Raw genomic sequence first — 71,382 nt, forward strand, 5'->3', positions numbered from 1 at the left:
GTTTTAGAGACGGCAGAGTTCCGAAGGCACCGTCAGATCCTGATTTCAAACACAACAAACAATCCAGATTTGGTTGAGTTGTTTAGGGGCGCAGTGTCACTCTTGATGTCATGCAAAAGCCTTATCTGGGTCGCAGGAGGTCAGAGAGCTCTTTAAAGGTCCACCGGTCAAAAACGAAATCTAAGTTGTATTTACAGTGTTGTCAGCACTGGACCACCTGACGTGTGTTTAGCACTCATGAATGACGATGCCATTAAAAATGATCTTTTGCGTGATTTTCAATGCAGTGCAAACCTTAGTATCGTATTATGCTCATGCACTGATTTATGGGTGGCCATTCTCTTCAAATCTATGATCATCCCACAACATTTTGTCCAACTCAATAGACAGCTAGCTTCTTTTCAGCCTATGCGTATAGACTTACCTTTCATTGCGCACTGCAAATAGGAGTAGTGTTACACAGTCTGTGTGGGAGAACATAAAGCACATTGTGAACATGTCATATTGGTGGCAAGAGGGACAAATAGGTTTGCAAAAAAAAAGGATCATATTTCTATAGGTGGTGACATTCAAGGACTTACTGAATTTAACAAGATTAATTGGTGGAGTTGTTCATATTTCAAATAGATAAATATATATTACAATGTTTACAAAGTTTTTATTGGATCATTATATAGGCCCAATGAAGGCAAACGTTAATATAAAGGTAAGGGTAGCATGTAGGCAACGGAGGAAGATTAACTCACTTAGTAGTTTTCAAGCACTTAAATTACGCAAACAGTTCTTAAACGCCCCGTTGCTGCAGCAGGAGGTAAAACTCACAGGAGCGTTTGTCCGGTGTGCTCCAGACTGGTCCGTTTCTCAGAGAGTGGTGGGGGCTGCTTGTTTAAGCCAATAAGCAGGGAGCAACTCTAATGTCATTTCACTGTAACCACCGAGAGGAGCACCATAGCGTACCGTGCGCCGCTGTAATGACTGAGATGTGGTGACAGCGGGTGAAGTCAGACCAGGCTCTCTCTCTCTCACTCTCTCTCTCTCAGCGCTCGTCTCCACTGCAGCCAGGAGTTTAAGCTTATCGCTTTGCACAGCTCTGGGTTCAGCTTTGCGGCACAGTGGTGCACCCTCTCTGGACTTTTCATCTTATGCCAATGAGACGCAGCGTGAATCGCTTTTCTCACTTCGGGAATATTGGTTCTGGATACTCTGTTTACTGCAACTGAACGCTTTGGGGGTGAGTGGACCAAGTAATTTTGTGTCTTTTAACAGTAGTTTTTGGACTTTAAGTTCAGGAGTCTGGACCGCTTTTAAATCATTTCACTATCTACAATTGCGCCAGTCTATTTGTTTGTTTTTTTACGCAAAGAAAATGCTCTAAGTGATGCAGAGGTGACGAAAAAGGTCAGATGTCGATCTTAATTAGTGTGTTTTTTGTCTACAATATAGTCTGAACAATGCAACTTCCATCAGTCAAACTCACACTCTGAAGAGGTCATATTGTGTCAGCCCCAAAAAGTTATCCAATTGGTTTTAATGTTCTGATCTTCCAATGCTGCTTTGCGCTTTTACGCATCATTTCAACATTTCACTTTCCCTGCATGTAACCTCATTTCTCTAAAGCTGAAAAAAAAACTTGAGTCGGAGACGTGGGACGGGTGGAAGAAGTGGAGTCCCCCGGGCCTCCAGATGTATGGACTCAGCTGTCGCCTGTCACTTTGGTGACAACTGGTCGGCACTTCGTGACCGCTGCTTGTCCGCCACTGCAGGGCTCCATAGCTGTCAAGAGTGCTGTTGAGTGAGGGAGAATGTGGTCATACACACCCCGGTCACATACAGTATGAAAAGTCACTCTCACTTTCTTCAATTCCAACCATGATGGATAAGGTTGGAAAGGCTTGACCAAAAAATTGCACCAGCTGCAAAAAAGAAAAGAAAAGAAAAATCCACTCTGACGAGTCATTTAGATTCAGTCCTGAAATGTTTATTAAAGTAAGTGAATACATCTGGCAACTTGTTTATACTAGACATCAACTTAGAGAGAACATTCTTGAGTCGGGTTTCGTCAGCACTATTCTGCATTGTTTCTATCTAAAACAAGGAAAACTGGTTTTAAGACTTGAGTCTTTAAGACTAGGGTGGACATTTTTGCAGTCTAGTCTGCTCTAATAAAACTAACCCTGCACGCTGCTTAAGTAAATTCATCACTCCTTGTGGACCTCTCACAGAGCTAAACATGCCAGAAAGTGTTTCCTTTGGAGAACAATGACACGCCACACCAGTTTCAAACATTTCCATTCTCAGCTGTGATAGAAAGTGCTTAACCTACAAGACACAGGAGAGCAGTTACTGCTATATTTAACCATGGCTGTCTAAGATAATATTTTGCTCTCGTTGGAGCACAGCAAACATCACCATAAGCCATTAAGTCCCGTGCATGCCCTCTTGGGGGCTGACAGAGTGACAGACGGCTCAGACCGAGCGCAAAATAACGCAGAGTCAGGCTGGCCTGAAATCTGTCACTATGGCCACAGCTGACAAAAAGAGAACGCTGCTGATCCCGGGACAGTTCAGCTTGAAGCCTGACAGAGAGGTGAGAGGACAAACTCAGGAGAAGCCTTGGTCTATATTTGGACACATTGGGTAGATTGTGAAAGTGGTTTGAAGAAGTGCAGGATAAGGGAAAATTGATTTGAAAATAAATTAAGTATTTTAGCTCTTTGACAGTACAAAGGAGGAGCTACAGGTTCTGCACAATGTCAGCAGTTCCACTTCAAAGTGTGACGCACCAGGTCACAATCTTGCTCTATTGCACCAGAAGGTGTTTTGAAACGTGGTCACTACCATCCTCGATTACAGCATTGTTAGCCATCCTATCCTTGACATATTTATTTTTCCTGTGGACATTGGCCAGTAGAGGAAGAGGGTGTAAAGAAATAAATACTGAGTGTGAGCGTTGTGGACGGTGATACAGGGAGGACAGAGCACAGAACCAAGGTGGTGGTGTCACCTAGTGGCTAGAATAGAGGTTGACACCTTGGAGGTAGAAGCTCGCCAGCACCATTGACATGACAACCTGAATTTATTCATAAACATTTTTAAGGTTGTGTTGGAGGACAGCTGTTTCAACACAATCTTTTTTTCTTTTTTTTCTAAACTATTTTTCATTGTAACTACTGACAAATACAAAATGATGGCCTACATCTCAGACCCAGCATATAATCCAGAAACTCAAATTCTGTGTTGTCAGACCAATATTCTAATTCTAATTCTCACCAACCAACCAATGATTGTACTGTAAATGTGAACTGTTTATCTGTTGTCTCGTGCTTCACCAGCTGCAGTTATTTAATGTCTAAATGATGTAAAGGCGAGGCTTGTGCTCGGGGAGACGTGAGCTGAGCTCTTACTTTCAATGATCAGCTGCAGGTGAGAAATTCTCCGTGACTATTAAGTTATTTATAGACTTGTCCATGTCTCATTTCCAAAGCCCTGCAGTGATTCAAAGGTGCCACTAATAGAATCAAAAGACTTAGAGTATTTTGTGTGTGTAAATGCAAGAGGGGAATAAAATAGCTGGCCTTGTCATACATTTTGTTGGACACAGCAGAAAGAAACTGTTTTGATCCTCCTCTGCCAACTTGATGTTTACGAGTGCTCGTTGTGGGATATGTTTATGGTTTATTTGAGCACCAAAATGCATGTAGACTTGGGGAATTAACACTCGGCGGCAGAAAGCCCTGTTTTTCGTATGAGCTCCTCATAATTCACCTTTAAGCTAGATAATCTAGCTATGACATTAGCACCCTTGTGAGCCACAGCATTAGTGCACAGCAAGGGTGGTGGAGGTGGAGACAAATCGCAGACATAAAGCCAGTCGCAGACATAAACAGTGAGGCATGTCGTGGTGTGTCTGTCCGGGAGAAGCAGATGGACGGAGACAAAGTAGTCACCTATATGTGTTTATGACTGCCACACACGCATACACTCTCCAACACTTACAGACGGACACCCAGCTGAGTGTGAATGAGCAGAATGTAGGTCCCAGTGCCCGTGTGTATACGTTCCCCACTGTTGATTTAAAAGCCCAGTACCAGCGAAATGTACACAGAGGCCTGTTTGTGCAAAGCCAGAATGAATCACCCTCGCGTCCATGTAAATCGACTGCAAGCCAAACACTCTGGCAGCCTTTTATCCCCAGACGTGGTCCAGCTCACCGCAGCAGGGCTAAAAGCAGAGCAGCACAGGGCCGCGTGTTGTGAGGAGCTGTCAGAGGAGGCCAGTCTTTCATGGCTCTGGACGGGGAGATGTGGCATGGCGTCGGGCTGCCACAGGCGAACGCCAGAAAGCAGAGCGCTTTTGACTGTAAACTGTTTGTGGTAGGTTGGCAGGAGACTGGAAGAAATATGGCCTGTTTAAACGCTGGTGGTCCCTGAATCTGCGGCCTGGATGGTCAAAGTTAGGGCACTGTCACACTGCAGTTGTATCGCGGGGTAACCGCTGTGGATGCTGTGCACAGACCCCCCCCCCCCCCCTTCCTGTAACTTTTGAACAGCATCATGTATGAGAGTCAGTGCCTGCAGCAGTGGCACACATTGGATCCACATGCTAAGCATAAAGTGATTAAAGGTAGTGATTTAGCGCTTCCAGGCACAACTCTGTTTATTAGGAGCTGCAGGATGATGTTAGAGGAAAACGGGTTTGGAGTTGAATCTCCCAGCAGATCTCTGGTAACCACACGGCATAATTGCGGGACTAACCATCAGACCACCACGATGATGAAAGTCATGCTTGACACACATGTTTCATTATCACCATCATGTATAGGCATGACGCTCAGCTCTGGATGAGTACTGCACAATAACCACTTTGCAGCGCAACAAAACTGGTTATTACCAACATGTCTGCATTTAATAAAAGGGGATCACGGTTGTAGAGATGCCAAATGTCAGATGGAGTTTTTGGAAAGTTCATTCTACACCAAACTGACACAAACATGGCCGCCTACAGGAGGGCATGTTTTCTCCTCTGTCCTCCTCATCCACGGGGATCCATCCAAGCAATCACAGCATCAAGGGCTGGAAGCAAAAGAAAACATATTACTCTGAGATAGTCATTATAAATCCCAGCTCATTTCCCCGGCACACAACAGGGGATTTAGTCAAAGCTTTCCGGACCCACGGCTGGAAATATGCAAAACACACACCCCGCTCTCCCCTTCCTGTGGCTCTTGTTCCTCCTTCCCTGTTGGCATTGTCACAGGGGTGGAGTCAGTGAGCGTGGATGATATGGAAAAGGTCAACGGGGTTTAAAAATCCACTCCGCAGGGCAAGGGATTTTTGGATTTCAACAAAGGTATTTCCTGAGATTTCATGAAAGGTTACAGTTACAGACAGTGCAGACAGTTTCTGGATGTCTGCCAGAATTCTCTCAGAACATTAACTCGTTAAAAATGTTCATCCCGTAGATTTAACTACACAATTAATTGGGTTTGGAAACAATGTAAGAGTTTGTGCTTATTCACAAATGACACAGTACTTGATTTCATCTCATTACAACTCATTAGAACATCTCCTAAAAGACATTATAAGAATATTAAAGGGGATGCAAAGCAATAAATCAATACCATATCCCCTTCCGGCTCTCTCAGGAATATATTTCAACTAAAACTTCTTCTTTTCTTTGTTTTTCAATAGAGGTATTTTTTATGTGAGCCAATTCAAAGATAATTCCTTAATGGGATCTTACATCCAAGAATAGAGAGTGCTCTGTATACCACAATATATGTACCACAGCACATGCTTTACATTCATAATGAAACACTGGACCCCTTCCCATTTCATCTGAAGCAGTGAATCTGAAGCATTTCATCTGTGCACATTGACAGGGTTGGATGTCAAGAAAAGGAAGTAAAGCTGCCTGGAAATGAACTGGCACATGTGTATTGGTTAGGCTTATCAATTGCTCCAAACAAAGTCTGGACCCAATGTGAGTCCATCCTCATTATGTCAACCTTAATGCTCATGTCGTTAAGACAGTTGTGATACAGCAAAAGTAAGGTCACGTTAAGAAGGAGGCCGTCTAACATGATGATGCCGTTACGGATGTAAGTCTGTGTTGTAAATGTCCCCAGTTGTAGTAATATCGCCCCACAATCAGCTTTAGCAAACAAGACCATGTGCAAGGCCAGCTAAAACAGTTTCAAATAAAGTGTATAAAGCATATCTTGTTCTCTGCTCTGTGTAAATCAAATTTACATAGATTAGGATTATACATGAATTAAAATGAACCATTTAGCCCTGGCCACGAAAGAAATCAGTCTGAAAACTGTGTATTCTCTCTGTCTTTCTGTCGCTCTCAACTAATTTAGGAAGTCTGATTTTGAATGACTTCCTATCTGGTATTTACCAGCAGCATTACTTTTCTGTCCATTATTATTTATCAAACATTCTATTCAAATCCTCTATTTCATTGCATGAAAGTCAGGAGTGACTGTCAGATGTTTTCTTCCACCTCCACTATTTAAAATTGACAGCGAGTTTTGACTATTTTTAAGTTTACTATCACGGGAGTTAGGATTTTATAATCTAATTTGCCTCTTCACACAGAGAGAATGTTTTATTGTCAGTTGGAAACGCATCGCAGTAAAGGTTGATGTTGTAAGATGACGTGCAGATGGGTCAATATTGACAAAGGCCGGCTGAGGACATGTCTTGCAGAGCAGCAGCCTGAGGCCCACAATGGGCCCACTGAGCTGACACAGAAACAGTTCGTTTGGCCACAACAACCTGACGGCAGCTCCTAGTGAGAGGCCGGTTCAAAGAGCCGGGCTTTTGTTTGCTATGCTCGCACTGTCTTCCTGTTAGGGGCTGGGCTCCCAAAGAAAACAAGAGCAGTGGCTCACCAGATGTGTACATCTGTGCACGTGCGTCCTGTCCAAACACACACACACACTTGACCATATAGGGAAAGAATGTTTTATGATGTTGAGAAGTAGTAAAAACTTGAAGGAAAGGCATCTCAGATTTTATGGGAAGGGTTATTATTTTTTTAAATACTCACAGCGGGTATGCACACTCTGTCATATGTTCCTACATGCTGACTGAAAAATGGTTTGGTGTCATTGGTGACCTCAGTATTAGCAGCTCCAAAAATAACACACTGATGCAGACAGAAACAGACATTTTACATGTGAGGGTTCTAAGAATAAGCTCTCCCAGGGGGACTGCTATCCTTAATTGGGGGGTGATAAGGCAGCCAGTTGTGTCCTTTTTTCCATGGCACACATACATTGTGCCAACACACACTCACACACAGATTCCAGGCACTAATGACCCCATGTCTGGCCTGTATAAATTGAGTGAGGCCTCTCTACTGCTTCAGATTGGATATCACTAGAACTGAATACATATACAATACATAGCTTGCACACATGTTCCACTGACAAGCTTCTGCGCTCTGGTATTGATCTGGTATGATGTGACCGATTTACAATGAATGCAGTTTTTTTTTGAAAATATCATTATAACATTCAGTGTTTTCGGAGCAGTTACATTCAGCCATGGCAGGCCATCAACTCATTGGTTAGTGTCATAGCAATCCCTATCCTCCTGTTATCTTACATATAATTAAAAAAGGTTAAATAACATAATGCCATGCAGTGAGGTATGCAGAATTTAAATTTGGGCATTTGAGAGCACTGGTATTGAATCAACACTGGATACTTGAATCGGTATTGTTGCTGAACGGGTAGATAAATGCATCCCTAGTTTAAAGTTTAACTTTTTTGTTTTTTATATGGACACTTGAGATTTTAGATGGAGAGCAAAAGGGAAATGCGGGGCTGAGAAATTACAATATATCACAGGTGTCAAAAAATAAACGTCAAAGCCACAAAGAACACAGAGAGAAGCAACTCAATGTGGCAGACAGATGCATAAATAATCAGATATACATTTACCTCCCAAGATGTAGGACCTCCACACATGTACAACCTCTGTGTCCTCTTCAGAAATGTGACAACATTAGACACACATAAAACAAGCATCAATACATTCTCAAAGTCAAACAAGAGTAAATCTCCGGTTGGACATCTCATAATGAACGAGTCGGTCCAGACCATTTTCCTGTACTTTTGAATGTGAGTCACGTGAGGAGGTGAAAGGGTCAAGAACATCAGAGCAACAGGGAGTCTTAAATAGGAGATCATTGGGCCTCTCCTCTGCTCTTTCTGCTGTTTTTTTACTACCACCTTAATGACTTTAATTGTGTCCAATTAAGCAGAGCTGGAAAGAAGCATCCCTGCTCTCAGTCGTCAGAGTTCCCTCTGTGCTGTGGCACTGGAGCATGTGTTTAATTAGAACGCTCTAAAAAGACTAACGGAGTGATTCTCCAGGAATGTTAATCATTAGTGGGATCCTGACTGAGCAACTCTTAACTGTTTGAGTATTGTTGGATTCCATGGTTTGCTTTTTAAAGCCGTGCGGCTAAGGAAAATGCTTCCACGTGTGGGACTTGCCAACTTTCTCTTCCTATTAAAAAGCAAAAAAAAACTGCATCCTCTCTTTCTACAAGACTTGTTCATAGCAGTCGTGCCCCAATATTGGCTGTTTTGTTACGGCGGTCTCATTCATGTGTCCGTTTGAGCCCGGGGCTGGAAACACACAGGAAATAGTTTTCCTGCCGTACGAAGGATACACGGTTGAACTTCAAGGAAAGGTGAGGAGAAAAAGCCCAGATGTGTGAGGTGCGAGGTTTAAGTGGTGTGTGTGAGTTAGACTTTCTGGAAGTGTGAGGTTATAAGCTAAAAATGTAGTGAAGTCTTAAAGGTCGCAAGTGTTGAACCCAGACATTGACAGGGTGCTGTTTCAACAGGAGTGATCAAACCTTTTCACATGTCATGGAAAAGCTGACAGTGTCCTTGGTCATGTGGAACATTTTTAAACATTTTAAATTTACATTTAAGAAATTGAAAAAAAAAAAATGAAGGTGAAAACAGAGACCTGTTGGGTGAACTCATTGGTTTTAAGTGCTGTTTTGTAATTTTATTCTCAGTTTTTGAAGGGGGGACCACACATGATAGGTTTTGCCCTTTGCTGATCCAGTGCTTTTGTCAGTGCAAGTGAGTGGTGTAAGAGCAGCCCATTCATCCTCGGCCCGCTCTGTGTGCAGACAGCCACAGGCTTTTGTTGAGTTATAGTGTCCTCAAATAAAGGGGCTTCCTCCCTTTAACAGCCCCAGGAGCTCTGTCGCTCCACTTCCTATTGTTCCCAATGAGGTTCGGCTTTTACAACTAGGTGAGAGGGTGTCAAATTGAGGGTGAAATATGAGCTGTCCCAATCGTACGTCTCTGCAATGTTTGGCAAAGCAGTTAGACAGCAGTGTACTCTTGATAAAGTGAAGAAACAAGCAGTGTGCTGACACCAGGCTTTGTTCAGCAGAGATGTGCTATGTCATGTGTTACAGGGTACTCCATGCAAACTGGACATTCATGTTGCATTACATCATACAGTACATGACACAACAGGGTTACAGCAAATTAAATAAAGCAGAAATTAAGTGAAATGTTCATATAATTCTTCCATGAAATCAGGGACAAACTGACATCTACTTAAGTATTATGTCGTGGTTTTCTACAATAACATTCTGTCATTTTGATAATAAAACACAGGCAGTTTACGGACTCAGGATTTAGGTATGGTGACCTTTTTTTTTTTTGTTCCTTCTTGGGAAGTCAGAAAATTATATTTCTTTATGGGGTTAAAAAGTTCAGAAGTAATTCAGTCTAATAAATCTTGAATCCTGTCCTTTTTTTTATTTCGATTTTTCCTATTCAGCACTCTTGAGAAACGCTTGATCTGTAGTGAGGTCAAGAGTTAAGTGAGTAGATATTTGTCTTTAATTTTTTACAAATGTCTCATGTCAGAAACTAAGCTTGGATCTAAGCTTTGTCCTCAGCTGCCTCCAATGTGTAAGAGTGAAACAGTAAAAGGGGTTATGTGAAGGTTATAGGGCTAACAAGCCCACAGTCTGACCTGAGTTTGTCAGCGCCAATCTAGCTAAGTCAATATCAATGCGCTGACTGCTCCACCAGTTGACCTTTTCCTCCCTCTTTCAAGGCGTAAAAAGGATTGTTGTTACAGTAGAGTGATAGGGTTTTATTGGCCTTTATAACTGAGGCTTTTGTTTTTGCCTGTGTCCTGCTAATAACCGTTGGCAAGTCATTTAAACCTTGAGAATGGCTACTTTTTATAAGGTAGCTCACACACCAGTGAGAGCTGCTCTCAACAATGGCCATCAATGACGGTAAGTTAGAGACTGACCTTCCCTTTGCCCCCTTTGGTACCCCAATTTACGGGACTCAAATTAGTCTCGTCTAAACAGGTTACTTTAGATTTTAATTCATGCTATTGTCCATCTCTACACAATGTTTCACATGGGGATCACAGGATTACTAGTCTGCTGGATACTAGCATTCAGCTCTTTGTTTTATGGGTCCCCGTTCTCAAGGACATGTTTGGACCAGAGAAGAATGCAGCTTTATCGTGGGGCGTTGGTTCTGATGGTGATCATCTCTGTCCTGTCATTGTCAGGGCATGCTGGTCATGGACTACCCTGCCGCTAGCACAGGGCGTTTTTTTCCTTCTCATTTTTACAGCAGTGAGAAGGTGCAGACCAGGTGTGAGGTGCTGTTCAGGTCGTTGTGGATATGACGGGAATGGGCTGTAAAGCCCCGGGGCCATAGATTTATGGGTCATCTGGTGCTCTCTAGGGTCAAAGGTCAGGGATGCATGACTTCTCCAACTTTATATTATTCAACCATCTGAGGCGAACCTTGAACTGTGCAGCCAGCTACCTCTAACTATAGAGTTGTGCCGGCTCAGGATGTTGTTATTCTGACAGGTTCCCGTTTGAGAAACTAAAGATAATCCACAGATGCCTGTTAATAGCCGTCCTCAACTAAGTTCATTGTCAAAGGCCAGTGATTCTCTTTTGCAATTTCAGTGCAAGATGTGAACTTTGAAGATTCCTTGAACTTTCAAACCTGTTGCTGAACTTTCTTCCAAATCTGCAACTTTGAAATGACGAGAAACTAAGGAAGGTCAACTGTTTCCCTTAAATTCAAATGTGGCAAAATCGGTTTACTCATACTGGCGTTGATGAATAGGCATTGCAACTTTTGTCCAGATTACTTTACCATCCTAGCTTTACATTTCATGAATGTCTCCCCAAAGGCAGGATGCTGTGTTGTCCCTCCCCTCTAAGAATTGCTAATGGGGCAGGGTGCAGAGTCATTTGGACCAGCACAAAGGCCTGAGGTTTGCTGTGAAAGGGTGCCTCTCCTCCCCTGGCCTTGGCTGCGACAATGGGGTTTTTGTCGACACAGCCACACACTCCTACAGCAAATGCAACACGCAGGCGCCCGAATATTAGTATGTAAGCCCCAAAATATCAATCATTAATTTATTCAATCATGTTTGTTTTCTGGTTCGGATAAAACTTTCATCAACACTGTCCAAGCTGCATTTTTTTAATTTTTTTTAAATTTAAATAACATTGACAGTCACCATTCGCCACCCGCGCTGTGATATTTTAACACATAATGGTGTGAAAGTGAGGTGTGTGGGTGAGCAGAGTCACATGCTGTCAGTCATGCAAAGGTGTGCTGAACAAGGAACGGGCCTTGTTTTGGCCTTTCTTTTTTCTTTTGATTCAAAAAGATATGCTTACTTGAAGGTTTTCTGACCAGTTAACATGTAGACAATGATGTTCTGTTGTACTAAGCTCATCATAGCAGCCATGAGCTGTGATCTGATGGAAGGAGACTGGACTTAGAGCAAACTAGCTTTTGAATATACTGTGGATTTGAAGACAAATCATTGGCAAAATTGAGAGTGTAAATGAAAGATTTTGGAGTACTTGTTACTTTTTGATGCAATGTGAAGACACATGTTTCACTGCTTTCGTTACACAGGTATTGACCCTTGTGACCCCTGTTATATCAGCCCCTCTTAGACACCCCACAGTGTAAATGCTTCACGCATGTGTTTGAGTTCACAGAATTACACCCTGACGTCATCCTCACAAAATCAAACGGCTTCTAAAATGTTAATAAAGAAACCAATTCTAGCTGTTTTAATAGATTCCTTGTGTCCTATTAAAATGCTCTATTGCTTTGTTTTACAGTCTCAGAGCATGTTAACCCTTGTGCTCGGAAGGATGGAGGAACTTTTTAGTTCTCTTAGAAACAATATAAAACTTGTCCTTTTGCGAAAAAGTAACACTTTGACATTGCACCCAAACAACCACAAAGGGATGCAAAAGGGGCAACTGTCCGGAGTTCGACCTGAACTGCTCACTTTTATTTTCTGAGGCAACAGGAAGAGAATCACGTTGTGACATTCCTGCAGAGGTGAAGGAGAGGTAGAGGTCAGCAGTAGAGGTTTACTGGACAGGCGGATAATGTACAATTAAGTTTTATAGAAAATGTTAATAACTTTATTTTCAACCTGTATTATTAAGGCAAACAGAAAGATTGGATATTAGCCAATACTAGCCATGTAGTATTGTTCTCTTTTTGATGGTTTTTGCCAGGTTTTTCATGTTCGGGAAAGTCCTAAAATCACATTTTGAGAAAAATTAACCAGCCAATTTCTGCCTTAAACTTGATTAAAAATGATGTATCGATAATCAAAATTGTAGATTTATTTTCTGTCAACTGGCTAACCAGTTGATGGATGAATAGTTTAAGCTCTGAAATGAATATCATATAGTGTCTGCAGACTTTTGGTATTGCGTGACTTAACAGAGTTGAGCTGAACAAAGTTGGACATTTTAACCCTCACTCAGACAATGTTAAACAGATAATAACAGCTTTGTGGTTGAAGTACTTTCTTTGTAAAGCCCTTCTGTGAGTGAATCACATATGAAAGGCCTGATAGCTGGACACATTTAGATTGGTTGACATCATGTTCAGTTAGAGGGAAGGCTTATATGAGGCTGAGCCTGGATGTTGATGGTAGGAAGCATTTTTTCATAGCGGGATAAATAAAGCATCTTTTGTTCACTCTGTACACAACAATCACTCTGTAATCATAAAGCTGTAGTTAGCAACCAGCTCTCTGTAACTTAGTGACATTTTAGCGCACAAGAGGAGAGAGACAAACCACCAGATAATCCAAACCTGACTCTAATGTTCACCACCTTCCCCACATCTTTGAGCTGTTGATAGGGAAGGAGAACGAAGAATGTCATGTGAAAGCTTGTGTGGCGATGGGGCGGTCAGTGTGGTGAAAGGAGCGCAGCCATCACTGATGTGCTACTTAAAAGTGCAGTTCCTGTGAGCGGTGGTTCTCATTTGGAAGCATGTGTTTGAAGTACGAGGGGAGGGCCGGTGGAGGGGAGACGCCTCGCTCTCCCATACCCTGCCTTGACTGGCTGTACTGGGGTTAAGGGGCCGGGCTGAGGTTAGGAGGGTTGGGGGGGAGGAGGAGGAGGAGGAGGAGGAGGTGGAGGAGGAGGTGAAGGAGGAGGAGTGGTGGGTGGGAGACAGAAGGGTGGGATGACCATCTGGTTGAGCTCCTCCATGTACACGCACATGCACACACCCCTCTCAGACACTCTCTCCCACGCACTCAGACGGACATCTCACTGACTTTTTACAGTCTTAGCTTTGATATGGGCTGTTACTGTGCTGACAGCTCTGGTAGAGAAGGCTGACTGCTTCTGTTCTGGAATTAGAGCTCTGAAGGTCTTGCATATAGACATGGAGCCCAGAGGCTGAAGAAGAATCTAGATCTGGATATAGTGGTGACGAGATCCCTTTTCCTGGCCGCGTCAGGACAGTTGGCCTACGTTGAGGTAAGAATGACAGGGAAATGACTGAAGATGTAATCTGTTTTTTGTTTTTTTTAGAGGAATGTGCTTTCGTGTGTGAGGCTGAAAGAAAAATGTTAAATATACCATACCTCATCCTGAACTGTCTGTAGGTACGAAGAGCATGCTTCTTTGACTCTGATGCAGATTTGTACAGTTAAGACTTGTACATGAAATCTCTTGGATTATTCAGTTTAACGGGAGAGGTGGTTTAATTATTAATCTGTGTTTTGCATGATTCACAAGACATACAGCACAGCACGTGTACGGATGGAGATTTGTGCAACAACTGACCCTTGCTAAAGTCAAAAATCTACCTTCAGAGGGACATTTTCCCATTGAGGTGAGAAGGGCGCCAATGTTCAAAGAGTTGATTTTAGGTCCGCTACAATGCAAACTGAATTTACTGGGATGTAAATGTGTTTGATGTCTTGCTATGTGACAGCAGCACATGTGTGTGTTGAGTCTTAGTTCAGTCTGGCCAGCGCATGCAGGTGGTCTCCATAGTGAAGATCTCTGTTGGGGATGTCACTCCCATCCATTTGGTCTTGGAAAAACACTCCCCCGGCCGTGAAAGGAGGCCTCAATAAGATGACCAAACTCCAGCCATAGCACCTCAACGCTGCATGAAGCGAGCTCCTCTCTGGGTCTCTTCAGTTGCACTCAGATTTTCCAGCAGCTTTTCCACCTTTTGCGTTTTTCAAGCAGATTGGATCCAAATCTTATGCAGACAGAAAATCCATGAATGAACATCACCAGTGTTGTATTTCAGTCCTCGATTTAATGATGTTGAAGTTGGTTTATTGGATCATTCAATTATGAGTTTAATCTTAATTGCTGATTACTTTAGCTGTCCGTGTCCTGGTTCACAAAGACAATTGAACTGTCAAACCAATCTGATCTGGCCTGCAGCAGTTTGACGATGTTTGTTGGATCGCTTTTGTGTTTTCACAAGTGAAACCGCACATTAAGCGCCAACAGTTAACAGGCTGTCATTTGAAGATATTTCTGTAGACGGGGATAGCAGAGAGCAATACTATGCTGCAAGTTAAGACATATCTCTTCTGACATAAAAACAGATTCATCTGAGTTCAAGCTCAAGTAAGCAGGGACTTTGAACAGAAAATCTTGTTTTTCTCTTCAAGTAGAGCCTATCCTGCATCACTGAGCTTACAGGAGCCAAGTTAAACATGTTGGGCCGGTCCAAACTCACAGAGAGCACTGTGTTGGGTTGTGTGCATGTCCATCATCCACTTCCTAGAGGAATATAGACGGTAATTCAGACCAGAAGCTGCTTATTTTCCCTGTGCACTCTCTCAAGGGTTGTTAATCCAATGATCCAGTGTCTGGATGTTTGGGGGACTCTGGTTTAAGTGTTGTTGAATACTCTTTAAAAATGTCACTGGCGGCTATATTTATCGGTCAGTCACAGTATGCGGTACTGTGAGAGGTTTGTATTTTACAAAGTGATAACTAACATTAAACTGTAGTTAACACATAATGTAGTTACCAAGTCTATGTAGTGCTTTAAGGGTGCATACAAATCTGCTGTTCATCCACATGTTCATTGAGCTCCTGTTATATAGAGCTCGTTGGAATATAAACCTTCTGCACAAAAAGACTATCGTGGTCATTGTGCACTATTTTTGCTAGTGCACAGTCAACTTCGTTCATTCTAAATATCTTGTGGGATGTTTTAAAATGTTCATTCAGTGAAAACCATTCAAAGCAAGCATGCATTCCAGCTTTCCTCAGTCACCTGCGTTGACTTACATTTCATCTCATTTGTGGACACATTAACTTTTTTATACATCAGTCACCCTTTTTTAGCCTCAGTCTGATAGCACCCCCCACCACCCTCTGGCCCTCTGTGGGCAGATCAGTCAGATATGCTGGACCACAGCTCCCAAAGCCATGTTAACAAGCGCCTTTACAAAAGAGTGAGGGGCTGTTAAACATTCAGGACTACAGGGGTCTGGCTAGTGTGGGAGGAGGGCAAGGCAGGGGGAGTGGAGCGGTGAGAAGGGGGAGATGTAAAACTGGAACCCTTGTTGGGAGAAAAAACTTAAAAAGCCAGCACAAGTGATGAGTCAGTGAGTTGGCCAGTCAGTATGAGCATTGTTAAGTTAGTTGGCTCACTGCTTCTGCCATTCAAAAAGTCACAGAAGCTCTCTGGGCAAAGTTGGAGGAAATACACTGCATGACATCTAAAGGAAAGATTAGCATGCAAGCAGATGTGGCTGTATGAGAAAGGGGCCTTGCCTAACAGCGAGCCATGTACATCCTTTATGCGTCTTTGCGAGCCTGGTTTAAGTTCAAGCCTGACATTCCTGCGACTCAGGTTTGGCTGTGTGAGACATCCTCGTGGAGACTTGTGAAAGCAAACATCTTTCTAACAAATGTGCCGCATGAGTGAGTCTGCGCCTGATAAAATGTGAGGCTGTGAAGTCGATGTCTCTGGGCTCCTGACTGAACCTGCCTATAGTTAGCTATCTCCCACGTGAAACTCAAGCTGTTCTCAAACAAGGCCACATTTTTGCAGGTTATTTTGGTCTCATTTGCAAGTCAATAGATGCGAATAGAACAAGAGAGTGTCTTCTTTCTTGCACCCCCTTCTCTCATCTGAAGACAGGTTATCTGGGTTTGAGTGCTTTAACTGTCATGCATAAGGAGATAACACACCACATCTTCAGGAGGAAAAAAAACGTGAAGGGAGATAAACAGGCTCTTGATGGAACAAGCCTTCAGTGGATTCCTTTACAAAGACGCCATTGTTCAGGACATCAGAGGCGTTTTGATGGGACGTGTTAAAAGCCAATCCACCTGACTTGACACTTTGCGGTGTAATGCAGGCACAAATTCACAAAAAAAAACACGATTCCTTTGCATCCATCACGCTTGACTGTCTTTGGACAGGCCAGAGGAGTGCATGCCAGTCTCTGGCGGCGAGGCCACAGACGTGTCCTTGAGGAAGATGAGTTGATATGAATAGCCAGTAGCCACCTCGCCTGTCATGCCATGTGTGCGGCAGTTAATCAGTCACAGGAGGGTCTGGTGTGCCACTATCTCAGAAAGAGTTGTCACTAAACGACAAGCATGCAGCAGACTCTAACAGGGTGTTGCTGTTACTGTACGTGTGTGTGTGTGTGTGTGTGTGGACCAGCTTAGCCTATGGTAGCCCGTGTCTACGAGTCTGCACACCTGCTTCAGTGTTGGCAGTAGCATAAATGTGTGCATTCCCTCTTCATGTGTGCATAGGAGCTGCACGCTCCTAGGGGCAGCCAGGCATATATATCATTCCAGGAGGAAGCGCAGATTTTCAGGCCCCTTTACTGTCACGCCGGTGTTCAAAGGCTGCCCTCAAGTGTGTCTGGTTTTCTCAGCTGTCTTGCTGGCCATAGGGGGTAGAGGCTCTGGGGGAGGTGGTGTAATGGCCAGGCTGCTGGACACTGGCTGGGCTCCCATTTGATCTCAGCTAGAGCCCTTGGCCTGTGAGAGATGACCACAACTGGACACACATTCATCATCTCCATGTTTGCTTGGTCCTGCAAAGCTAACAGCAGCACAGGAATTAAAGTAGGCTTATAGGGGTGAGCTCATGGTATCTGGTATGACCAGTAGCATTGTGGCTAATGTTAGCAAACTTCAGACCGATATTGCTATATACGATATACGATATTGCTAGATGTTACTGAATCGGTTTACTTGACAGTAAAGATTACAGTAGTTCATTTTAATTTAATTTTTATTTTATCCACTTAGCGCTAGTTTACTTTGTTTCTGTCTTTGTTACTACAGCAGTTCAGCCATGTGCGGATGTAAAGTAAAGCATCAGTGACTTTGGCCACCACACACATAGATCAACACTGTGACAGTCTTTGATCTCCTTGCTCTATTTTTCCCCCTCTGTGGCATTGTCGGTATCCATCCGAGTATCCCCATCCATCCATCTCCCCCTCTATCATCCCTCTCTACTGCTTCACCTGTCTGGCATTGTTCTGTCCATCTAAAAGATGAAAGGATGATCAGACACTCGCTGCAGCAGGTTGGAAAACAAACAGTCCAAAGAAAACGGGGAGATGAAGGGAGAGATGAGGCTTGTGGACATTCCCCATATGGTGGCCCTGTCTTAAGGCCAAGCCTGTGTTTATAGAGACCTCAGGTTCAACTGATCAAGCCTGCATCAGATCCCAGAAGGTGTCCCTCTCTTGGGGCAAAGTATGACGTAGCATCTCAACAGGCTGAATGATGACTCATTCAGGCCCAAGCTCCACAGATAAGGTGAAACCTAAAGATTTAACAGCCAGTGTCTGGTGTTGTTCTTGCTTTGGAGTTGGTGGCACAATGAATTACAGTATAGGAAAGGAATGTGAGGTCTGTGCAACATTGCCAAAAGCTGGGCGTACATGTGAGCAACTCTGAATTCGCCATGTATATATGAATAGCTAACTGCTTGTTATTGTCACTATAATGAGATCAGACGTCACCTCATGAAGTTTTGGGAATTTCCTAATGGCCTTTATATCCTCAAAAGCCACACGAGGAGGGCACATGTTTAACTGCCACCACAATAGCAGTGAAAGGGTATAGTTCTCTTTATGAGTGCCTTTATGAAGTAGACTCATCACCAGTAGTGAACCAAGAAAAGCTTGCTCAGATACCATAATGGGCTTCTGGGGGGGGGGCTGTGGGCCTCATGAAAGAGATGGTGTGATTCAGCCGGTGGTTAACATTTAGTGGAATGGCTCTGACATTAGAGAACTGGATTAGATGGAGTGAGGACAGCATTATTGGTTGATGTAATAGCTTGTTAACCAACATTTCATTTTCTTTTCCTCCCTCTTCCGATCCTCACCCCAATTTCTCTTCCTTTCCTCCTCCCCATCCTTCCATTTTTTGCTTTGTCTGTCCAGTAAAAAGAGAGCCTGATGAGCCTGGCGAGTGCGGCAGTGTCGGCGGCTGGCTTCCAGGGCGGGGCACGCCAGCGAGACTTGATGATGGAGCACAAAGTCAGTAAGCTGACCTCTGGCTTCCAGCGGAGCTCCACCTCCGACGATGACTCAGGCTGTGCGCTGGAGGAGTATGCCTGGGTACCACCTGGCCTTAGGCCTGAACAGGTGAGAAATTGTGTTCAATGGACTATTTTTATTGCTATTGTTCATGAAATCAAATGCCCTACAAAGAAAACTTACTGTATAATATTATTCTCTTTAATACCTATTTCATTGGTTCACAAATCCTTACCACAGTGAATAATTGTCTATTCTCCTGACAGAGAGTAAAAACAGACCTGACCTGATTTTCCCTTTTAGCCCATTTGCCTGGCCCAGATAAATGCTACTCAGCACATCACTGAGGGACATACCATTCTAGAGTGTCAGGAGACTGGCACTTATGGGACAGACAACATATTTCTTGGTCCCTTTGTTTTATGCAGACTTGTCAGGCTCCACCAGGCAGCCACTTACAGGCAGGATGTGTGTACTTTTATTTACAAACTGCGGTATGGCAAAGTCTGCTTGTGATTATCAGAGATCTGTTAGGAGGAAGACTTGGTGGGCTGCGCTGACTGCTGCTGGCAGGATCAGGAACGGAGGGGCTGTCTTTTAACAAGCCTTCTCCTCCACAAACACAGGCAGGGCTGTTAGATGTGTCCGCAGGGCAGCCAGTGTGATGTGGCACTTTTCCCAAATCGGCTGCATTTTTCCCCTCTTCTCTACTCATTTCTCTCTTTTCTTTCTGTGTTTCTCTCCCCCTCTGCATCTCTCTCTCCATCCCGCTTCCCTAGTTAAACAACACACATGGAAGCAATGAGGGGGAGATGGGCAAAATAAAGAAGGGTTAGCAGCGACAGAGAACCTTAACTCCTTAACATGAAGGGCCTTTTGTTTTAGAAGTGCATGGGTCAACTGTGATGCCTTTAGTGCAGCCATTTCCCTGAATGGGCCATGTATTATGGGTCATCATTACAGTGAAGACACACATAGGGCTTGGGTGATAGCTGACTGTTCCCCAGCCCCTCGGGAGCTGGATGAGGGGTAATAGCAGCATGGAAAGGTGCATAATTTATGGCGGGGGGCAAACGCTAGGTTGATTGTCAGGGTAAATTGCTGTTAACCCCCCTCTAGACGGCCAAAGCTGCAGGAAGCCCCCCCAACACACAAGACCAGCACATCCCACCTCTTTATCTGGCCGGCTATAATAGCCCCTCCCTCATAAAGTTTATATTTCAGTTGTCAGCCCCAAGGGTCAAAGTGCCACAGAGACAGGCTGCTTTGTCCTGTCCCTATAGAGACAAGCGTATGACTGGATATACAACCTTCAAACTGATTTGACCTGTTGACCTGTTTTAACTTCTTTAGTGCAGATTTATGAAGAGAATGATTCTTCCAGAGCCATCACCACTGAGCATCAATGCTATGTGTTGTGCTTTTGAAATAAAGCTGATGTCGGGGTTAAACTCAAGCAAACACTTTGATTCCACAAAGTCATAGATTTTACACGAGGCTGTCCCAGAATGTGTCTCATCACAAATGAATCTGTCGGCTCTCTGGTTCCTTGTCTTCATAAATATGGGCTGCTCTGTCCAAGATCATAACAAGAATGTATTGCTGCAATTCCATGGATGAAGATTTGGGTAAAAAAATAAAAAAAAGAGCCTTTAAACTCTTGGGGAACCAAAGAAACAGCTATATGTTCAGATTGATAACCACGCATTCTTGAAAATATATAAGTTGGAACGGGTTTCATTTGTCTTGTGTGGGGATTCATTGAACCGTATACGTTTTTGCCTCAACATCAATGATATATTTGGATTTTTTAAATATTTTTCAGCTGTGTCCTAGTGCAAGTACCTAGACAATGCTTCTATGCCTCATCTTCTTACTCCATGCCATGATTTCTCCAGGTCCAGTTATATTTCTCCTGTCTGCCTGAGGACAAGATTCCCTACGTGAGCAGTCCGGGAGAGAAGTTTAGAATCAAGCAGCTCCTCTACCAACTTCCACCGCATGATAATGAGGTGAGAATATTTTGTGTGCATGTGCATAAATACAAGTAACATAAAATTCACCCCAACACGTCCTCTCATGTAAGCCACGCGGCTGCAGAAAAGAATTATTCTCCATTTTGTTTGAGTGGCCGTATCTGCCCGCAAACCCACGGTGTTAACAGCCTCCCCATCTCCATGCCACCCCACTAATGTGAGCCCTTGGCATTCACGTTGACATCCTACTGGGGGACTTTTGTTCCACAATCTTGTAGACGTGTAGTGTGGGCACAATGTCACTTTTGAGTTGATGATTTTATGATGTTTGCCAGGAGCCCCCACCAGCAGGATTCCTGTCATAGCAGTGTTTCTTTACGAGGACTGCTCAGCGGGAGAGAGGGGCTGCTGGTTGAAAGAGGCTTTATGTGATGCCACCACCGCAGTGGCACCACAGTTCGACTTGGCTGTCTCTCTTCCTTTGTTGCCCGTCCTCTTGATTTCACTCTAAACACAGGCCTTGTTTGTGTAAACGTCTGCTTTCCCTCTTGGGAAACATCAAAAAAGCCTGTTGTAAAAATGATGTTCTCAATCAGGACTGTGGGTGGAGATATGTAGGGGGGTGTAAGAAGGCCAAGCAGGGGTCAAGAATTGCCTTTCTTCAGCATGCTCTGGTATGCACTCTGCCCTCTCTCATACCTACCTAAGTTTATAACATTTATTAGTGGCCGACAGTCTTGCAATTGGGTCCTTCAAAAGGGCGTAATCCGAAAAGGTCACTTGGAAAAAGCAGTTTTTTTTTTACTGTATTAGACCTTTAAAAGAAGGAATCCCAGTCATTGTGTGATTGTGAAATTGGCCTTCGTACCCGGAACTTATCACTTTCCTTCCCCAGGTGCGTTACTGCCAGTCCCTCAGTGAGGAGGAGAAGAAGGAGCTGCTTATGTTCAGTGTCCAGAGGAAGAAGGAAGCACTGGGAAGGGGCACACTGAAACTGCTGCCCCGCAATCTTCTGAACAGCATTTGTGAGCATGTAAGTTCCCTGACTTGCATGTATCATGCCTGTGAGACTGTGAGAGGACTGGGATAGTTGTTTTAAAGTCAAGGCTATAGACTTTCAAAACCCAAAAGCCTTTGTCAACCTTGGTACTAAAACAAAAAAGGTTTACTGCCTGTCCTCTGTACAGCTTCATGTACATTATTTGATATTTGGCTAATGTGAATCCAGTTTTAGCTACAACCCAGAAAGAAAGCTGAAGTAAATATCTGTGTCAGCTATGCTATTTAAGAGATACCAAACACAAGCTGGGTTTGCAGCCATCACTGCTGAGTGGTTTGGAGTTGCTCATGACAATTGTTTCACTTAGTATTTACAATGATTATTGAGCAGCCAGAGGGTGCCCATAAACCTTGTCAAAACATAGTCCCATTGATGTAGCTCTCCAATAGAAATCTATGCTGTCTCTGGTTTTCCTCTTTATAATTGTCCATCCTATTCAAAGTCACTGTAGTTGATGTAAAAAAATATCTCCTCATATAATGCAGAAAGGCCACTATGGGAGTGCAGTTATTTACAACCTCAATATGAGGCTTTGTGTTACATTAGGAGCACATGTGGGCTTGAAGCCAGAGCTATATCTGACAGATATAATCACCTCTGCAGGATTCAGATTATTTTATGACAGAATATTTTGGAACAACAGTCATTACAGGATGTTATAATAAGCCATGTGTCCGCATATTGCAGTGTGGTGAAAAGATCAACGGTGGAGAAATGGCAGTGTTCTCCTCAAGGGCGGACCCTGGGCTATGCTGGCACCCCGCATGCTTTGCCTGCTCCACATGCAGCGAAGTGCTGGTGGATTTGATCTACTTCTACCATGATGGAAAAATCCACTGTGGAAGGCACCATGCTGAGCTACTCAAACCACGCTGCTCAGCCTGCGACGAGGTAAAACCACCAGACTGGAATACTGAGACAAAACAATGTAGTGAAGAAAAAACATCCAGTGTTTGACGTTTTTGGCCATTCCGAATTAAACTAGGGATAGCAAAAACATTTAATTTATATCTCCATTGCTATGCATAAATCCAATATATATAAATAAATAGATTGATGTTAGCCAGGAATGCAAAAGCTGGCAGTTTTGTTTCATCCAGTGTACATCTATGTCTACAGATTATCTTTGCTGATGAGTGCACAGAGGCAGAAGGCCGCCATTGGCACATGAAGCATTTTGCCTGCTTTGAATGCGAGACAATCCTGGGGGGGCAGCGCTATATCATGAAGGACGGCAGACCATACTGTTGTGGCTGCTTTGAGTCTCTCTATGCAGAGTACTGTGAGGCCTGTGGGGAACACATTGGTAAGAAGATGATTTTCTAGAGTTCAGATAAAACACTTCGGCATGACTGTCCAGTAGTATTGCTAACCATCTCAACATATCCTGATTTCCAGGTGTCGATCATGCTCAGATGACCTATGATGGGCTCCACTGGCATGCCATTGAGAGCTGCTTCAGCTGTGCCCAGTGTAAGAGCTCTCTCCTGGGCTGCCCCTTCCTGCCACACCAGGGCCGTATTTACTGCTCCAAGGCCTGCAGTCTCGGGGAAGACGTGCATGCCTCTGACTCCTCCGACTCTGCCTTCCAGTCAGCCCGCTCACGTGAATCCCGGCGCAGTGTGCGCATGGGCAAGAGCAGTCGCTCAGCCGACCAATGCCGACAGTCGCTCCTCTTCTCCCCCTCAGTCAACTATAAGTTCCCTGGCTTCAGCGGAAATGCTGACGACACCCTGACCAACAAGCTTGCCCACATGAACTTATCTGATGAGCATTTCTGGAGGGAACGTGGCGAGGAGACCGATGCACCTGAGGACCAGGAGGAGGAGGAGGAGTGGGCGGAACATGAAGACTACATGACTCAGCTGCTATTAAAGTTTGGGGAACATGGGGTCTTCCAGCAAGCCATTGACTCCAGACCCACAGATTTCTGGATGGCTGACAAGGATTCCAAGTCAAAGCAGGAGTCATCAAAAGATGGCACTGGTGGTGTTGGAGGAAGGGGGAGTCTGGCCAGTAAGAAGTACCAGGCTGACATGTACTGGGCCCAGTCACAGGATGGGCTAGGGGACTCAGCCTATGGTAGCCACCCGGGTCCGGCGAGCAGCAGAAAGATCCAGGAGTTGGAGCTGGATCATGGGGCTGAAGGAGGCTTCCAGGGAGAGGAGCCACGATGGTACAATGACTCCTTGGAGTGCATCACAGACGAGTTCAAGAAGACGGATCAGAGTGTTCGAGACTCTATGGACTCACTGGCACTCTCCAATATTACCGGTGAGTCGCTGCGACATGATGCATCAGACCCTAGAAAATATTCTTTTATAAGATGACAATGACGCTTGTGCAAACATTGTATAATTTGTTCTCTCTTCCCTCCAGGGGCCTCGGTAGATGGTGATAGTAAAGATAGACCTTTGGTATATTCCCTGCAAGGCTTCCATGAACTGGAGACAGAAGACTGTGAGAAAAGCAGCAACATGGGAACCCTCAACTCCTCTATGCTACACAGAAGTGCAAATTCCCTGAAGAGCCTTGTGTCAGAGCAGGAGGAGGTGGAGGAAAATGTCCCAGAAGAAGAGGAGGTGCCTCTGCCAGCGGACAGAATCAAACCTCATGTCCCTGCCCTCAGGAGGACACGTTCACAATCCAGGCCGCAGCAAGTCAAGTTCTCTGATGACGTGGTGGACAACGGCCATTATTGCGATCTCCCAGTACGCCAACCGCCTATGAGTGAACGGACTCGCCGGAGAGTGTACCACTTTGAGGAGCAGGGCCAGGAGCCTCAGTCTGGTCGCCACCATCACCACCACAGGAGGCATCGCAGTCGCAAGTCTCGCTCTGACAATGCTCTTCACCTTCTGCCCAAGGAGAGGGCCCAAATGTGCTACAAAGTGGACCACAGAGGGGCCGCCATCGGCCCCAAGGGGCACCAAGCCCTCCATGGCCACCCCAGTCCTGCTGCCATGTCAGACTACGGGCTACAGGGCCAAAACATGGGGAGGTTCTTGGAGCTGTATGGGGATGACGATGACTGGTGCTCCACATGCTCTTCTTCCTCCTCTGATTCTGAGGAAGAAGGCTTTTTCCTGGGTCAGCCCATCCCTCAGCCCAGGCCCCAGAGACACTACTACACTGAGGACTTGCCCAGCCCTGTGGCAGGGATGTCCTCTACTCCTTATGGCCTACGGACTAAGTCCAAAAAGAAGAAGGGGCACAAGGGCAAAAACTGTATAATTTCATAGACTTTCATTACACTTATCCTTAGCGCTGGATAACACTCTGCCACTCACCTCTGCCTCTCATGTACACTGTACAAAATGCGATAACACTCTGCTTGCTTTTAAAGGTTTCACAGCACTCAATTTACCAAGGTGTCTGTAAAAGACACCAGTCCTTCATAGGTGTATGCATATCATTGCAAACATTTGCCAGTAAAGTATTCTAGAGTAATGCATATTTATAAACCACCATCTAAACTTGTCTTTATTTAACAGTGAAGATATTAATGTATATATTGTAGAATAAAAACAACCCAAAAAACGGCTATTTTTTATACCCTTGAGTTAACGACGTGCTTTGTAGCATAAAGCCATTAACATTTAACTATTGGCAGTTGGTACAGAGAGCCATTTTTCCATGAGGCTGTCAGAAAGTGACAAGTTGACTCTGACCCAAGCTCTTCAAATGTGTTTTCTTCCAGGCTTGTTCAGCGCTAGCATGAGAGAAACAGTGTGTATTAACAGGCCTTGTTGAGTGGTGTATTTATGGGTCACTGTATTAACAAATCATTGTAATCTGTATAAATGTACAAACTGGAATATAAGGCTGAGATAGATGATAATTGTAATAAAACTATCTATATATCATGATTTGTAATTTGCGTCTTTCCTGCACAGAAGTACTTCATGGATACAAGAAACAATTTCAAGGCTTCAGCTTTTATTAGAAAAGGATGATATTCACAAGATGTTTGACAATTCATAAGACAAAACATTCAAGATCTACATACATACAGTATAAAAACTCTTTTAATATATAAAATAGCACTGCACTGAAAAAAAAAACCCACATGGAGTTGGCACCTTCAATACTGGTATGGGAGTGCTTGTTACAGTTAGTTGCACGGCGCTGCCTCATCTAAATACAGTGACTGGAAGCACAATACCCTTCATATCACTTAAGACCGAGTAGAAGGTTGTGATAGGAACGTTTCATGTAAATATTTCATTTAGATCTATTTAAAATTTCATCTGTAATCCACTAAACGTAATAGTATTTCATAGGTTTTCCACAACATCATTTATGATAAAAATGCAGCTGAATCTTACACACAAGAAGCTTTGTTTGTACTCATAATACTGCATGTCACCACACAGCCATTTGAACAACTATCCGATCGAGCATTGAGTCTAAAATCCAATTTATCTTTCAGCGTGTGGAAAAGTGCCACTGCCAGATATTCTGTCTTTTCTTAATAATACATGTGAATATCGGACAAGTGAAAAAAACACATTTCAGTGTTGTGACTTGTGGCTTACGCTGAGGTGTCCGGCTGCTTTAAGACCTCGTCCAGCTCCTTCACAAAGTGCCGTAGGGCATCTAAACAGCGCTGTTTGATCTCCAACAGGTTCTCATCCAGTGGAGCCTGCAGCAGGTTATCCAAACTGGGCTCCTTGGCCACCAACATCTTCACCACGGTGCGGAACGTCTCACAGTCCTTCCTGTAATGCTGCACACAAAACAACCATGTTAGGGACGTCAATGTCCATGATGATAAAAATGAAGTACATAGTGTAGAAACCAAAGGTCAATGTTTTTGTAGGACCGTTCTAGATAACACCCAATCTGGAAGTCCGGTATTCTTCTCAATCTTTGGCCAACCAACCACCTCATATGACTGAATTAGTTGGTATTTTATGCACATAGAACACGTATATGCATACCGAATAAACAATATACAAAGGGGAATTTAAATTGACCTCGCAAATAAGTAAGCACCTCTATACGAGAGCTCTTTGAATACTACAGACCGGCTCTTATATCAACGCCTGACTGTGAACTTAATGAACCCAGCTCTGGTAAAATCGGTGAATTCCATGAAACAGGTGTGTGAATGTGTGTATGCGAGCCCATTCAAGTGCATGTCCGCCCAGAACAAAGGGGACACGAGGTGTCAGAGTGCGTTACTGGTGCTGCAGCATTCTTTCACACCACATTGTAACAAGCTCTCACATCCCTCTCAGATTTTACTGCTAACCCAAAACGGCTGTTAAGTCCTTTATTAGAGTCCCAGGTGCAAAGCTCACAACATCTTTATCACCTGGGGAGAAAAGACTAAATGTGGGGCCCTGCACTGAAGCCACCCTAGATGTTTAGGGCTCCACCAGCCTGTCAAGGAGCAGTCTGTGACATCAGGGTCCTCCAGGGTTATGTTAATGCAGCCCAGATCACCTCTCCCCTCAAATTAGAGTCACCGGGGCAGACACAAGGCTTCTCTGTGGCTTCAAGACAACCACTCACTTGGCCACTACAAATAAGAAATCCAATCCAATTACTATCGTCTCTCTAAGACATCTACATTTACAGAATATGCTTTGTATTTTACAATCGGCTGTAGGTTACCACTTCATCAATCCTGCTGAAGTGGCAGGAGATATGACTTACTTCTTCAAAGTAGTGGTCTAAACTCCCTAAGAGGAATTGTATATCTGTGTCATGTTCACCGCATAACCATTTTAGGAATGTGGGCTGTGCGGGTCAAAAATGAGTTGACAGTATCTCATCGAACATTAATTGTCTGTTAAATGTAATAAAACACACAAAGAAACATCAGCGCTGTTAACTTTGAAAAGAAAAATGCTGCCCGTCAACTTAAATCAGAGCCCAGTCTTGAGCAGAATGTGAGGTTAACCGGTTAAAACGGCTTCATTCCAGCGTTCTGTCAGTTATGGGGAAATATAAAAACCACAGCTGCTGTTACTTTGCCCAGACACACATTACACAATGTGTATCCAGGCTAACTCGTGATCGTGTATCCATCAATTTGTATAGCGCTCACAAGAGCTTTTGTATATTTGTTATATCCCTGTCACATGACTTCACTGTAAATGGTGATTATTTCATGGTGTTTGTAATGTCTGTGTATGGCCGTCACTACACTTTGTAAAGAAACCACAGTCCGTATCAAGATGATCTCTTCCATCGAAACCTGGGAGGGAACTCGTCTGGGTGGTGCTTTAAACACACAGAAAAGGTCAAAGAAACAAAAATAATACGACATTCAGTTTGGAACAATAAGGATGGAGACAATGTGCCACATGGGAACCACTCACTGGCTAAAAGAAAGGCTATTCAGCGCACCTGTAGGACCGAAGTAGGCTAAATAAGGTTATGAGAAATTATAAAGTTACACACACACACACAAAGGGAGAAAATAAAGGGTCTCCATTTTCTGCTCTACCCACTTATTACAATGATGCCAGATGCCTCCAGCACCTCGATCACGTCAGTCCTCCTTCATGGCTTTTTTAAACATTTTTATTTCTCTCACTCTCTCCCGCTGATAATTCCCCTGCTGAACAAGCAACAGCATGTTCAGATAGTTGATGCACTCCTATCTGTTCATACGCGCATCCCTAACCCACATTCTGTGGTACGGGGACATGACATCGGAACCAGAAAAATGTATCAAATATTTTGGTAAGGTGAAAAACTATGACAACTATGAGTATTATAACAACACAGGTCATTATATCACTTTATCACAACACGCATTGTAAACACACGGAGGAAGGCGAGTGGAGTAAACTCCGACAGGAATATCCTAGAGACTGTGGGAGATGTTTGGACTCACTGCTGATGATTTAATGTCTGCAGATCATGTCAAGCGCATTCGCGGCCCCCGCGTAATGATAGTCTTCAGCCACCGACCACAAGGAAGCGAAAGACTCACGACATGTGTGGCCAGCTATAAGCTCAGGGTCAAACTCATTCCACAGCACAGGTTACCCTTCTGTCTTCATGCTCTACATGTACGAGTCCCTTCACAGGCTATTCTTAAGCGTTTCACATGATCTTCACGGGTGGATTTCCACACCCCTACCTCTTTGAGTGCAGATCTCTCCTTTGTTAAACATGTCCACTAAGCGAGAATTATTTCGCAGAGGCAAAGATGGGTTCCAGGTCTGAAGATGCGAGAGGAAACATGGGCTGAATGAGACACTAACATGTGGTGTGTGTCCCATAAACCAGAACCCCTCTAATCACTTACGGTTGATTATGTTGGCCTCCTTCAAAACAAAAGCTTCCCAAGCTACAGCCTTTGTTGACAGTGATTACATTTTCACTTCATTATATCCTGTAGACACAGTTTTACACACTTGAAAGCCTTACGGAACGGGGTTGGAAATAGTGGCCTTATAATGAACGATGAACTCAAATGAAGAGATTTCCCTTATTGGTACCGCAGCTAAGAAGACTGGGAGCTGTCATGTGCTTACATGCGCATGACTGTGCATATAAATGCGTGATAAAATGAGGAGCATCACTCCACATTTATTACAGCACTGAACAATTGTGGAGTGACTTCAAACAGCCTGCTATTTTTTGTAAAAAAAACTGCTTCCACGTTACTTGAACAAACAGGAAGGGTGCTTTTGACCTGAGCGTGCTCTGTGTGTTGTGAGAAAAGGTTGCAGGGAGGTTCTGCCTAAATCCAACACCCACCTCTCCTTCAGTGGGAGCCATGAGCTGATCTTTAAGCTTGATACTAAGGGGCCACACAGGACGGGCTGGAGCCCCAAGAGAAACCGGCAACACTAGGGGCATAAAGGAGGAGCCTTAAAAAGTGGGCTTCTGCCCAAATCGGATGTTTGTGGAGGTCCAAATTGTGCACATACTGACGGGAGGGTGCTGGGGTACCGGGTGGGGGATGAGAGGTGGGGGGGGGGGGGGGTTTGACTGAGATTATACATAAGGCACTCACATGGACATTTAGTGAGGCTCTGTTCAAATGAGCACTGAGGCAGGCAGGGGGCCTGCATAATAGGGGAAGCGGGGTAATGACTTGAGGGCTGGTACACATTAGGGGATATTAAAAGAGCCATTCTAATCACTCAAGCTGCAAACCGGACCTCTCGATGGAGGGGCTAATAGTTGAAATGGATATGTTTCATTTGCGGTGATTGGGATGAGGAATGGACTTCTCTGAAAATTACTCCCAGGCACTTAGTTCAGTATCGACTAGATATTTTCGATGTTGTTGTTGTTGTTGTTCTCATTTTACAAGCTCAGATTGTGCTGAGCTGTGGTCAGTGCCGAGATTGATAAATTGCTCCATCTGTTGCAACAACTGCATGCTGGTCATTACGCCTGTAACATTTTTTGACACATCTTATGACAAGCGATGTCATAAGTGGGGATGTTTACTGTTTCAATGAATTTTTGGTTGCTAATTTCATTTATAACCCTGAAACCCCCACTCAAAGTATGCATTACATTGAGTGTAAACAATGAGCTATGCTGGTGTGACAAATCCATTTCCAAATAATCTGGCCCCATGCTACCAGGGCTATTAAGACCGTTCTGATCAGACAAATAGCCCCATTTAGGAAAGACAAGAAAATGATGGAGTGGTTTATTTCGGTGTATGTTGCGCGCTTGTTTTACACAAAATGCTGTGGATTGGAGCCATTTCTTTAAACGAGGTGGTCTGAGATCCAGCTCTGCCCACTATCCGATCCGCTCAGTCTGGCGATCCACGGCAGCGATAGATCGGTGGGTGTTTAACGACCCCTGGGGGCAGATGTTACAGTAAAAGACACGGTAGAGGATTCTGCCTCTCACCACATCTGTAGAAGCAGTTGGAAATGGCAGGGTAAGCATGTGTGTGCTAATGCCAAGAGACGTACCACACTGTGGGTGGGCCACCTGCATCCTGCAGGGCAATTCCTGCCCTGCTTTAACGAGAACAGATAAGTGGTACTGTAGTGCGGAGCGATGAAGGGTAGGGAAAAGAGCAGGCCACAGGAGGCATCCCGACCTGAGGTGCTAAGGACTTTTCTGCTGACTTATCCTCCTTCTCTCCACCTAAAAAATGTTTCTCGATTTCTTAAATACTACGCGTAGCAAGCCAATGCACATTTATATACGCCTTTTACGTCAACCCCTTGACTCACAGCCAAATCGTAAAACCAGTGTGAACCAGGGTTGTCTGGATACGTGACGCACCTCGAGATCAGGGTAAGGCCCACACGTGTAACATGGGGAGAGAACACAGTAAGGGGAACTCATAGGAACCTTCGTTTTGGGGCTACAATGTCCCAGCTACCGATTTCTGTATAAAAAACAACAAGTGCTACAGTAAGTGTGTTATTTAATACTGTTTGTTAGTTTCTCTCTACAACTGCCCACTGACACACTCCCTGACCGTTGCCCATGTTCTGTGTGACCACTTTGACTCTGGATATTAAGTGTGGTGAATAAGACTCATGGGGTATTGCAGTATATAGGAGACCCCGTGATAGGAATGGAGAAAGCTCCGGATCTAACAAAGACAGCGGAGACAAGGTATATTATGGAGAGTTGAGAGAATTAACAGAAGTGAGGTCGTTTCATGGAGAAAATCTTGCTACCGTCTCAATTTCCAGAGCCTTCGCTTTAATGGCCTCCGACCGGCGAGCCTTGAAGTCTTCCTCTGGTGTCGGCTTTGGCTCCATGCTGGCAGCAACCACCTCCTCCGTCTCCGCTGCAGATGCAGGAGTTTTTTCCTGGCGGGCCAAAGGTTAAAGGGTTAGAACGGAGGTCACTCGGTTTAGAAGCTGGTTCTGATTTCAAAGTGTTTCAAACGGAGACAAACTCTGCTCTTGTACGAGTGTTGAGGTCTTGTTTTGGTACATGTCTCATTATGCACGCTGCATGTCAACAGTAAACAGCAAAGACGGGCCATGTACAATACATCTCTGTGATTAAAGGATCCGTACAGCCAAAGATCAAAGTAGAAGCCCGCTGACGCAAATAGATCGGTCAGTTATACTTACAGTTAAAAGAAACTTAACCTAAATGTCCACAAAGCAAAGAGCATATTCTTTTTTTACGTTATTTTAGTCTTTACTGTACCATACTGGTGGTTTTGTCCGTTTTCGTCCCGTTGATTATACATGTACTACAAAATCTTAAATCTTAAAGTTACATTGTCACCACAACACAGTTGATGAAGTCAAGGACACGGTTTACAACTCTTCTTTTTGATTAATTCAAGAACAATCTAAGACCTGAAAGTTTGACGCTTATAGCAATATTAGAAACCCGTGGTGGTGTGTTGACTGATGTTGCAAAATGTTTCTTGTAAGAGCAATACTGGTTGCCCTCAAATGCTGGTTTTACCTTTGAAGATCCAGAGCTGTGAGGAGCCTCCTCCTCCACAGAGCTGCTGGGAGTGTGGCTCGTCGGCACACTGGTCTTATCTACGGAGAAAGCATCACGAAAGAACAGTGAGAAAACAAGCAGGGAAAAAGAGGTTGATCTAAAAACAATAGTGAGGGCGACCACAGCATTCCTTTTTTTCTAATTTTGCTCTGTATTTAAATAGACCCTTGGGGAGCCTCCTGGTGGGCCAGTGAGCCGGGACGCAGGCCAAGTTAAGTGCAGCATCCCCGGTTCAAATCTGGAAAGGGTCCGGGACCACACGTTGCTCAGCTCGTTCCACTGTGCTGTCTAATAACTAGAAAATAGTATATTTCTTTAAACACCCTGGGGAACGATTACTCTCTACTGTGAGACATCAAACAATGACTCACTTGTCATTGTGAACAATTGTGAAGCCAAGGCATTATGAGGCAGCTGAAAAGTATCAATCAATGTTGTTTTTTAATACTCCCTTGTTGGATCCTCCCGCACAATAGCGGTCGAGGAGTTCAGCTGTGCCTAAATTGAAATATTGTCCTTTGCCGGCTCCAATGTGTCTCGAAAAAAACAAACAAATATGAGTAAGTTGTTTATTTTTACGGAAGGAATCTCCCACAGTGATTAGAGTGAGCCAAGGTATAATCTCCAACTTAATGCGAGTCCCTCGGCAAGACTACGGAGCGCTCATGTGGCGCTCTCTCTCTGAGACCCCACAAAGACTGGATACTCAGACGCCGTAGTTTGGACCACACAGACATAAAACTGTGAGGCTTGGGTATGCCAAAAAACAAACTAGTTAATATGACATTGTGTTTGAACATGTCTAAAGGCGTAAGTGTTTATAACGCTTCCGAATGACCGCGCTTTAAGGGACGAAATGCCTGCCATCGTACGGAGGAGGGGCTTAGTGCAGTAAGTGTTTGAATGGCAATAACAGAGCAGGAGAGAGCAGAGTACATCTTACCTCTTACCTCTCGGGCCAATTGCTGTGTATAACATACGAGTGTTTCTCAGATTGTCGGTTTTGGGAAAAGGGGATCATGAGTATCCCCACCTGCCCGGCACCTCGCACCCTCAGTAACGTTCCAGTAAACCTGGTTTCCATAACTGGGGTCAGGGATTAGAGGAAACTGATCTCCCCAGCTAGAGTTCTCTGCCATGTATACGGGGAACCGCGGTGTGATTACAACGAGCGATGCATTCTTGCATTTAAAATAATTCCATCCAAAGTTTGACTGAAACTAACGTGAAGTCGGTTTTCCACTGCTGAACAATTAACTATTTGTTAAATTCAGGCACTTCTGTGCTGTGAGGGTTATCTCCAGAGAGAGATAAACAACAAGTCCAAACTAACATTGGGGTAGTGGAGACATCTGATTATTGATGTGCTGCATGTATGTACTACAATGTGTGTAAACATGTTACACGTCTGCTGGTTTCTCTAAATAACCTGGTTACTTGAGTGCACGTAAAGGCACTGCCTGGGCAACTAGAGAAAAGGTGCGAGTCCAGCCTGCATCCAGGTGTTTGGTTCCTGAGGCTCGACTATAGCCTTGCAGTTGGTGGGCCCATGTTGCAGCAGCCCCTGTGTTACTCGCCAATAATAGTCATCATCATAGACCTAGATTTTTGCAAAAAGACGTTGCATACAGCTTGTGTGTGCAGGACAAAGTCACTAAAACCCAGAGCTGGCCTAATTAGTATCCCAGATGGGAGTGGAGTCGGGAGGTACGATTGTTTTCTCACAGTTTTATTGCGTCTTCAAAGGCTGGTACATGGAGCTGAGCCCTCACCGCATTAATATGTTTATGTGTCTTAGAAATCAAAGCACAGGAGGAGTTACTGTCCCCACTGCTTTGCCTCAGACTAATAACATTGCTTTCGCCAGATCACTTTAAATTAGATTTATTTTGTAAAATGAGAATCCATAAATTTCATTAGCTCAGCATTTGGTAATTTAAGTTGTAAACCCTGTAGAAGTCTCATGTAATGTGACAGACCCAAAGTCATTTTGAAGACATTGTTAAGCCAACGCATGAACTAAAGAAAAGGTCAAGTTCTGAATACAAAACCAAACCACCCCAATAAACCAAGGCTATCTGTTTTTTCCCAGCCTCTGAAAGTGTGTGTGGTGTTAGTGTAATTAACATCCTAACGTGTTTCAGCACACCCTGACCCTTCACATTACACACCACCTCTGAAAACAGATGCTTCACCTGGAATGGCTTAATGCCTTGACACATTATAATTATACATATGCCTTTGTGAAAACGGGAAAAGTCTCTCTTTTGTTGCCATTACAGAGCGTATAACAGCTGCAAGGACAAACATCAAACTAGATACGCGTGAATTCACAACTCTGTAGCCCTCCTATTTATATCTGTGCTCCTTCGGGTTTTGCACGACGTGGCCGATCACAGTGTGCGTTATTGGACGTCATACAATCCACTCGGGCAGCCGGTCACACAGCTCGGTCCATCACTGCTAGTGCTTTGCAACACATTTAACAGAATAAAAGAGAGCATTCTCTGCCTCTGTATTCCTGCGATTACGCCCCAGTTTCATTATTGATATTCATGAGTAGGTGTGGAGACATGGATGACTTCCTGTTATTCCCCTCAGCTGATCACAGTGCAAGATTGTAACGGAGGCTTTTTGAAATCGGTAAACCTGAGACTTGCTATACGTACGCCTTTGCTGGGCCTGCTGGTAGGTGAAGCCTTTCTCTCTGTCCGGGGAGAAGCTCCGGCTGCTGGTGTTTGATCCAGAGCGGACAGGTACAGGTGGATGGGCTCCCCTCCTTCCAGGAGAGCGCTCACGTTTGGCTACTACAGGCGGAGAATTCCTGCAGTCATAAAAACAAAGCTCTCGCAGCGTGACGGGTTGTTGATTCATTTAATGCTCCCCATCGTAATATTCGTGGACACCAAGACGGATATAACTAGTGTGTTTGAATGTCATTTAATACAATAGCCTCCTGGACAATGCTCGTTACGGACTTATTTAGTCACGTTGATTGGCAGCCCTCTCTTTAAGAACTAAACACCTGATTTTAAGGCCTGCCTGCTAACAGAGTTGGCAGTTTGATAAATGTATTCTAGGAGACTTTATGGCAGTGACACTGACCTTAGAGGAGGGCCTGACACTTGGCCTCTGCTGCGGAAATAAGGACCACTTCTGCCACTGTGCCTAAAGAAAAACAGGAAAAAATAAACATACAGACACAAAAATGACCAAAATCAATTTCTGGAGAGACTGCTCTGCAGCTAAAGAAAGGTCAAGGCAAAATATGATGTATACAAAGTCTTCGTCAGAGAACGCCTTCAGTTGGGTAATGGAAACAGAATAAATAGACAAAACCACAGAGACTTAAATTCAGTCTCAGTGGGGCACTGATCAATTTGTTGAATTGAGGCAATCTTCCACTTTGGAACATGCAACTGTTGGCAGACAGTTGGAGCAATTTTGGTCTTCTTTCACTTCTATACGTCTTCAATTGCAGGCAGAGTCATGATTAAGCCTTAATATGAAGCTGAATTCACAAAGCACGGTCACCAAATTTGCTATTCAACCATGTAATGCAATAAAGCATCCACCTAAATGCGTGATAGGTCTTAGCACAAACACTGAAACGTCTTTGTACTTTGTTTTCATAATGTTCCAGGCCGAAGCCGTGTGTCCTGACAACAACCTTTAGGTCCAGAGGTATAAAGGACCCAAAGGCACCTGGTTGTTATGACCTCGGCCTGAACTCGAGCCACCTCTCAAACAAAGAGCAGGTCTAACAAGACCTCGAACGTTTACGACTCGTGGTCTTGTTTGAAGCAGCCAAGACTCGGCCTGCCATTTGCCAAACACTTAATTGCCATCCGTGGACTACAGAAGACAGACACAGAAAAAGTTTTGTACTTTATATTGGAATAAAACTAAAATTGTATATACTCTTATGAAACATACTCTACTGAGAGTCAATACACTGATAAATGACTAGAACAATGCAATGACTGGATGAGTCATGAATCCTTAAAACAATGGTCGGTCCCAAGAGACAGAACAAACTAATAGTAACAACTTTGCATCTTTATTCCCTTTGCTGTCTTTAACAATCACGCAAAGCAGAAACATGTCTGGCTTGTTTGAAAATAAAAATAATTCACTTGACTGGATGGATTTTTGCCAGTTCATTAGGCGGTTCACTCATTTCATAATCTGCGGGTAAAACCTCCACAAGGGAGCACAATAAACCCCTCAAGTGTGTGTCACCAAGACTCCACTACAGAACATTATTACGTTTATCCCACACACTTTGAGCTTCATTTAAAGCTACAGTAAGACAACAGTGTTGCTTTAGAGTCGACGCACGTAGCCGCAGAAGCTACGCTATTACTCCCTATGACTGTGACCATTGCTTTGGCTTACAGAGCCTGGAGTGCCAGGGGATTCTGTCTTGTGCTAAGATTGAGATCGTTTCATATTTGCCACCTCGTCAACATGGCCACTGTCGCACCGTGTGCAAGAAAGGATCCTACGGTCAGAATTCTTGCCTCGTTGTCTTTGAGATAGGATCAGGTAAGAGGCAAGCTCTTGACATGAGCATCACTTAAACCAAAACACTGTTGTTATACTGTTGTGATAGAAATGATGGAGCATTATTACATGGATGGGTTAGGTTTGTGACTGTTTTTTAAAGTCTGTCCTAAAACAATAGTGAGGTTTCCCCTATGTACACGTTTGTGGTTGTAATCATTCCTCCTGTTCATTATAATATCTCTTCCTAAAGGGCTTCCAATGTACGTGATGAGAGTTCAAATCCACAGTTCTGTTTTGTGTGAAAAATACATTCAACAGATGAGATTTTAGGGTAATTTGGAACCCTAAATTGACCTAATAGGAATTCAATATTGTTGTAATTTCACTGCAGAAAGGACCAAAAGAAACACAAGACATACTTTGCTCAGAATATCTGACAAGTGTCGTGGTGTTTGACTGAGGAGGGAGTGGTCCAGCTGTTTTTCTTCTCAGGGTGGGGTGAGGGCTGGGGGGAGGGGTTGTTTGACTGAGTGAGTAGACACTAGTGCCCTTTGTCCCCCTCTCTCGCCTGGTATGACTGCTGGAAAGGGGAGCTCGGGCCCGTAAACTGTTGGTATGTTGAAGTGGCCGGGGCGAGAAGAGTGTCTGTTGATGTATAAGTAGTGTGTTGATGCTGGACTTAGCAACATTGTGTGGGGTTAAGCTCTTCAGCTTATCTCAAGAGCAGCGTGGTCATAGATCATTGCAATATGCTCATCATATTTTCCGTTTTCTTTTTAAAGTTATACTTTTCTGCCAAGGCAACAATGTGTAATAACATAATTCAAAAATACATTTGAAAGTGATTTTACACACATGAGTTTGGTTTACCCATTTTATTCCCTCAATGATATCACATGCCAGGAAAGTCACACATCAAATACCTATCAAGCTGACAACACTCACGTTTAAAAAGACTGAACTCTGCCTCCACCTTGTGGGCAGTTGGATGCATTACACAAACATTTCAGTGAAGAAAAACTGTGTTGATTAATAAAACAATCACTATGACTTACCTTGAGCCTAACTGATGCCTCAAATCATCTCTGCCATAAGACTGTTGCGAGTACGGGCCCTCCTGAAAACAAAATCACGATTACAACAACCCTTTAAGGTTCCCCGTGGAACGCAGCACACGTTCCTGTTCGTGGTTTCAGCCTATTCCACTGATCGACAAGTGGCGGCAGTGCACAAAGATATAGTGCAATGCACCAGCAAAGACAAGAAGGAAGAAGTTTGGGAAATACAATGTACACATCGTGACGTTATTGGGAACGACAAAAAAAACAATTAAACTAATGCAATTGACCATTCTGTTGTTAACTTCCTGACATACTTAAGTTGGAGTCAGATGCATCGTTGTGCCATTTGTTAATGTTTCTATTTAATCAGCTAAAAAAAAAGCACTTTAACACTCTGCTCTGGCTATAGTTACACTTGTTTACGAACCTGGAACACAAAACAGAGTCAGTTTATAAAATATGCAAACCAAACGTGTCTTACATTTTGCGGGGCATTTCTGCGAAAATTGTCGTGCAAGCTGTCATCAAAGTAGCGACGGTCATTGGATGGAAAACTGTCTTCTTCGTGGCATTCTCTTTCATCGTAGTAACGTCGAGGCCCACCATACCACTGGTCATCATCAAAACCGCCGTCAAATTCCACATGCGGCCGGGGCATAGGGCTCCTCTTATCAACAATATTAACCACTCGATGGACAGTCACCTGAAATGACAAAATATTACAGCTTCTCTTTAAACAAGGTTTAGTTTGTAACATTGTCCTAAATTAAATTAAGGTGTGACAAGTATTTTCTCCAAATTCCTTGATGAGTTCATGCTCAATCATAATAAAGATGTCCTGAGATAAGTCTCTGCAATCTAAGGGCTGAGTGTGTACCTTGGTTTGTAGAGTTGCACAACACAAATAATAGTTTTTTCAACCTAATTTAGACAAAGATAACAGCGTCCACAGCATTATGAGACATAATGAGATCAAACGTTTCATGAGATCATTGATATGCTCCGAAAGAATAACTACAAAAGATGAAAAAGTGAATGATTACTCAAAACTACCATAAAGACCTACCATGGTCAAAAAAAAGGATGTGACTTAAGAAACAGCATCATGATATAAAAGACTGTTGACTCAGCCGTTTTCCCCTCTTAGTCTAACTAATATATTTAGCAAAACAACATCTCCCCTTACCTCTCTTGAATCCATGGCTGAGAAGCGTTCGTCATATATCTCCCGAATTGATTTTTGACCACGTCGATATGCCACTGTAAAGAAAAGTGTGTTGTGTACTGGTCAGACCTGGCGTTCAAAGTACATTGGAAAATGTGCAGTCAAAATGTCAGCATGCTGAAGAAAGTGGTACAGCCGAAACAGTCCAGTTACAGGCTGAAGTCTGTGTGAACGACTACTAATTGTTGTGCTTGTAAAACATGCAAAATACTGTTTTCACTTACTGTGGAAGGAATGATTGTGGTTCCTTGTCTGGTATGTGCAATATGTTTCAAATGGGAATGATCGACCTAGAATAGGAGGAAAAAAGGTATAGCCTTATTTAGCTAACTCAGAATAATAAACTTTCGACGTATACCCCAAATTAGAGTGTTATAACACACGCACAGACACACACAGACACATACACAGTATTCTGACCTCAGTTCAACATTTCTACATTCACATAGTCCTTTTTGACATGTCAAAACAACAAACATGTGTATTTAAGCCCATAGCCTTTCAAATATTTGATTGATTCAAAAATAATTTGTTTATATACACTTAACTAATGGGTCCCCAACCATCCACATAACGTTACTTATCAACAGGCTTCTGCAAGGAGCACTGCTAACTGTTACTCCACTGCTCCTTCTTATAACTAAATAACGTTACTGCTGGGAAACGTGAACAGAGCCAATGAATGAGAGCAATGGGACAACACATAATAGAGCCTCTGCTATCAAGTGACAATGATTGAAATGTAGGCTGCTGTTTTGCATGAATGAGAAAGCCCCACGCTCTTAGCACTGTTGTTAGCAAAATTAGCATCACAGAGCAAGGGGAAGTCGTGAGAAACTCACTCACCAAATAATGCTTTTAAAAGTCCTGGTCAGACAGTGCGTTGTACATATTTATCGTGCCGCTAAAGGAGACTTTTACTGAAATCCAAGTTACAAACCACTCTCGACTTTTCTTTTCGTGTACCTGTTAAAGCCCAAACACTCCCAGCTACAGTGCCATTACAGCGACACCAGCATTTACCACTTTCCTGTCTACTCTTCTTCGCTGAACAACGTACTTCCGGTAAACAACGCTCTGCCGCCCTCTGGAGGCGAAGGTTGGGAGTGTCCACACTTTCTCATGTCGGCCAGTAGTGGAAGATCTTTTACTTTGGTTAAATTAAAGTAGCAATACTGTAAAAGTACTCATTTTACTTCTCATATACAGTCTGTACATTAGACAGTAACCTGGTCCCTTGCAGTTATGTTTTATGGCAGCATTTTAAGTTAAATTAATACTATTCTATTTCATTATACTGTGCATTTTTTATTTTACTTAATATGTTCTACTCTGTTATTTTATTGTATATATAGTGCATCTTTTATACTTAATATTTTTACTCTGTCACTTTGATTGCTTAGTAAATGTGGAGCTAATTCTGACCAATGCATATACTGTTTTTCAATTTAATCAATAACAATGCATTATAGTTTCTTAAATCTGCATAGGTTGTGTATAATGTGAAATGTATCTTACCGTGGCTGTCAAATAACTGAAGTAAAAAAAAGTACATTTGCAAAAAAATGTTGAGGAGCAGAGGTGTAAAGTAAACATGTACCAATGCCATTCATTCAAGTACAAGTACATATATGTACCTTTATTACCTGATATAATGTGTGTATTAATACACTTGTTGTGTCACTTTAAGTGGATGTTAGTGTGTCAATTTATTGCAGTTTATGAACATGTACATTTCCCCAGTCCTCGTTAGGCTGTCTTGGCGCGTACACCTTCCTCTTATGATGCAAAAATGTACAAAGCGACTTTCATGGACGTTGTGTCCCGTTTACTGCTCTTTCTGTCTGTAGTGATTACATTAAAGGTGATTGGGTGAACCCGTGTCACGTGACCGTCCTCGACAGGAGTTTCCCCGACAGCTGAGCAGCAGCTAAATGCGTTTCTTTTCACCTGTAACAGAGATCATTTTTAACTCCATTGAGTCGAAGTTTCGTAGAATGGGTGATAAGAAGAGCCCCACAAGGTAAAGCAGTCGCTGGTGCCTGTGAGTGGAGACTTTTATCGGGCCGTTTGAGAGCAGGAAGCTCGGTCAATGGATGGAGCTTTTTTTTTGCTTTTTTTTTAACTGAATTGTTCATGGCGGCTGGGCTGAAGGTTTAATAAGGGGCAACTGCCTGAAATCTCCCGTTTCCTCAATGACTGACTTTCTGGGCAGATCACAACTTTAGAGTCGTGTCTTTTCCTGTTCCGGTAACCGTTACCGAACAGCGGAAGGGGGGCGGGGGGTTCTTTTGAAATCATTGCGCTCATTGCAAACATGGCGTTATCACAGTGTTTTTGTTTTGTTTTTGTCTGAAGGCCAAAGCGGCAATCGAAGCCCTCTGCCGCGGACGATGGGTACTGGGACTGTAGCGTGTGCACGTTCAAGAACACCGCGGAGGCGTTCAAGTGCATGATGTGTGATGTCAGGAAGGGTACGTCAACTCGGTAAGCATTGCTGGAGCCGTTCATTTCCAAATAACCGAAGCTCCGCAGGACTATTTTAACTGTACGCTCAGTTGCAGGTTCATCAGGTCACGTTACAACTATCCATTACAACAAGTTGCGATAAAATCTTATCTTTATGAAGGGTTTAATGTCCAGTTTTTGTTGAAATGGTTTTAGATAGTTGCTGATTTAACTTTATGGACAGTTGAGAGTGCAGGCCCGTAAACTACAGTAATCTACAGTACCACTGAGGTCATGTCTTTAGTATTGTTTATGGGAATTTAGCAAATTTCATAACCTTTAAGGGAAAAAAGATTAAATGAAAATATTTTAATAAAACTTATTGTGTGTTGGGGGGGTCAGAAGTTACACTCAGTATTACACAATACAATCAACATCATTATAATCCAAAGTCTCCACAATGTCCATAGAGTTCAATGAATACATCTATAAAACACAAAACCTAGCATGAGCCAGGGTTTATTGCAGGGCTGTTGTATTAGACTACAGTAGTTTTAGTTAGGTGGATCTAATGAACTGACAACTGAGTGTATGTTTGGGTACTTAAGCCAAAGACGTACCTATATACGTATGTGCTAGATGGGGAGAATTCATCATATAGGGTAACATAATAAATCTGTTCTGTAGGACTACATCACAGATTATATCTAGAAAGGTGTAAGAAAAGAAGAAAAGGGTCATTTACAGCCCGAGAGTTAGGTCCATGAAGGCATCTCACAAAATACCTCTATTTACTAATATCTGGGCAGTTTTACCTGCACAGTGGTGCTATCGAGAGTGATCTTGCACAGTCCCGATCCCTTTTTGTTTTGTGTCACAGACGGTCTGCTAGTATTGAATTATCACAGAAATAGAGAGAGACCCAATGGGGGTAAATTCATCTCTAACCAAAAATAATGGGGAATCAGTCTGAACCTTTTTTTTTTTTTAACCAATGCTCTTAAAACAAAAGCAGAAAGTAACTTTAAAAAGATGAAATTAGGAAGCTTGTAAAGTTAAAATGATGAAAGTAGGAGAAGAAAGGGAGAAATTGAGTGCTGGTAGGCCAACCCCGGATATTAGCATTGCACTGGTTCCCTCGACAAAAAAACAATGAGATTATTCCAATGGATTACTGCAGAATAAAAGTTCACACACGTTTATGATACTCCTGATTTTTTTTATTTTTTAAGCATGAGTTCAATCAGCAAAAGTTAAAAGCTAACGTTAAGCTGTAAACAAACTACACCACAGTCTCATGAGCTTCCATTTAAAATTGTATTCGGAGGTACACTCAAAAAATTCAAGGTTTTAGCCCCTTAGGACGACGCAGGAAATACAGTCTAACTCGTGCACGTACCTTGTCATTTTTAAGTGCCTTCATCATTTCAAGTGTTGATGTATACACAACGAGGGACTTGTCGACTTGATGACATTTTATAGTCAAACCACACGCTCACCCTACTCGTATGTTCCGTGATATGAAGGTAACTATGACGGCCATTGACTCTTTTTGTCTCTTTCAGAAAACCACGGCCTGTTTCTCAGCTGGTTGCACAGCAAGCGAATCAACAGTTTGCACCACCCATGCTCCCCAAAAAGGAGAAGAAAGAAAAATCAGAGAAAGACAAGAGTGATAAAGAACCAACACTGAAAAAGAAAAACCATAAAAAGATGAGGTAATTTGGCACATGCTCGTCATATTCGGGGGTCTTTTGATCTTGTTGCTGGTCGACGTATCGTCTGAGGAGCAGGTTTCAAATCTGTTTTGTTTCTGTTTGTTTGTGTCCATGCCCAGGCCCAGGTTAAAAAACGTAGACAGGAGCAGCGCCCAGCATCTAGAGGTCACAGTTGGAGACTTGACAGTAATAATCACAGACTTTAAGGAGAAAGCCAAACCCACGTCCACTTCGACAAGTGCTGCCTCAGCGGACCAACACAGTCAAAGCGGCTCAAGCTCCGACAACACTGAACGAGGGGTCTCCAGATGCTCCTCGCCCCACGTGGAGGCCTCGCCGGTTAACGGAGAGACTCACTAACCTTTTTAGCACAACCCATTCTTCTGCACTCTCTACAGCCTCAATCAGAGATTGATCTTCGACTTGCATTAATAATACTATAGATTCCAATGTGATAGCTGTTTTTGGGGGGGGCTGTATTTTTCACTGCCTCCCCGCGATGATAAAGAATTCAGGATTCAGGACGTATATGCTGTGTGCTCGATGCAAAGAACTGTTGCAACAAGATCTGTCCTGATGAACTGGAAACAAAGGAACAGTAGCATTAAATCCTGGATTTCTGCCACGTGTTGTGGTTACTTATGTTTTAACACTTCAGTGTTACGTCAGCAACACACTGGGTTGACCGTAGCTGCACAGAATACTTGATGCATTGTGAAAGAAAGAGAAAAAAAGTCATCTCAGAATTGTAGGTTATCCTTGTATTTTGTTATCGTTATTTGCACTTAATGGCGTTCTATGTTCATGATAACATTTTTTTAGCATTATTTCCACTTTTCCATTGTCAGTAAATCATAACACTGCTGGTCACTGGCTTCATTCAGCTCTTATTTTATGCCATTGGATGCAATCATCTTTTCTTTTTTTTCTTTTTTACTGTCTAACATTTGAGTAAAAATATTGAATAATTATTCTAAGTATGCTTCTCATTCACTTGGTAGAGATAAGCATGATTTAATCGATAGAATGGTTTATATTGTAAAATAATGTTAAATAAAATAAGTTGTAGATATATATTGGATATGTTTTTATTTAATTGTTTTCATCATAAACAGGAACAGTTCATAAGACGCATGGATTTCTTAAAAGGTGCTTTACCGGAACATACCTTTTATTTCCCCTGAGTGATTTGCTTTATCAACCCCACAGTCAATGGATTATATGTTTGAATGCGTTTGTTAACCTTTTTACCCTCATTATGACCGATACGTTCCATAAAGGCAAGACATGAAAAGGCAAAAGACTTGGTAGCCAGTTCAGGTCAATACATGAGTCGCACAAACTTCAACGTACTGTATGTGGGTGTTTGTTTTGTACCCTGCACCATGCTCCTTATCTTTGCTGTAGTTGTCTTGAAAGAAAAGCTCTTAGAAGCAATGATGGAAAGTAACTAACTTTACCTCCTTACTATTCATAAGTGAAACCTTGATGTACTTTAGCAAAGGTCTGGTTGCTGTATTCAGTGTTCACACCACTTCCACAGTCCTCATTCTTAACTTACAAGCCAAGAAGATGGGAATTTGGTTGAGTCACTTTCTTAACTATTTACCAGAATGTTTGAGTCGGTGTTCCCATCCTGTGTGACATCAGGAATGATTGTATGTACTTTTGCGGTGAGCTTTGAGTCGTTGGTATCTACCTGTCTGTCTAATGCAGTAACGTTACTGACAGATAGTTGATCAAACTAAACACACGTGTAACAGATGTGGGTGGGGCAGACAACTGTAAACAGCTAACTGTGCTCTTCGGTGTAGCTACTGACTTGATTTTGTGAGATAGATTTGTTAAGCTCGCATCGTAGCTAAGATCAACGACAAAAATGTTGAGTTAGCGCATAAAACTGGAAACGCAAAATGCGATGCTATCATCAAGCATTTCTCCTATGCATGGTCAGCACCTTCTTTTCACTGTTGTATGTGTTCAATCAACTAGCCTCCACCTTGGAGGACGGAGACGGCTGGGACCTGAACGAACAGGGGATACCCGACAGGCGCAGTCGTGACACCGGGCACCTTCTCAGGAAAAAGCCCGGACTCGCAGGCCTTCGAGATCGCGATGATGGGCTTGACAGGTAGCTTGGCTAGCTAGCTAATCTATGTCACCAAACGTTCATTTCATTACTGAGCACATTTATAACTTAACTTTACCTACATTTGTACGCTAGTTGCTATAAGGTTAGCGTGAATGTTAGGTTAGACCAAAATAACACATTATATACCTTTTTAAAACGTTAATTGACATGCTAAAGCTATCTTTACGCAAAACATGGCTAACGCTACTCAGCCGAGCTGATAATTAATCGTTAACGTTGTCTGGATAAATTGAAAATATGCTCAGCCTATTAATTGTGTTGTTTTACACCCACGGTCTATAAGGTTATGTGTTTCACATTGCTAATGCTTTCTTGTATAAATATATAGCTACGTTACCACCTGTTAGCTAGATAATTGACTAGCTAGCTAACTATTAACATTACTGCTAACTAACTAACTAACAACTAACGTTAACTGTAGGAGGTAGTTCAGGGCAGATCTAATCATTAAACATGTCTGATGTCTAAGAGATTCTTTTAACTTTGAGGATCCAAAAGATCATGTTTTCATTCTGTCAGGTGTAGAAAACTGTCAGTTTCTTACTGGAATCCATATTGGAGACTGCCTGCTGATGTTTGTGGAGTGAACTGCTTATTGGAATCATCTATTAGGTATGACTGATTTTGTGCATCTCTTATTAATATATACACCAATGTTATTTACAATCAGTATACTTCAACTTGCAACTCTCACATACTTAACGGGTCAACGGTTCAAAGTAAAGTCTGGGCCTATTGCTGCACTCACAGTGTACCTTGAAACTACTCTTGATCATGAAGTCATAAATACAAGCAGTTTTCAGAAACGCACATACTGACAACACTTTGAGCTGTTAGAGTAAAGCCATCTCATGATCATGAGTACATCAAGGCAGTGCTAATGTGGTGAAAAAAGTACTTTCTTCTATATCACATTTTAACCTGAAATCTCAATGTTGCTATCATAGATAGACACATACACACCACTAAACATACCAGTATCTTATTTACAGACTTCTGTCTTGATAAAGTTTAACCTATGCTTGCATCATCAGATGCAAATGTTAGTAACTAGAGTCTTGTACAAAATTAACATGATTTAGTCAATTTTGTAGTCAAGTGTATTTATGTAGGTCTGCCATACTACCACATTCATGAGAGATAGTCCTGTTCTACCTTTCATTAAACCCGATGACAGTTCCAATCCTACATGGCTGAGCACCAGTCAGCTGAGCCTGCTGTATCTTCATTACTATTGCAATTGTCAGTGTATCCATGCTGTTGTATGAATACAAACTGAGCTTGATTACTGATTTATTTGACTTTGTCTTGGCTCTTAGAAAGAGATCAGGCTCTGAAGTCGAGGAGCATGGCGATGGGAGAAGTCACCTGGCTGTGGTGGCCTGTGGCCCCCGGCTAGAAGAGACTCTTACCATGTTGAAGTCTGCTGTTCTCCTCAGCAGAAAGCCTCTGCACTTTTACATCTTTGCTGAGGATGATCTACATGACCACTTCAGAAATGCCGTAAGTTTCTTCCCCTACAACACCAGGACTTGCATATACTTGTGTATTCATGTTCAGGTTTTACATAGATTCTTAAAGCAATAGCCCATTATGACTGTGTCTTATGCTATTGTCAGAGAATCACATTAAGAGGGCCTTATTGCAACCATTGCACACCTTGTGCAACTCAAGTCAAAATCTTACATGTGGATATTGTTGATGTAAAACCTTTCTTTGTGCTATCTTTTCTTTAAGCTGGACTCCTGGCCCAGGACAGTACAGACCAAGTTTATCTACACCATCTACCCCATCACGTTTCCTAATGCGAATGCAAAAGAGTGGAAGAAGCTCTTCAAACCTTGTGCCTCCCAGAGGCTCTTCCTGCCAGTAGGTCTAGACTCATCCTTCCTGCATATAACTTGTAACAATAACACATTTGGCAAGCTCATGAGTTTTTTTATATTCTGTTTTCCAGCTGATTCTGAAGGAGGTGGACTCTTTGCTCTACGTGGATACGGATATCATTTTTCTGCAGCCAGTAGAGGACATCTGGGCCCTTCTTTCTCAGTTCAATTCAAGCCACTTAGCGGCCATGGCTCCGGAGCACGAGGAGCCACGCATCGGCTGGTACAACCGCTTTGCCCGCCACCCTTACTATGGCAAGACTGGCATCAACTCAGGGGTCATGCTCATGAACATGACGCGCCTCAGGGAGAAATCTTTTAAGGTAATGTGCAGGTAGCTGTGTTTTTATATGTGTGTGTGTAGTCCAATCATTGTTACATTCTGAATTTCTACCGTTTGGGGATCCCCAAGAACCCCCAAGAAAATTTGAAACAGTTTGACTTAAAACTATGCAATTTCTCCCTGTTGTTGTTATTATTATCACTATAGATAACTATAGAAATCTTTCTATAGTTTAATAATTATTTTATTATCTTCACATATAGCAGCTTTCATCTGAACATTTAATCCTTCAGTAAAATCATATTGTATTCAATCAAAAGAGCAGATTAAGAACACTTTTAAATAACGTTTCATTTATTATATTCATTCACAAATAAAAACAGTTCACTAATTATTTTACAAAAGGACGTGGACATCCTATCACTAAACTACAGCACCATCGTTCTCACCCTCAGCATCTTTCTAAGCAGATGGGAAAAATCGTAATGTCATAATGTCCAGGTCCACAGGTATGTTTATGAGAAAAGGATGGCTCAGTGTTGATACAAACACTTACTACACATTTAAAGTGGGCCGTGTCAATGTTGGTAGGCGGATGTTTGTATTCTCATCTATGGAGTTATATGATGTCGGCCTATTTCAAACAACATCTCTACATTCAGTTAGTCATTGAGGCATCTTGAGATGTGTGAAATGTAGACATTGTACAATAGTTGAGAATGCTGAAGGCTTCAGGAGCAGCTGTACCACCGAGACTGACCAGCTGAGGTCACTCTTGTAATACCTTTCTAAACCGTCACAATGAGCAAACTCGCTTGAAAGACAAGACAGTTTCTTTGAGTTGATGTGAAGTGTTGACTAAGTGATTCATTTAGCAGAATTGATGTTTATGACTTCCTGATGCAAACTGGTATGAATGTTCTTTTGATTGCTGTATTGTCTCCTTCTAGAATGACATGACAACAGTTGCACTGAAGTGGGAGGAAATTCTTATGCCCCTTTATCAGAAGTATAAACTCAACATCACCTGGGGGGACCAGGACCTTCTTAATGTCATATTTCACCATAATCCAGGTTTGTGCAATCACATACTGCATCACTTTTTGTCATGACTCTTAAATTCCATGGAGTTAAATGTCTGAACTTGTTTTAAATATGATTGTATAGGTCCTAAAATGAATGCTCTACTGTTATGATGTTCGTTTTTTGTTGTTTTTTTTGCTCTGGAGGAGAATGGAACCACATGAAGCGTGTCACTGTCTGCTTGTAGTCTACACGATAACGGTCCTCACGTGTCCACGATAACAGAACGATATTCAACTATGCAACGCCTGTAATGAATTTTGCACTATATTCAGCCTCTCTATCTCTCTCTCCTGCTTTCTCTACGCTTCACTGCATTGACGTAGCCCTTAAAAAACAACAGTAACAACATGCTAGCACACAACTGATTTCTTGTTATTGTGGTTCCATCCACAAAGAGCTGCCGGACCAAAACTACTATTAATCCCTCAATCATGGAGGGCCTTTGCAAAGGTGGAGAGACTGCACGAGGTCAATTACCACCAGTTGATTTAATATGATCCAATGATCTCAGCGTGCCCCTGTGTCAAATAGCACTTACTGCCTACAGGTATTGCAACATATCAGAAGAATGTCTCTTCTGTCTCTTGCTGTTCTACAGAAAGCCTGTATGTGTTTCCCTGCCAGTGGAACTACCGTCCGGACCACTGCATCTACGGCAGCAACTGTCAACAAGCCGATCGAGAAGGTGTCTTCATTCTCCATGGTAACAGGGGAGTTTACCATGATGACAAGCAGCCGGCTTTCCGAGCCGTCTACGAGGCCATCCGAAAGGTAGAGTCCGCCTCTAACAAGGAGTCTGTGGTTGTTCTACAGTCAAATCAACAACTCCAAACTTCTTATTGGTTAACAATCAACGTGTTCTGCAAAAATTCCTTAATTGAAGAAGTCGTTTTTACAAAGAGCATTCCAGACAGTTAAGTGGATAACTTAATGTAAGGGGAAGTAATGTGTGAAAGGCTTTGTTTATTCTAGTGCGGATAGGAGTGAGAAATATGACTTAAAATGTATATCACGGTATTTTTAGTGGTTTTTATGGTGACTGTATCAGGATATTATAAAATTAAAAGGGATACTCAACTCAAAAACATGATTCTACCAATTCTCCCTCTATTGGCAATGTGAGGGAACAAAAGCTGATGTTTTTTATTTGCTCCAACTAAGAATGAAGATGAGGTTTAGACCTGCACGTGTTTTGGAAGCAGTAGCCTGCCCCATAATGTAAATGTGTAGTAACAGCCATGCTGTTGGTTTGAGTTGTGAGTGCATTTTATAACCTGGATTTCAGCAATAAGAAATGAGAATAACATTACACTTAAAATAATTTACATCATTGAAGAAACCAAACCCTGACATAGCCTTTATATTTAAACCCACATGAAGAAAGAGTGGAGACACTTTTGGACCAGAACCGTAAAAAAAGGACACATGGACGGTGAGCAGCGGCTTATCTAGAGCTTGTGCGGCCTGTTTTTTATCAGCAGAAATAGACCAAATGATCTGATAAGGGCTGGCAGTACCAGCTCCGGCCGAAGCAGCAATGCTGTCTGTGTGGACATCAGGCGGGCTTTGTGGCTGCCCGAACCTGCTAAAACGGACCGGCAGCAGCCTGGACACAACCATAGACATTATACACTGTGTGGGAGTGATGCAGTTCATCAGGAATTGCAAAATCCATGTTGTGGCTGAGGGTGGATACTGGCAACTGGTGATGAAAGCGGTATACCACCCACTCTTAAGTGAGGAGCAACCATTTCTATGCTTCTTCGCTGGTCCCTCTGTGCCTTTTAGAGGGCAGTTGTGTCGGTCCAGACTATTTGGTGGTCATTACATTATCAATAGGCACTCCAGGCCATTGCAGTGCTTAATCAATAGCCTGCTACTCATTTCCGTCATCCTGTCTCAGCTCTCCCAAACCAGACAAATCAGCCCCACCCTGCTTCAGTCGCTTTAGATGTTGTCAGATAAAAGGCTAAAAGAAGATGAAGTGAAGAAACGTAACAGCCAGTGAAATTGTGTTGCTCATTGATGTGCTTTTAAAAGTTCTTGGACATCAATGGAAGTCTTTGGCACAGAGCGATAAGCTTTTATCGGATTTGGGACACACAGACAATGCTTGTTAGTAGGAGCGATTCATTGTTGTTTTGGTCTTTTCATTGTATTTGTTGACAATAATCTCCACCCTCATGCTGTAATATCCTCCTCTTGGTTTTGTGCATAGGCCTGGAACAGCTGGTGAGTCCTGGCTGCATCTTTACGCCTTCTGTAAACTGTAAAAATTTCATTTTAAGTTGGTACGATGCCCTAAAGAGCGCTACCAGTGCGTTTCTGGCTCTTGAAAATAAAGACAGAACTGGGATTAAAACAAAAGTTTGACATCTGTCAAATTGACTTTGCGTTATTTACGCATTTTTTTCAGCTTTCATAGCTTAAGAGTCCTCCACACATCCGTCATCAATGAGGGAGCAAGTCAGCCGGAGAGCTCTCTGCTGCGTTGGCGGCTCGCCTTCGATCGGCTCTTGTTGATTTCAGCACACCGGTCAACATGCAGGTAGCGATCGGGGGAGTAAGGGAAGCCTCATTAGCTGGTCTCCATCCATTACCGCCACAGGGCCCAGCCTGGCCACTATCAGCGCGGGCAATGTTCTCAGCCATTAAGTAAACGAGCAGCCTTCATTACAGGGCACTCGGCCCTCATGCTTCCATCAGTCTCTCCGACAGCACAGACATAAAGCATCCAAGACAGTAAATGCCAGACTCCACCTGGTTTTAGGAGGCGGAGGAGTGCTGCGGTTTGTCATTAGTAATCATAAACGAGTCCTGTATTAAATAAACAAGACCTTGTTGTACAATTAGCCTATTAGAAAAGAGCACGGTGTGACTGAAGAGCATTTCCATCCTTTTGTTGCTATATTTTGTTGAAGCTTTTATCCGCGCTTCCTGTTGCTCCAGCTCCTCGGGCCCCCTCCCACTTTGTTCCCTCTCGGTCCTTGGAGGACCGCATCCTAAAGCCTGGAGCAGGCAATTCTGGAGGAAAGTCTCATTTCCATCCCACCAAGAGCTCCTTAGTCAGCCCAGTTCTCCCAGCCAGCATAGGAGCTTGCAATAAAGAGCGCTACCATTACGCAGCCAAGCCCACAGAAGAGTTGTAAAATTTTTAGTGCTGATGCTAGTTTGAGACATCGTGATGGCTGTGTGGACAAAGCACCCGCAGCATCCACATAAAAATCGATAGGCGGCTGTTAATGGTGCTTTATTGCCTGTTGCAGTATATGAAAGATAATAAAGAAAGTGTGCCTTGCCTTACCTAATGCTTGGCCAAACTGGAGTCAAATGAGATGCTGTAAAATAGTGATTTCTTCTTATTTACTAGTGCAGTAAAACAATGGCGTGCCTAGATATGAGAACAAAAGGCCCACATCCTTATTTTCATACTGTACGTGACAAAAGCCGTCGCTGCTTATATTAACCGGCTTAAGGGCTGGAAGTTTTATCTTTGCTGTTCACTTGGTGACACAAAAGCAGTCAATAATGAAGCATATCTGGAATGCTGCAGCTGTAGCTCCCACCAATGCGGTTACGCCTTACTGAGCGCATTCTTGTATAGTTGTAGTAACAGATATTCATCATCCAAACACTGTCTGAATTGACGGTTATGAATCAAATGCAGAATGTTGTTGTCTTGGAAGTGACAGTGATAAATGTGGCACTTCATTTTTGTGATTTGAATGCGGTTCTCATTGACCCATCATGGCTGCCACAGCACGCAACAGGTATATAATATAACACACAAAAGAACACGTTGAGTCTCTTATGAGTAATGTCGGGAGAAGAGCTGGAATCAAAGACGCATAACTGTGGATGTTCAAAGCTGTGATCTTTATTCTGAAATGAGAAATATAATGCATGCAGACTTTTTTCTCTTCCTCACAGTACACATTCGGTGAGAACATGGAGACCTCGCTGCTGCAGCCGCTGGAAGCATCGCTGCAGACCACCACGAATACCTACTGTGGAAGAGCCAGTCACCTGTTTACGAAGAAGTTAAAAGGGAGCATCGCATCTGTTCAACGAGATGTCACACAGAGAAGATGATCAGGACATGTGGAAGCAGAGTCTTGGATGTAAGACACTCCTGTGGTAGAGTCACAAGTCCGTCTCAACCACAGACTGGAGACAATCCCTCTGGTTCCCTTTCTAGAACTAGGTGCAATGAATTATAGAGTTTAAATAAAAGCTACTTAGAAGAGCCAATCCAAAGTCTTTAGGGTGGCTCCTCATATTGGGACGGTGACATGCAGAGGTTGTGTGTCTACTGGTTCGTGGCAGGAACACATGCACAGAGCGCTTGTTGCTGCAGCTGGGGCCTGTGCTAAGAAGCAGGATTTAGGGTTTTGGGAGGTAACTTCAGGGCGGCTCCGGAGCAGGTTATGTTCGAGATATAAGAGATCAACTTGTTTAAAAGCACCGCCTACTGACCAATCAAAGCCTGGCGAACGGATCGTGAGATAATATTACACAAATACAAAGAAGTTAAAGTCATAATCCAGGGTGAAAGCAACACATATTTAACTGCCAGAAGCAGAAAGGAAAGCTGGCAAAAAATCTGTGCGTAAATTTGAAGGTTCATAATATCACTGCCTCATCTAGACCAATATTTGAGCCTCATTCTTTCTGCTTCAACCCCGGCAGCGTGAAACAGACTTCAAAGCAAAAAATAAATAAAAAATAGGCTATAATAATTTAAAGACGTAAGTAGACTTCCATATCTTGTAAGTCAGGCTCTACTGAATAGATCGAAGCTTCATTCATAACGTTGACATTCAAATTGGATAAAGATTAGACTACACTAATATCAGGCTTATTAGTATTATACTATTTGTATTATAATATTTGTAATATTCATGCTATATTTTATGTGCTCCAAGTCCAGGGTTGCAGCTGAAAAAATAAGGCTAAAATTGTCATGCACGCCATCATTTAGAATAAAGTATCTTCTATTGTGAAAGACGACATCTAAGCAACAACATCATTTAATAGAATACCCAGATGTAATGTAGTCAGATCTACTCGTGCTCTAGATGGGGCTGTGATATTGTAAACCTACTAATTTATGCTTTCACACACTCTGCTTGTTTATGATTGGTCATATGCTGCAAACATTTTATGTGCCCGCACTCATAGCCAGATTGAGAAACCCTGGGAGGATTTACCGAGTTGATGAGCAGCTTTGTGGGACCGTTTAGCTGGATTACAGTTGTTAGGGTTAGTTAAGCCAGACAACCAAAAGATACCCTGTTGAACTCGCTTCGCAGTACAGGCCTCTGCTCTGCTAATGTAATAACACACACACACACACACACACACACACACACACAGTGGGTTCACTCACTGTTGCTGCTGGTCAAAGATTAAAAAGTAGTAATAACCTCGGACCTCTCTTTCCGCCAGTAAACAGCTCCAGAATGTGAGTCACGGTCGAGGTTTTATTCCTCCAGAATTTCGACCAATGACAGCGCGTTATACACCACGTGACCCTCCGATACGTCCCCATGCATGTAAATAGACGATGGTAGTTAAACTTTACTTTGGTGTACCTTTGGTAGGCGGAGACGATGTAAGACTGCCCTTTGTGGAGACATTGAGCTGGATGACAAACAGACTCGGGTCAACACTGGACCGTCGTCCGTTGACAAACTGCGTATCAAGATTAGTAATGGTGAAGGGTAATCTGTGGAACAGGTTATGTTTTTTTATTCTTCTGTGAAGCCAATGTTGGTAGATATCTATTGGATCACAAATGCTTCCTCACCATGGTGGGAAATGCACAGACACTTTTGAGAAAGAACCTACAATCACTTTGTTGTTTCAGGTCTTTTGGAAAAAAGAAACACAGCAGGGTACTTAAATATGTACTCCTATCGGGAGTATTTTATTACAGCTGTTTTAATATAATTGTGCATACAGGTTTTGTACTAGTGTTTTAGTCACTGCAGTATATATTGGGAAAAAAAGGGTTATTGTTAGTTTCACAGCAATTGTCTTGTTTTTTAGTGAAGAAAACAGATGCTCATTAAGAATACTTTAAACCTGTATTCATTATTGTTGGACATCTGTGACAGGAAGCACTTTTAATGTCTACCTTGTAACTAACACGAGGCTATCATTTCATTTTCTCTGGTACGGGAGTTTGTCAAATAGTTGTTTACTGTACACTGTATGAGCATTTAAGTATTTTCAGTAACTGCCAATATGAACATAATATTACAACTGGAACAATGTCATAGACGGCAGTTAGGTCTCAATCAAGCGTCATCTGCTCCAAGACAGGTTTAGCAAAAAAGTTGCACTTTTGATGTGAGACATTGGGGACTGTAACATATCACAAAATCATATCTGTGATTGTAATGTTTCACTGAAAACCAGCATAGAAGTTCAAGTGTATATCAAATGTATGGGAAATAAATATTTTTAAAAAAGCATTTCCAATGGTGTCTGATGTAGTATCTCTAAAACACGCTTGTGATAAGTTTGCATTTTTAAATGTGACACAGCTTTTAAGTGTGTTATATGGTGTTAAATTTCCTTTTGTTGGTTTTAAAGTAAATGCACAGTATTTTGGGCTACAAATAGACTTTATTAAGAGAACACCTGATAAGAGTATTGCAATAAAAGGTAAGGAATTACAAAAATTTGCTCTTTGTAATAGGGCTAATTAATTCTGGTGTAACTGAATTATTTGACTGAAATTCCTTCAGTTGCTCGGTTCTCAGTTTCTTCCATTTTGTTTAGTATTCTTAATAAGTCGTGTGCACCAGCCTCCAGAACCACCTTACATAAACTATACTTGTTGCCAACTCACTGCAAGCGAAAGCTAGCATGATCCATGTCCCGGAAGGAAGCAGCAAGCTTAAGGAATTAATGTGCGAGTGTGAAGCCTTCAGAAAGTGTTGTTAGATGGCCGAAAAGAAGCCGATGTGTCTGAGTCAGTAGCCTCTGGCTCTTCATTTCACAGTCAGATTGACAGACGTGCCTGGAATAGCCAATCGATGTGCATGATGAATTTAAAGTGGTCACTATTCTAAGAAGCTGTTCGATGTATGCATTTCTCTTCCTGAGAAATTACCAAGTGTGCATTGAGTTGGGAAAACATCTTCTATATTTTAAGATTTGCATAAAAGCTTTTAGTTGTATTGTAAGCTAATTAGCATGGCTATAAGAAAGGCTCATGAGCTGGCTCTGGTTCATATATTTAATAGAGAACCACTGTGATAGACGCTCTTGGTACTAATCTCACAACAGTGTCTTTTAGGGGTTAAGGAGTGCTTATGTTGGTTTGCTGAGTGAGCAAAAAAAGACCTATACGAGGTCAATTTATTTCTGCCACAATCCTGTGATTATATCTTTGTAGAGAAATATTCAATGGCATTATTGACCGCCGTCAAACGCAACCCTTAGTAAGATGGATGTTTACAACTTCAATGTGCGAAGCATATATAGCGTTTTTAAGGGGAAAGGCTAATGCTACTACTGCCTGGTTTCACTCCCCTGAGTATAAGGGTGATGGAGGTCTCATTCTCTTTCGGTCTAACAGGAACTGCCGATAGATTATTCATGTTATTGCTTGCACCACTTGGGCTCCGTAATGTTCGATAGCAATTTAAAGCTCAGGCATAAATTAAAACAATTAAAACAGTCAGAGGCAAATGGCCCAACACAAAGTAAAAAGGGCCACAAAGTAAGGATTATGCAATATCAGGCCGTGCAAGTCATCAGCATCCTCTTAACATGTTTGGCAGATTGCATTGCAACTGGGACTAGATGTAGAAATGACAAAAACGATGCATACACCATGTCCAATTCATAAACTGGAATTGAGTCCACTGAGAATGTGTCTGCAGACCATGCATACACACAGTTTTCTACAAGAGATGAATTATAGGGAAAAAACCTGCAATAATTACATTTTTACAGCTTTTGGGGCAGCAGAAACAAAAAGTGATCACAACATTGACATATCACATTTTAAGTAGCAAACAGTTTCCAGTTTACACATCCAGCACTTACACAACATTATCAATAATTTAGAGTCGTGTTTCTGGCCACCTCCTGAGTGCAAGTGAAATATTCTCTCCATTTTCAGCTCTGTTGTTAGTCTCTACCATCTCCTGGAAGAAATATCTGGTTCTGGTTCCACTATGTTCACCAGCTCTGTGACCATCTGATGTGTGATGGTGAGCAGGTAGTGCACAGTAGGTTTTTAGAGCTTTTTCTTTCTATGAACTGCAGCCTGCTGCAGGTGAAACCAACATCATGCGAGTGGTGCGAGTGAACCAAAACAGCTGGAGAGCCAAACAATGAGCTGAAACTTGAAACAAAGCTTTGTAAAACTGAGGGGAGTAAGTATCTAAGTCTAACATTCACTCTTCTTTTAGCTCTATTTTGTGAGATTGCTCTTGTGTGCATGCGTTTGTGTCTGTCCACTGCTAATCTTGCATAATGCTCCACCAAACTGCATGCTCAAGGACCTATTGCAGTGACTCACATTTTCCCAAAACACCTTTTATTGCCTGTTTGATACTGCCATCGACTGCCTGCTGACTCCTTACTCATTACTCTGTCAGTGATAACACAGCTATAGCCCCAGCCGCTACTCTGCGACACAGTAGTCGAAAGCCAGGAGTGGTCACAGATGCTCTCCACGGCCTGCAGTCCTTCAAAATGACAGAAGACTTTTGGATTTTACGACATTGTTAAAAAAATAATTTAAAAAGGATGGAAAATATTTGGTTAACAGAATCTCTGCTGTATGTCTTAGTGGAAAACTGTTAGCCTTCTATTGTTTTGGACGATGTGTTCGGCTATCAGCTAGCAGCTACCGGACTGCACGTGCAGTTGACTTTATTGCGGCCAGAGGCAGTTATTCCTTGACTTTTTCTTGGGCATCAACTTCACATTTACACACCTATTGTCAAAAAATAGACTTGAAGCCTGAATACATGCTTCGAGTCTTGGTAACGCCTGTGAGACGGAGCTGAGACAGCCCCTGCATAGAGCCGGTGCAGACATCTGCATAGATCAAGATGAGTGCCTATCTTTTGTGTGAAAAACACATCTGACACACTTGCGGTCTAGACGGGGTTAACCCATTGAGGATTTTGTTCATTCTATCACACAATACAGCAGATGTCATGCAGACACAGCTTGCCGAGATCTGCACTAAGATCTGCTGAGTCCCCCATTCTACTTCACTGGGTTTTTATAGAATCTAAAAAAAAGTTATAAAAAGTCAAAATACAGTATGTTGAAAAAAGTCATAGTATAGTTTGTTAAAAAAAGTAGTAAAAAGTCATAGTATAGAATGTCATAAAATTTCACTGTATAGGATGTCATAAAAAAGTCAAAACAGTCATAGAATAGTTTGTCATAAAAAGTGAAAATGTTCATTGTATAGTACATCACAAAAAAGTTATTGTATGGTGAATCATAAATATATTTTACATTTAAAATCTTAGTATAGTATGTTAGAACATGCTGCCATTAGTGCAACTAAAAAGTGATAATGTCGTTACGGGTCTAAAAAGTCAAAGTAAACTATGTCATAAACTAGAATTATCACCTCAACCAACAAGTCAATTTGTAGTTTACATCCATGTTCGCCCAAAATGTTGTCACCAGATATTCAGATATTCGTGTGAAATTGTCATAATTATCATCGGTATTCTTTACTTAAGGTCAAAAAATGTTTTGTGAGGTCACAGTGACCGCGACCTTTGACCTTTTACCACCGATTCTAATCAGTTCGGCCTTGAGTCCAAGTAGTCAAGACATGAACCTGCGGTGAGTCATGTATCGTGTTGGTTTGATTAACTGAGCAAAGTGACACAACAGAGCGGGGAAGAGAATAAAGTAAGAAGTTAATCCCAGATGAATAGACCAGGTACGATCTGTTTCCCCCGAGAGCATCCATCTCTCTGCTCTCTGCCTCTCCTGCTGCAGAATGATATCATTTAACTAGTGAACATTTTGATCAATAATACACTTGCCTGCACTGCTGAGACAGGTATTTTGTGCTGATATGTCAGGGGTTAATAAAAATTAATGTAATTTACCGCTAGGCATTAGCCATGCATGGAGAAGTGAATTTGCCACTGTAAGCAGAACCAGATAAGAAATATGCATATGGAAATGAAATGAAATCGTTAGTTTAGTGCCAATGGTAAAGTATGGATATCATCCTGTCACTTCACAATTATTGATAGACTGTAATGTAAACCTAATTTCAGTCTTACTTTGTTGGAACAAGATGAAGAGAATACAGTCCCGCTAAGCACAGCAATGCTTTAGTAAGAAGGGCAAAATACAAAAAAATCTCAATGCTAGTCTGTTAACGTTTACATTACCGGCACCAGACCTAAGGGGAAACCTGGACCGGCAGCAAAGGTTCCCGTCATGCTCAGGCCAAAGCTTGCTTAATTCTGACCTGCGTGTCACATTAGCCTGTAGCGATGTTCTCCCTAATGGATCCACAGCCGCACCAAAGCGCCATCTACCGACGTGATAGTGTATTACCTTGATACGGGCGTTGGACAAATAACAATCATGACGTGCCAATGATGCTAGAAGACAAGTCAAAGTATCAAGATCAAGGTATTACAATTCGTCCTGATGGGGGACATGGATTTCTGTGCTACATTTTCAGGGCAATCCTGGATCTACTTTTCTAAACTTGCAAGTCAAATCCTATCCGAGCTAATTATTTGTTACCTCTTCCTCAAAGAACAGAAGGTAAACTAGATTAATGACATACAGCCTTACAGCTACACTGTGTGGATCAATGTTTCAACAAATAATCCATACCCCGGGCACCCGCGGGTGGCGCCTCCACTCCTCTCACTCAACAGTCATAAACAACAGCTCAAAGAGCTTCCACATTGACCCCAAGGGCTCTTGCCTCCGCCGCCGTCACATACAAGATAGCGTGGCATGTTTTATAGATGCATAACATTCAAACACACAAAAATAAGGACGTTATTACTCAGTCTCACTCTTATATTGGCTTTTTATGACTCAGTTGGAGCAAATGTCATTGAGATTGAGCATTCAAAATGCACAAGTAATACCATCTGTATTACCACTCATAAAAGAGGGCATCAATCACTTGAACTGACCTTTTTTTCCCCCTGATAAAGTGTCTCATCAATGAGCCACATCCCAGTGCCTGAGGGCTAAAGGACGATTGGTTGAAATCAATGCAATGTCAAGTATTGTTAGTGAACAATATGCCCCATGATTCAATATTCCGCACTTTCTTGATTGCATTGTAGACACCACCGACAAGCAGCATTAATGGGCCGAGCATGCGATTCATGGTAACTGATTGACTGCACAGGCTATTACGGGCATCCACTTTCATGCACCAGCATGACAACAGCATCAGTGGCCGTAAATTGTCTGTGACTTGGCCAAATGCCAAGAATGTGTGTGTCGTCAGCTTGCATGCAGATTAATGCATGCATGGTTATCTCTTTGTGGGTGACTGTTGACTTTTGGAAGGCATACCAAAGACACAGGGCTTTGGCTCACAGTTTTGGTTTGTTTACTGGAACCCTCCTGGACCTCCTGTAGCCTATATGAAGTCCTCTCACCACAATGACTTCAATTTTACTATTTGTCATTTCCTGTTTTGATCCAAGTTGCTTTAATTGCTTAATAATTACAGCGAACTGAGTAAACTTTGTTCTGTACTCTTGTTTTTCATATCAGTTTTCTTTTCCCTTTCATATTTTCCGTCCCATGAGTCCTCGACCTCACATACTGTAGGTCATTTAATTGTCTTCCACATCCCTCCCTCACTTGCATTTCCTAATGAATGTATCGTCCCTGGGCCCACACACAGAGGTTGCTTCATTGACTATTGGAGCAGCTCGACCCGTGTGTGTGGAACCTTTAATTGTTTTTTCCCAGAGTCTGACAGCCGTCGACACATGATGGATTTGCCACACAATTTATCTCTGACACGGAAAAGGACAATCCTTGTATACCTTGAAAACATTCACGGTCAAATCAGAACTTCCGCAAAATGCGGCTAATACAAACAGATTTTTTAATGGGTGGATTTCAAAGCTTGGTTTTAGAGGGGAGAAGTGTTTCTCATTTGGAGTTGAAAGTATATTCAAAGGAAATCCCCAGGGCTAAATGGGCTGTTCCACAAACTCCACAATTTACCACAAGTCTCTCTCTACCTCATGAACTGTTGGCTGTGATGGAAGTGTTAAATGAGCTGCGGTTTCTGGAAAAAAAAATAACCCATCGACATGCCCCTCATGTGAAACCTATTAGAAAAACCTAATCTCAAACTAATTTAGCATTCTATTTCTTGCACTCTTAAGCATTTGTAACACTGAAATAGATTAATCAGACACATTAAAGCAACAATGCAATTTAAGGTATACCAAGCTGCAAAATGCATAATAAGCTGTATGGTTTCAATGAAGGAATGTAGCACAAATTACTCCGAGAAAGCCATTTTTCAGACCCCTTTATTATTTCCAAGGGCACTTTGACCACCAAAACCCAGAGATGCTTCCTCATCAAAGCTCCTGTAAGTCATTATCATTATTTATGCATGCATGGAGCAACTGGGGGCCTAATTCTTCAGTGATATGACGGATAGTAGGTGAGTGTCGATTACACAAAAAATCATTTTGAATGAAGCAGATGTCATTTTTCTACCTTGAAATCCTTATTTCATTTAAGGAGTACTTTTAAATTGGATTGTGGATTTTACAGAAGCTTCTTTTGTATTTCTGAGCCCGTAAACAAGCAGCATTCTCACTTTCAAAGATATTCTGTGGTCTTACAGAGCGGCACCCGGAGAAAAGTGGTCCCCATGGGCCAAAGCAGCCACTCCCAGATTGTACTCAGATCCTGTAGTGAAGTACCCCTTCTGTGTACAAGTACAAATCAAAGTCCTCTACTTAAGTTAATGTACAGAAGTATATTCAGCAAAATGTACTAACTATCAAAGAAATGGTTCTGTAGAAAATGGCCCCTGTGACTGAAGCATTATTATATATTATTATCAAACGATTACATTTTACTGTTGTAGTTGGCTGAGGTGGAGCTAGTATTAATGTTCAGACATTTTTAGTCGAGTGGTTCCCAACCTCCAAAGCGTCACACAATAAATCAGAGGGGTCATGAGATGATTGGAGTAGGGAAGAAGGAAAGAAAACAACAAAACAAAGAGAAAAAGTTCTGAATTATTGGCTAATTTGACCTCTTTGGACCTTAGTCCAAGCCTTAAGTTAAAGAAATCCTCTGAGAGTCTCTTTTTTTTTTATGTCAAAGCAAAAAGGGGGAGAGTCCACTGGTTTAATCTTTAGAAATTAATTATATTTTGTAAGCTTATTATATGTTTCTTTGTACACTTTCTACATCAGAAAAGTATAACTAATAATAATCAGTCAAACTAATTTAGTGGAGTCGAACTTTCCACCATCTGTTAGGACTCAATGCCAACTTGCCTCACCTCAAGGAACACCATTATGACTACCGATAAATTCATTTATCACCGACATCTTGTTCTGAGCAACACGTTTTCTCCCAACCATGTTCTGGTGTCACAGTGTTATAGCCGGAACAATCGAATCAATTGTTATATGAATAGTAAAACATGAGTTTCAACAGATAAAAAGACATTACAGAAAAGTCAGAGTACTTCAAAATGGAGCAGCCATTAGTGCAACTGACAAGAAGAGAGGAAACGCTGCCTTTATTTAAGAAGTGGTCCATCATGGCTAGAGAATAATCAGATTTCAATTAAAGGGGAAAATGTTGATTGTCATGGGACCCAGAGCGAGTCACTGGTATGTGTCTTAAGTGTCTGACTTCACTCTATTTCATTATCTCCCTCCTGCCTGCATGGATTTCCTTTTACCTTTACCCGGCAGCCATTCAATGTCCCGCTCACTCAATAGTTCTACCTATAGAAGTGTTCAAGAGAAATCAATTGAAGAGCGGTGACGTGGAGTCAATTCACAGTGAAACATTTACACTTGAGTTTTTATGAATTGATTACTGTTATCGCAGTAACACCCTTCACTCTAGTCTCAAAGTGTTCAAGTGTGGAAATTATAATAGCAGCTGGGAGATTGTTTGACCCCATACCTAAGATATCAATGGGTCACTATTTGACACAAAACCAACAATTTAAGATCAATTATTTGTGCTTGGCCTCAATCTAGACATAAGGGACGAAGCAATTCACAATCCATGAACAATTCCATGCAGCATGCAGGTAATATTTGACATTTCATTTGTAAAAAGGTTGCAACTTTTTGTAACATGTGAATGACAATTTAAGAAGAAGATTAAGTTCTAAGCCTGTTGTCAGATCACCAAGGTCTACCGTGTGACATCAGCTTTAATCCAGGAGGCTTCTCAAATGATTATCTCTACAACACACAAACGTTGATGTGGTAATCTTTTGTGCCGTTATTTTGGCTGGATTTACTGTATATTAAGGTGTTTAACTCATGTACTGTTAGAATAACAGATACATCATAATTGATGTCTCACTAAATGGCCGATGAACCACAGAAGCAAAAAGCAGCATCATTCCCTCAGCACATAATCTAAAGTTTCCAAGGTTAAATGTGTGTAGGTATGTGGTTATTACACATCCAAGCGACCAACTATACCAATAAATAAATAATAGTAATAAAAAAATATTAGAAATGTTGGATAAAATGTTTGGCAGGATGAATCTGGATAGGGGCAAAGAAAGAGCAGCACTTGATGGATATGATCACGCATGCAGGTGAAAAATAGTTCTCATTCTCTAGTTGTAATTAGAAGAGGAAACCTGACCGGTCCTTCATAAATTAAATGCAAATTCATTGAAATACAGATTAAAGATGTACACATCACCTTCCAGGTGTCAGCCTGAGCGGGCTTGTCATGCGTTATGACATGACGGCACTCTCTCTGATTATGTATTACCTATAATATAGCAGCGTTTTCCTCACATGCTTTCCGCTGCAGTCTTTCCTGCTCTGCTTTCGAATGAACAGCACTTTTGAGCACTGGAGCAGAAAGTCATAAAAGCATCATTTGGCTTCATGCAACCACTTTGAGCAACCTTTCATTCCACTGCACTTTCCTTTAATTTCATTAGAAAATGTGTGAATGCAACAGGAAAGGAAATTTAAAGGAAAAACTCTGCAGAACTATCTAGTTGACGTCCGCATGGTTTTTACCAAATTATAATCAGCACATGCCTTGCTCAGCGATAGATGGAGGTCTAAATCATCCCGCATTCATCTCGAGCTATTCAGGACCCTATCCATATTCCTAATTTGATTAAAATCAGCATTTCCTAATCATAATTATACAGTCTGGCATTTATATGGCTTGTCCACAAAGAGCACTGTCCAATGTAATCTTCCGCAGCACTTAGTGATTAATATAAGTCTATTTCCCTGACTCCAAGTGAAGGCTGTAATGCTACTTCACATGTTAAGAGCAATCATTCATATGATTGTTCTCTCCATCAGATCGACTAAAGGTGTGAAATACAGAGAAGATTCAGCTGAGGTGAAGCCAGCGATGGACAGAGTTGGATGATAATCAACAGCGGAGGATTTAATATTATTTTAAACCTTGTGTGACACATATTTCTATCTTTCGTTGCATTTTGATTTCTTGGACTTGCATTATTCATGAAACCGCAAATGACTAGCTTGAGCACACAATCTCACATAAAGAGAGGAGATATATGCCCGTAAGGAAATAGAGTTTAATATGGATTTAAGGTTAGAATTAACTGATAATGTAAAACTCTTAGCAGTTGCATTCTCTTGACTATATACCTCCAGCTGTGGCCCTTTGTCCACTCACTTTGTGCAATTATGTTGTGGAGGAAAAGAGGATCCTCAAATTGTAAGACCTCTATTCTACCCATGTTGCCTTCTGGGAATTTACCACAATGACTAAAAGCTATAATCCCTTCTACTTAAAATACTGTTGTCTTTGGCTCTGTTGTGGCGGGTTCACAGAAACCTCTCCTCTGCTCTCAATTGTCAGTGCGTGTCAATATTATTAAGGTGTTGGTGTCCCAGGAGAAATCCTCCCATCGGAGGCTACATCTCCTGTTTTTCTACATACTCCTCCATTATATACAGTGAATACAAATAACAAACACTATCTCTCTCTCTCTCTCTCTGTTTTGCTTCTGGCCACTCGTGCAGTCTGTGACAACAACACGCATAGTGGCTGAATAGAAACTCTCCTCTATTATTGTGAAACGACAGCACCTCGGGTAGCACGGCAGATCTTTTTCAGCGCATCGTTGTGTTCACAGCGCATGTCATCAGCTTGAGGATGATGCCGTAAGGTTGTTTCCCACACGTGTAAAGTCCTCGGCCACATTTACATGCATATTCAAAAATGTCAATGCAATACGAGAGGATTGAGTAGCTGCTTCATCTCACTGTTGTTAGTGTGCAGAGAAAATACCATTGACTGACCATATAACACAAATGTGAATATAATATCCGATGTGATGGTGTCACACAGCACTGGTGGTTTTGACTGACAACCCTGATGTAGTTTTTCTCTTCTTTCAGCTCTTCTTGAAAACTTGGAAAAGCTGCTATAGAACTAAAAGAAACTCAAATCTATACACTCTTACTAACCCTCACTTATTTTTCACTATAACAAAAAAGTTATTAAATCTCAAGGTATAAGTAAAGGTTGGTGATGTTGTATATATTTCATACTGTCAACTAATTCCATAAAAAGACTAAAATCATTGTGCTAATTCATCTCTCAATACTTTTCAACGTCTCCTGCCTGTCAGTGACCCTCAGGCCATTCTTTCCATGCTGAAGAGGTGAATCTTTAAAAAACAAGTCCCAACTAAATACTTTAAAAGGGTTAAATACTTTCCTAAAACAGCTGAGGCATTGTTGGTTTTAGCATACGTCCATCAAACAATTTTCATCTGCAGATCAATACCATTCGGTACTCCGGTGAGTTTTTTTACAGCAGCAGGTCGGTTTCTGTGGCTTTGACTCAAAATAAATGACGACGCCCATACGTCCTGGTAATGAATGATCATGGATTCCAATGCAACAATACGCTATATATCAGATGTGAATTGTGGAATGCACTTCATCAGATTTTGGGAACACAGACAATACTTGGTAAAAGTTTAATTCACTGTTGGCTGTGCTATTTTCATGAGGCTTGTGGCAAAAACAAAAAAAAAGACCATCTTTTATAATTTTCATAAATTACGCATATCCCCAAATGCATGTGGAAGGTAGGGGAAACACATAGGACAGGTGACCCACACATCAAAGAGCTAACACCATTTGGCAGACAAACACACTTAATATCTGTGGGAAATGTAGAGTCTGCGATGCAGCTGACCTGCACGTGTTTGGGCTTTGAGATGGCATCCACACGAAGAGATGCAACCTGCAAAGAAAGGTTCAATCAAACACAGGAGGGTTTTTATGACAGCAAGGGGATAATTCTAATCACTGATTATTAGTTGCAATACCAGTAAAAGAGACATTATTGTGTGGATGCAACTTTTATAATTGGAAATTGTTCATATCCTCTATATTTAACCTGCTGTAGCTCTTCACCCTCAACTGAAATGTCCAAGGTTTCAACAACAGACCTTTTGCTGCAATAAAGTCATTTCTCCTCATCTATTTATCCCACTATTAATCAAAAGAAATACTGCCTTGTAGCAGTAAGCAAAGTCAAGCACTAAACTTCTGATTTGCTCTATAAAATGCCTTGAAAATGAATTTTTTTTTCTCTGGTACATGTGTGCAGCAAATACTACAAATTCAAAGTAGAGATATGGTTATCTCTGTACAAATGCCTTCAAGCCAGAAAACCTTTTGTACTTATTTTATACTCACACTGTTGCTCTCTCTCAGTCATGCTCCAATGGGGATAGAAGCATGGTGAATGAATTTGAAAAAAATCTCAACAGGAGACAAAACTGACATATTAAAGACGGAACCATTTAACGGCTGCGTGGAAACTCTGGGGGAGAATGTGCATAAAACAATGAAGCCGCGAGCAAATGGCTCTCTTGAAAAAGGGTACATCGTGCAGAGGAGCTTGAGAATAATACTCAAGGTGGGAGCTCAGCAGTCTCCTCTTCAACCTGAAACACTGACTTTAAATACCCACGGCAATGAGTGCTGCAGCAAACTGAGCTACTGGAAGTCCTACAGACCACATTCCTACTAGAGCGCAAAGAAAGCTACTGAATGAATAATATTTTGAATCATCAACAGACTTTAATCTGATTTAAAATTGAGTTCTGAAATATTAATTTTGCTTCTAATGTACTGGCTTAATGACCACACTTGCAATAGTTAAATATTTACCAGCACATATAACATTTTACACGCAAAAGAATAATTAAGAGAAAAGTATTTTATTAACTTAATACATTTCAGAATTGGATTTATTTCCCCATATATACTGTTTATGGTCTTACTATATATATATATATATATATATATATTAATTACAATGCCACCACTAAACATGACCTCAATGCATACATATGATGGAATTAACACCATACAAAAAAACACATTATGGGCATTATAAAAGTAGACATATTATTGTGGGCTATGAGCCAGTGAGTCTATATGTGATTGCACTTTAGGCCTACTGTTTGTATAATCAGTCAGACATTGTTTTACCGCACTTATCTGTAGCTGACGAACTCTTGGAAAGCACCTTCCAGCTCCTTGATGAGTTGATGGCGAACACCTGCCGTTCATTAGCTGCCTTCTCATTGGCTAGTTGCCGCTTGTCTGCCCGTGTCTGTGTCTTGCCTGTAAACACTGAAACAATTCAAAAAATAGCAACCACTGTGAGTATTATTATGTGGTCGTCGTCACATCCTCCCCATTTCCCCCAATAGAAAGTTAACATTTAAATGACAACCCGAGTTATCTAAATTGTTTTCCAGTGTTGCTAATGATATCATACCATGTGCTTTGACTAACGCTGGTTTAGCATAGGTGAAGAGGAGTTCTGCCAAAAAAAATAAAAAATAACCGTTACAGCAGCAAGTGCAGAGGGACTTACGTGACATGGATATGGACTTTATTTCAACAGGAAAGAAATAGGCCTCGACGTCCAATCCGGTGAGTCAGATACATTCTGTCTGTCTGCATGCCTATGTCTCTTTGCTGGCTGGTTTCTTCTCCGATACCCAACCTGACTGTCTCCCTGCCTTACTGTGTCGGTCGGTGTGCTGTTCATGCTGCCCTCTTGTTGGTGCTATGGAAGTCATCTGAATCGTATCTCGTTTGCCACTGAAGCTGTTGTTCTGTGTCATAAGTTACTGTCTTCAGTACACAGACACAGTTGCAGGGACATAGCTTGCTGGAATTTTGTGGGATTGTGGAATAGTTGGTTGTTCAGTCACATGTTGATTGTGTGGTATTTGTGCATGAGCCTCTGCAGAAGGTCTGCTGGATGCTTGTTCTGTTTTTAGGCTATGCTGTATAGTGAGTCATTAGCTAACTACAACACTGTGTCATAGGTTATCCTTTTTAAGCATACGAGTGTGTAAGTCATGTATTTGATACATGCATTGATACTGTTTACATAAACTTTTATTATGCACTGATCTCTGTACTATTAGAGTATAGGCTTTGTGGTGACTTCATCTATTTTTGTATGCTTAGAATAAATTGTATAGGTCGTGCATTTATGATCAGTTACCTCTTAGACTTGACGGGTTTATGAACCAGTCCACTGAGCACTTAGTTTTAGTTTAACTTGCGGGCCTGTGGTTTACACGGGGTTTTAAACACTAAGGAAGTTTAGAGGCTGGTTGGTTCATCAGCAAATAAACTACAGTTATGAATGAATATTAAGCTTTTTTGCATATGTTGTGGATAATTAGACATTTCAGCATTCGAGGAAATCAATTTTCTCAATATTGATAATTGTAATTACTTCTCCTTAAATACGTTTATATTCCCCAGAGTTTAACTTGAATGGAATCACAACAACATAGAGGTCACAAGAGGTTAAAGCCTATTATTGATTAGAAAAGTAATTAACTTGAATGAGTCATGACAAGTACCTTAACCAGCATCAGTCATGCTCAGATGAGACAGTGAACTCATTTTATAAAGCCAGTTACCAGAAAATGAAAGGAAGCTGTGGATAATGGACAGACAGATGGGCAAACATGAATATCCACTAATCACAATGTTTTCCCTTTGACACCAAGTCCTTTTGAGCTACAAGCATGCAGGCTCAAAGCCCCAATCAAACCTCTTCATGTAGCAATTCATCTCAGCAGTAAGTTGTCTGTCACCAAAAAGAAGTTTCTGGATTTTTTTTGGTGGTTTGAAGTAAGGTCTCAAAAATGACTGATTTCAGTTGTTACTAACTTCAAAGCTGGCATACAGAATTAATGTCAGAAAGGTGTACAGATGTGCACTTTTTGTCAGTTAATCAGGTACACCGAGCTAAGACTAATGCAGTCTAATACAACAGTTGTGCAATAAATCCTACCGTCATGGAGGCTATGATGTTCAGTTTTTGCTGAAACTGTTTTAAGGAGGTGTTGATTCAGCTGTTTTTGCAGGATGTTGTTCGTGAAGCTGGTGAATTGTCTTGAGTTATTCTTTGGCGTTTCCACTATGTTGTCCTCTCCATTTATATCAGTGAGGGGTGGGGCTAAATAATAGAAACACCTCTCTCCATAACAGTTCAACAGCACCACAAACTAGTGGTAGACTGCATTGGTTTTTGCTAGTTATATCTAATAAACTGGAAACTGAGTGTAGGTGCTCTCAAACTGCAAGTCCCTTTTTTGGAAAAATAATTAGAAAAGATATGGCGATATAACTACCTTCATGGATGAACTATGGCCAACTTTTGACTGAGATAATATTTAATCACATACTCTCAGAAATAAAAAAAACATTTTAAATCCACCCAAGTTTCATTGAGAAAATTGATCATTAATTACACACCAGTCCATGTTCTTAAAATAACATTTCAGTTCTGATTTCAATATGATGAGATTGACTTTCAAAATAAGATGGACAAATGTAGTTTTCTGTAGTTTTCATACTGAATGCAGTAACAATGATGTGAAGTGTACCTCTCAATCACCACTATTCCTCATTATTGTATCTGGTAAGAGTATTACGATTTGAAAAGAATCCAGCTGATGTTTGCAGACAGTTTGACATTTGTGTCAGTATTTAACGTAATGAGGGCCTGAACATCCTTATGAGTGGAGCAAGTTGTCCATTTGAGGCCTGTCACACTACAGTTATATATCCGGTATATTTCCTACTTCCAAAATATAACAATGTCCACCAAATGGCCAGTTATGCGGCTGTCTATAGTGTGGGCATTTAATGACTTTTGTTATAGTATATTCTGCCCAAAAACACTCGGGGCTAAGAATTGCATCACAGCAGCTGTGCTTTCCCATTGTTGGTTGATCGCACCAATTATCCCTTAGACCACATAAGAAGGGGTCAATGATCCTTTAGATGCTTGCTTTTGACTTGGCTGACATATTAGAACAACAGGTATAAGACTCCAATGACTCCTCTCTGCAATAAAACTACCTTTAACCTCTTAATGCCCAAGAAGAGAGGTACAACAAAATCAGCTAGCAATTTGCATTTAGATTGTGCTTTCATAAAAGTATGTGAATGAGCTTGCCATGGAAAGAGCTAATCCAGCCTCTATGTTTCAGCTAAGATCTCTGTGGAAGGCCATGGAACCAGGCCTCTCTGCTGGCAGACCCTCCAGTTGTAAACACACAAGTAAATGTTCAGTTGATCCAAGGCCTGAAGGACTTGATTTAAATACTTTACCACAGAACTTAAATGACCTCAATGCATATTTATCAAGGTCAACTACTGGATATTAATTCAAAACAAACAATTGCTATCTTTTAACTGCAGTTGAGAGATTAAATGTGGTATGGTAGGATATTTTAGATTCATATACCGTAACTCAATCCACTCTACAACTCATGTTGAGCTGCTTTACTCCCGTATGACTCATAATGCTTCTTCATTCTAGATCGACTGCTTCACCGTGTCTGAAAACAGGACTAGACTTGTGCTGCAGATAAGATAAAAACTCTTTCATTGCTTCTATATCACGGGTTCTATTCAGTCCCACTCGGAGGTGGGACTCTTTTAGTAGATGTATCGATGAAAGCAGCTCTGGCAATCAAGTCGCATAGACCTCGCCATTCATTTTCATTATCTGCGGGCTTCACGGGGCTGGAGAGGAGCAGACCATCTGTGAGGCCCACAGTGGAATCATCATTGCTATACCTTTCAAAGGATTTCCAACACTTTGCTCATTTTATCTGATGCATCATGCCTCTTTCAATGCACACAGATATCAAAGCAGAGAGAGTTTGTTGTCGTGCGGGTTTCAGATGATCAAATCCTTCATATTACCATATTTACTTAAGCACGCCTACCTAGATGTCAGATGTGACTGTGTTATTGTTTGAGCTTTATTGCACCACCTATCTGTCTCATTACATCCTGCTATCGGAGTAATTTGACAGAGAATGTATTTGAAAAAGATTTGCTTCTTACAGACAATGGTGTTCCTGCATATTCTA

At 42.0% G+C, this 71,382-nt stretch overlaps 4 protein-coding genes across 6 annotated transcripts; 3 read left to right on the forward strand and 1 right to left on the reverse strand.

The window, feature by feature from the left end:
- Nucleotides 1-991: 991 nt before the first annotated feature.
- prickle1a (prickle homolog 1a) lies at nt 992-25,803 on the forward strand. 2 transcript variants are annotated; one of them, XM_031860693.1, is made up of 8 exons: nt 992-1,231; nt 18,783-18,986; nt 20,777-20,890; nt 21,750-21,887; nt 22,602-22,805; nt 23,034-23,220; nt 23,313-24,188; nt 24,294-25,803. In XM_031860693.1, exons 2-8 carry the CDS (start codon nt 18,798-18,800, stop codon nt 25,154-25,156), a joined length of 2,571 nt encoding a protein of 856 aa, XP_031716553.1. In that variant the 5' UTR covers nt 992-1,231; nt 18,783-18,797; the 3' UTR covers nt 25,157-25,803. The 2 variants fall into 2 exon arrangements, with proteins under 2 accessions (XP_031716553.1, XP_031716562.1); XM_031860702.1 differs by having other exon boundaries at nt 24,306-25,803.
- On the reverse strand, nt 25,259-40,167 carry LOC116390738 (periphilin-1). 2 transcript variants are annotated; one of them, XM_031860724.1, is made up of 10 exons: nt 40,101-40,167; nt 39,359-39,424; nt 39,096-39,169; nt 38,391-38,612; nt 37,904-37,965; nt 35,445-35,507; nt 35,009-35,163; nt 32,298-32,377; nt 31,547-31,681; nt 25,259-26,643 (listed from the first exon to the last, which is right to left on the reverse strand). In XM_031860724.1, coding segments are annotated over exons 2-10 (987 nt in total). In that variant the 5' UTR covers nt 39,360-39,424; nt 40,101-40,167; the 3' UTR covers nt 25,259-26,448. The 2 variants fall into 2 exon arrangements, with proteins under 2 accessions (XP_031716584.1, XP_031716575.1); XM_031860715.1 differs by having other exon boundaries at nt 39,981-40,159.
- An 859-nt stretch (nt 40,168-41,026) lies between these two features.
- Nucleotides 41,027-44,330, forward strand: LOC116393368 (YY1-associated factor 2-like). The gene is made up of 4 exons (XM_031865636.1): nt 41,027-41,157; nt 41,493-41,621; nt 43,148-43,300; nt 43,420-44,330. The coding sequence occupies exons 1-4, from the start codon at nt 41,069-41,071 to the stop codon at nt 43,658-43,660; spliced, it is 612 nt and encodes a 203-aa protein (XP_031721496.1). The 5' UTR covers nt 41,027-41,068; the 3' UTR covers nt 43,661-44,330.
- Nucleotides 44,331-45,073: 743 nt separating this feature from the next.
- Nucleotides 45,074-55,186, forward strand: gxylt1a (glucoside xylosyltransferase 1a). The gene is made up of 8 exons (XM_031865650.1): nt 45,074-45,431; nt 45,972-46,064; nt 46,772-46,955; nt 47,190-47,321; nt 47,410-47,661; nt 48,572-48,695; nt 49,306-49,478; nt 52,638-55,186. The coding sequence occupies exons 1-8, from the start codon at nt 45,214-45,216 to the stop codon at nt 52,797-52,799; spliced, it is 1,338 nt and encodes a 445-aa protein (XP_031721510.1). The 5' UTR covers nt 45,074-45,213; the 3' UTR covers nt 52,800-55,186.
- The last annotated feature ends 16,196 nt before the right edge of the window (nt 55,187-71,382 follow it).

The sequence above is a fragment of the Anarrhichthys ocellatus genome, unplaced genomic scaffold (genome assembly GCF_004355925.1).
Source record: "Anarrhichthys ocellatus isolate YVR2014 unplaced genomic scaffold, GSC_Weel_1.0 scaffold2, whole genome shotgun sequence".
NCBI lineage: Eukaryota > Metazoa > Chordata > Actinopteri > Perciformes > Anarhichadidae > Anarrhichthys > Anarrhichthys ocellatus.

Bases quoted from the DNA above. Each gene is read 5' to 3' on its own strand.
- prickle1a (XM_031860693.1), top strand. From the start codon at position 18,798: ATGAGCCTGGCGAGTGCGGCAGTGTCGGCGGCTGGCTTCCAGGGCGGG. The intron at 20,891-21,749 runs GTGAGAATATTT...TTCCTTCCCCAG, and splicing joins TTCCACCGCATGATAATGAG to GTGCGTTACTGCCAGTCCCT. The intron at 22,806-23,033 runs GTAAAACCACCA...CTATGTCTACAG, and splicing joins GCTGCTCAGCCTGCGACGAG to ATTATCTTTGCTGATGAGTG.
- LOC116390738 (XM_031860724.1), bottom strand. The intron at 32,378-35,008 runs GTACGTATAGCA...CTTTCTCCGTAG, and splicing joins CCAGCAGGCCCAGCAAAGGC to ATAAGACCAGTGTGCCGACG. The intron at 26,644-31,546 runs GTAGCAAGATTT...TTTTGTGTGCAG, and splicing joins AGGCTCTGGAAATTGAGACG to CATTACAGGAAGGACTGTGA.
- LOC116393368 (XM_031865636.1), top strand. From the start codon at position 41,069: ATGCGTTTCTTTTCACCTGTAACAGAGATCATTTTTAACTCCATTGAG. The intron at 41,158-41,492 runs GTAAAGCAGTCG...TTTTGTCTGAAG, and splicing joins GATAAGAAGAGCCCCACAAG to GCCAAAGCGGCAATCGAAGC. The intron at 43,301-43,419 runs GTAATTTGGCAC...GTCCATGCCCAG, and splicing joins AAAAACCATAAAAAGATGAG to GCCCAGGTTAAAAAACGTAG.
- gxylt1a (XM_031865650.1), top strand. From the start codon at position 45,214: ATGCGATGCTATCATCAAGCATTTCTCCTATGCATGGTCAGCACCTTC. The intron at 46,065-46,771 runs GTATGACTGATT...CTTGGCTCTTAG, and splicing joins TTATTGGAATCATCTATTAG to AAAGAGATCAGGCTCTGAAG. The intron at 47,322-47,409 runs GTAGGTCTAGAC...TCTGTTTTCCAG, and splicing joins CCCAGAGGCTCTTCCTGCCA to CTGATTCTGAAGGAGGTGGA.